The 72,089-nt window shown below is 38.0% G+C and overlaps 6 protein-coding genes, 1 long non-coding RNA gene and 2 pseudogenes across 12 annotated transcripts in view; 2 read left to right on the top strand and 7 right to left on the bottom strand.

The window, feature by feature from the left end:
• The window catches only part of cnep1r1 (CTD nuclear envelope phosphatase 1 regulatory subunit 1), a 7,161-nt gene extending 4,506 nt beyond the window's left edge, over positions 1 to 2,655 (bottom strand). Inside the window, exon 1 of the mRNA XM_046841070.1 lies at positions 2,512 to 2,655. Coding sequence (XP_046697026.1) covers positions 2,512 to 2,536 — 25 coding nt within the window. The 5' untranslated portion in view covers positions 2,537 to 2,655. The remainder of the gene's footprint in view (positions 1 to 2,511) is intronic.
• Positions 2,656 to 3,402: 747 nt separating this feature from the next.
• Positions 3,403 to 4,275, bottom strand: LOC124380209 (arylamine N-acetyltransferase, pineal gland isozyme NAT-3-like). Its single transcript, XM_046841066.1, has one exon. The coding sequence runs from the start codon at positions 4,273 to 4,275 to the stop codon at positions 3,403 to 3,405; it is 873 nt and encodes a 290-aa protein (XP_046697022.1).
• A 531-nt stretch (positions 4,276 to 4,806) lies between these two features.
• Positions 4,807 to 7,993, bottom strand: LOC124379781 (arylamine N-acetyltransferase, pineal gland isozyme NAT-10-like). Of its 5 annotated transcripts, XM_046840336.1 has the most exons (4): positions 7,915 to 7,993; positions 6,746 to 6,803; positions 6,476 to 6,551; positions 4,807 to 6,301 (listed from the first exon to the last, which is right to left on the bottom strand). In XM_046840336.1, the coding sequence occupies exon 4, from the start codon at positions 6,292 to 6,294 to the stop codon at positions 5,422 to 5,424; it is 873 nt and encodes a 290-aa protein (XP_046696292.1). In that variant the 5' UTR covers positions 6,295 to 6,301; positions 6,476 to 6,551; positions 6,746 to 6,803; positions 7,915 to 7,993; the 3' UTR covers positions 4,807 to 5,421. The 5 variants fall into 5 exon arrangements, with proteins under 5 accessions (XP_046696292.1, XP_046696294.1, XP_046696293.1 ...); XM_046840338.1 differs by lacking the exon at positions 6,746 to 6,803 and having other exon boundaries at positions 7,915 to 7,933; XM_046840337.1 differs by lacking the exon at positions 7,915 to 7,993 and having other exon boundaries at positions 6,746 to 7,093.
• A 3,542-nt stretch (positions 7,994 to 11,535) lies between these two features.
• Positions 11,536 to 17,543, bottom strand: LOC124379783 (arylamine N-acetyltransferase, pineal gland isozyme NAT-10-like). Of its 2 annotated transcripts, none has more exons than XM_046840341.1 (2): positions 15,787 to 17,543; positions 11,536 to 14,319 (listed from the first exon to the last, which is right to left on the bottom strand). In XM_046840341.1, exon 2 carries the CDS (start codon positions 14,310 to 14,312, stop codon positions 13,440 to 13,442), a length of 873 nt encoding a protein of 290 aa, XP_046696297.1. In that variant the 5' UTR covers positions 14,313 to 14,319; positions 15,787 to 17,543; the 3' UTR covers positions 11,536 to 13,439. The 2 variants fall into 2 exon arrangements, with proteins under 2 accessions (XP_046696297.1, XP_046696298.1); XM_046840342.1 differs by lacking the exon at positions 15,787 to 17,543 and adding an exon at positions 14,772 to 14,845.
• A 1,683-nt stretch (positions 17,544 to 19,226) lies between these two features.
• On the bottom strand, positions 19,227 to 20,656 carry LOC124379785 (annotated as a pseudogene).
• Positions 20,657 to 29,956: 9,300 nt separating this feature from the next.
• LOC124379784 (arylamine N-acetyltransferase, pineal gland isozyme NAT-10-like) lies at positions 29,957 to 31,838 on the bottom strand. Its single transcript, XM_046840344.1, has 2 exons — positions 31,648 to 31,838; positions 29,957 to 31,308 (listed from the first exon to the last, which is right to left on the bottom strand). Exon 2 carries the CDS (start codon positions 31,299 to 31,301, stop codon positions 30,429 to 30,431), a length of 873 nt encoding a protein of 290 aa, XP_046696300.1. The 5' UTR covers positions 31,302 to 31,308; positions 31,648 to 31,838; the 3' UTR covers positions 29,957 to 30,428.
• Positions 31,839 to 36,160: 4,322 nt separating this feature from the next.
• On the bottom strand, positions 36,161 to 39,250 carry LOC124379782 (arylamine N-acetyltransferase, pineal gland isozyme NAT-10-like). Its single transcript, XM_046840340.1, has 2 exons — positions 39,156 to 39,250; positions 36,161 to 38,697 (listed from the first exon to the last, which is right to left on the bottom strand). The coding sequence occupies exon 2, from the start codon at positions 38,688 to 38,690 to the stop codon at positions 37,818 to 37,820; it is 873 nt and encodes a 290-aa protein (XP_046696296.1). The 5' UTR covers positions 38,691 to 38,697; positions 39,156 to 39,250; the 3' UTR covers positions 36,161 to 37,817.
• A 3,350-nt stretch (positions 39,251 to 42,600) lies between these two features.
• On the top strand, positions 42,601 to 63,855 carry LOC124379619 (annotated as a pseudogene).
• On the top strand, positions 48,266 to 49,256 carry LOC124379908. The gene is made up of 3 exons (XR_006924548.1): positions 48,266 to 48,426; positions 48,934 to 49,005; positions 49,176 to 49,256. It is a non-coding gene; the product is annotated as an uncharacterized LOC124379908 (long non-coding RNA).
• Positions 63,856 to 72,089: the final 8,234 nt, after the last annotated feature.

Raw genomic sequence — 72,089 nt, 5'->3', positions numbered from 1 at the left:
CTCCACACCATCCAACCTTATCGCTCTCATTTCCCTTGTTCATCAGCTTTTCAAAATTCTCCCTCCATCTTCTCAACACACTCTCCTCACTAGTCAACACATTTCCATCTCCATCCTTTATTGCTCTAACTTGCAGTACATCCTCCCCAGCTCGGTCTCTCTGCCTGGTCAATTGATACAAAGCCTTTCCTCCTTCCTTAGTGTCCAACTTCTCATACAGCTCCTCATATGCCTTTTCCTTGTCTTCGCCACATCCCTCTTTACCTGCTGCCTCATCTCCTTGTACTCCTGACTACTTTTCTCATCACTCTGTCTATCCCAATTCTGTTTCTCCAACCTCTTTCTCCTTATGCTGTCCTGCACTTCCTCATTCCACCACCACATCTCTTTGTCTTCCTTTCTATTTCCAGATGTCACACCAAGTACCTTTCTAGCTGTCTCCCTTATCACTTCTGGAGTAGTTGCCCAATCATTCAGCACCTCTTTACCACCACCGAACCCCTGTCTGACCTCTTCCCTGAACCTCACACTACACTCTTCCTCCTTCAGTTTCGACCATCTTATTCTTTTTCAGTCTTCGATCTTCTACTCTTCTTCACCCTTGAAGTTTGTCCCAATCACTAATCTTTCTTTCCTAGTTACACTCTCCACCACTTCATCTAACTCACTCCAGAAGTTTTCTTTCTTCTCCATCTCACACCCTACTTGTGGAGCATAAGCTCTGATGACATTTATTATCAACCCTTCAACTTCCAGCTTCACGTTCATCACCCTATCAGAAACTCTCTTCACCTCCACTAAACTCTTCCTGTATTCTTCCATCAGAATCACCCCGACACCATTTCTCTTTCCATCTACACCATGAAAGAACAGTGTAAACCCACCTTCAATGTTCCTGACCTTACTCACTTTCCACTTGGTCTCCTAAACACAACATATCTACCTTTCTCCTCATCATATCAGCTACCTCTCTTCCTTTACGAGTCATAGTACCAACATTTAAAGTACCAACCCTAACCTTCACCCTCCTACACTTCTCCTTTCCCTGCGGTCTCTAAACATCTCCCTCCTCTCCTTCTCTTCTCTTTCGGCCAACAGTAGCCCAATTTCCACCGGTACCCTGTTAGCCAACAATACCTGTGGCGGTCGTTGGTAACCCGGGCCTCGACTGATCCGATATGAAAATCTGATTCTTGATGCACATATTTGATTTGGCACATGTTTTACACTGGATGCCCTTTCTAACGCAACCCTCCCTATTTATCCAGGCTCAGAACCGGCACTAAGAGTGCACTGGCTTGTGCAACCCTAATAGCTGGGTTACCATCACAAAAAAATATAAAAATGAAAATATTGGCACTGGTAAATGTCCGGAATTAAAAGGGATGGAATGGAAAATGGTGCACTAATACTTAAAAAAATGTCCCACATTATTATTTTATCCAATTTAATCACATTTTGACCATTTTGTTACTATATATTCTAAATTCTTGTATTAATGAATACCTTGAAAGAATTCTGGATTTGGATAAGTCAGAAGGGGATTTTAAAGTGATTTATAACAGCAATGACGCCTTAAATCACACTTGTTATAAATGTTTTCTCTTGTTATCACTTGGAAGACATGCAGGTAGTTGGGTTGAAAGAGGCAGGTGTAGAGGACAGGGGGGTATGGAGATGGATGATCCGCTGTGGCGACCCCTAATAGGAGGAAGCCGAAAGAAGATGATGTTCACTTTATTGTTTATTTCACAATATTGGAAGGCGTGTCAGAGCTCAAGCTTCCATGTGGTGGCGTTTAAGCTTTGCAGTTTCTTTAAATACTGTGCTTTTTTTCGTCTTATTTACATTTGAGAGAGAAAAGTGAGTGTAAGCAAAGTGTATATAGTTGCTATAACTTAAGTGAAAACCTAATGCTCCACATTTCTGATTGTAACTATACACATGACAGATATCGATCAGTTTTAAAAACATAATTGTAAGTAGGTTGCTGTTGTGTAGAAGGAATTAAACACTTCAGGACTCAGTAACTCTGATTGATCACACAACAGTATATTACTAGTTCTTTCCCTAGAACAGTCTGACACTAAGTATCACACTTCTCAGCTTATTTAATGGATCTCTGGCCAGTTGCTTTTAGGGTCCACGACCGACCACACACACTTTCACACTTTTTCACCCCATGCTTTCATGCTTTAACAATAAGACTCCTGTTTCACAAATCAACCCCTGACCTATAAATCCACACCACAAACACCCTCAATACCACTAACACTACACCGTCTCACGGTCTCCATGACAACAACATCTGGAATGTTTTTGTTGTATTTTTTATCAAGTTAAATTAGCTTGTCGTTAGCTGTGATATTAGCTCGGGCTAACAGCGGTTAACGCCTCTGCGTTTATCATTCATAAAAACCATTACAGTCAAAACTGGACAAGAGATAGAAAAAGGTGTTTTATCCATATTTATATTTACGTGTGTCAATTAAAAATGCTGAACTTTAATACCTTCCGCTTGTTCCAGAGAGTTCATCGCTGTGCAGCCGGTTCGTCACAGTCCAGGCCTCGCGACAGCGCAAGCGAAAGCTCTGCTCTCATTGGACAAGATGTGATTGCGTAACATTTTAAAGCGCCGCTCTTGCGTTCAAGGCGGTCACTAATGCGCCATTATGCGCATAAAGACATGCGTATGCTAAAACATTTCTGCGTTTGCGTTGAATGGAATTAATATTTCATATAGATTGCAACCTTTTCTAATATGTATTTGTTTGTTTGTATGTTTGTCGTGGCAATTTAATATAAAAAGTAACAAATTCAATATAAAGTTCAAATACCAATCAAAAGAAACTGAGTCCAGTATCCAGGGTTGTTGTGTCAAAGAAAAATAAGTCTTTATTCAGCAAAGTCAAAAGATACACACCAAACAAACACATGCAAAAATTGTGGAATGCATCCATCACTATTATTTTAATTTCTTTTTAATAATCGTATTATCCACCCTCACCTTCTTGAGAATGGGTTTTATTCAAGTATTCTTCCTTGTCTCATTTTTTTCCTTGTTACTGTCACATCTGGCTTGCTCATTGGAATAAATACCTAAGTGTAAAATGTATATATGCAATTGATATGTTTTTCTAATGCTGTGACAACATCCTTTTTAAAAAAAGAAAGAGAAAAAAAGCTCTATACAACAAATAGCTCGACACATATTTGTGTGAAACTTTGCAGTGACAATTTTAAGTACTGACAGTAGATGCTAAGTTAAAATGTTCTTAAATTCAACAGAACAATTTTTTTTTTTATATTAAAGTTAAGAAAGGAAATTTATTGACAGACATTTAATATTACATGCTTGTAATTCACAAATAGAGTGTGGTACTTCTAAATCATTAGCATAACCTACAGGTTATTTGAAACTTTGTTGTTTACTGGTGTCAGTTTGTTAACTAAAACAATATTAAACTTTTCCTTAAGTATTGAATCTAACTCACTGTCAACTACATTCTTGGGCATTATGAAATCGGTGTCTTCCTCCTTGTTAAATGTCACTTCAATGTAGGTCCACCCGATCAGAGCTCTGTATCCAGTGGGGGTCTGGATGGAACAAATGGATTTCTGTGTGAACACAGACTCAGGGCTGGTCTGCAAGTATTCGCTTATATTAAGAAAATGATCAATTTCCCGTGGTGTTAAGACAAAGGAGTATATTGGTTTCGTCAGTTGCTTGTCAGCGAGTCTGGAATTAGCAAAGGCTTCATTCCGGATCAGTGGCTTTCTTCCAGTCTTCTCCAGTGTCCATCTCTCACCGTCATTCAATAAGCGAAAAATCCCTGCTGGTTGCTCTTGATCTTCATTTGCGACCATTTCTAAGGGGTGCCATATTTGGTCCCCCACTCCAAAACTCACATCAGTGATATAATGCTTGCTCTTAATCTCCACAAGGCTAATGAGGTGTGAATCTGAGTGGCTGAGGTCATTTTTGACCAGGTTATAGACCTTACAGCCCAGCATGGTGTATTTGTATCCCATCTCTCTCAGCACCCAGGAGAAGAGCAGGTTGCTTTCACAGCACCATCCTCCACGACAGTTTCTGACAATCTTCTCATAAATGATCTGCAAGTTCATGGTATTTTGTTCTCCACAGTGGATACTGAGGTTCTCAAAGGGAACACTCATAACATGCAGCTCATGGACGGTATGAAGAGTGGCCAGATCGGGTTTCTTGTACACTCCACTGAACCCAATCCTTCTGAAGTATTCCTGAAGGTCCATTATGTTTCTGCAAAGGATAAATGCGCAGACTGCTCCGTCAAAACTTTTAAGCTCTGTCAAGTCATGAGACAGGTTTTTATTATGGGGCCATGCAAAATTTTTATGTAAATGTAGGACTTTATTTAAATTTATAGAGCAAATAGCCTGGAATTGCAAATCCAAATTGAAATGATAATGTAAAAAAAGCAGATGAGTCAGATGACCAGAAACAGAGCAATGTAGACCAAATAATAATCACAGTCCATAGTCGAGAAATGTAACTAGTGTGTGACTTTTTTTCTGTTTTCTTCAAAAAGAAGAATCCAGCTGAGTCATGGTTAGTTGGTGATAAGGGCACTGACTAGGGTTTTGTCATGTATTATCCTTTGTAGACAAATTCAATTCCCAATCCAAAGTTGGAAACAAAAAACATATTAACCAAGTGGTTATTTTCTTTGCAGACATGCAATTGGTCTAATATCTAAGAGAGATTCCTACTCTAGATTGCGTCATTTTTTAGGAAAAAAAGGCATAAATGCACAATAATCTTTTCAAAATTATTTGATGTTTATTAGTTTGAAGCATCAATGTGATTAGTTTATAATTTATTTAAACAACAGGGATTTTTTAAAAGAAACCCGAAGTAATATTAAATAGAATACATTTTTACACAGTTGCTAACATGATACATTTTCATTAAGGTGTAGTCATGAATTGATATATTTAGTCCAAAAGCTTCTGGAGATTCATTTAACTACATGAAGTTATTAACTTGTGACAACTCTTGTATTTTAAAATAAGTGTGACAGAGAAATCAGTAGCATTTGGAAGCATTACCCTTAACATAGATATTTTAAAAATTATAGTTCATTGAATTTTTGAATGATTCTCCAAGACATACAAAACACGTAATTTATGGGCACAATATATGTTGTGGCCTCAAAATGTTAATTTTGTTGAGACCTTTTTGTATTAATTTGTGTTACACATCATAGAAAAATATTACACACCATTACACCACAGCGGTTGAGTAAAATTTTTGAATGGTTTCTACAACCATTTATATTAAAACCTTAAAAAGACAATGCTATGAGGATTATGTGACATCTGGAGCCACTTGATTATTAACACTATACAAAAATGTGACCATTGTATATACACCATGTCCTACATTTTAAATGCAGATTTGTTGTTTATTGGTGTCAGTTTATTAACTAAAACTATATGAAACTTTTCCTTGAGTATGGTCTCTATCTCACTGTCAGCAACTTCTCTCATTTCGATGATGTCTGCATCTTCCTCAGGGTTAAATGTGACTTCACTGTAGGTCCAACCAATCAGGGCTCTGAATCCATTAGGGGTCTGGAGGGAACAAATAGATTTCTGGGTGAACAGAGATTCAGGGCTGGTCTGCAGGTACTCACATGTATTTAGAAAATGGTCAACACCACGTGGGATTAACATAAAAGAGTACATAGTCTTTGTGACACGCTTGTCAACAAGGCTGGAATTTGCAAAGGCTTTATTCTGGACCAGGGGCTTTCTTCCTGTCTTCTCCAGCGTCCAAGTCTCACTGTCGTTTAACAGGCGGAAAGTCCCTGCCGGTTGCTCTTGATCTTTCCCAGCGATCATTTCTAGTGGATGCCAGATTTGGCACGACACTCCAAAGCTCACATCAGCAATATACGGTTTGCCTTCGATCTCCACCATGTTAATGAGGTGTGAATTGAAAGGGTTGAAGTCATTTTTAAGTGTGTTGAAGACTTTACAGCCCAGCGTGGTGTATTTGTAGCCCATCTCTCTCAGCACCCAGGAGAAGAGCAGGTTGTTTTCACAGCACCATCCTCCACGATGATTTTTTACAATCTTCTCATAAACGATCTGCAGGTCCATGGTGTTCCGTTCTCCACAGTGGACGCTGAGGTTCTCGAAGCTAATGCTCATCACATGCAGCTTGTGGACGGTACGGAGTGTGGCCAGATCGGGTTTCTCATACACCCCGCTGAACCTGATCCTTCTGAAGTATTCCTGAAGATTCATTTTTATCCTGCAAATGATAAAAAACAAACTGCTGCCTTTAAACAATTATACTGTACACAGCTATGAAAAACCTGGCTAAACTGCTCCACAACACTTTAGCAGTTCTCAGGATTTGGAAATGAACAAACATTCACTCCATTTTACTCAAGCTAAATATAGATAAATAACAAATCCAACATACCTTCAAAAAACACTCACAAACAACCACTGGGATTTTTTTTTGCCACACGGGAGATTGTTAAAGCTGAAGGATCCCTCTGAAGTCAGAATAAGGAATAAGAACAGCTTTTGAAAAGAGACAGTTACCCATTTACTTACTGATGTTAGGTAATGTTTAATGACAGTGGTGAAAACTTTGTGAATTATCTACACTATAACAGGACAGTGCACTGTCTTTTTTAAAGTTTAAGTCAAGGTTATGGTTTATATAAAAAAAGTTTATGTAAGAAACCTTTGATCAGTGGTGGGCTGTCGGGGCCACCAAGGCCTTCTCTCTGCTGGCCTAAACTCTATAAGAATCACAAATTTACACTTTAATATATATCTGTCCATAAAAATGTAGTAAATTATCATTTGTAGTCTATTCATAGTGTTTCTCTCAGGTGCGCTGCAACAAGGAGTGTCTGCTTATGTTGTAGTTTTTATCAGATTTCAGTTGTCACATCACGTGTTGCCAGGGTCAGTGGTATCTATCTGCCTTGAGACTTCACAGTCAGCACTGTGGGCACATGCAGTGTACAATCCATGTTGCTTGTAGACTTGTAGCTATAACTAATCAGATTGCGAGCTACAACACTACAACAAATCTGTTATTATTTGCTCTACAGAGTAAAATTCAGGGTCATGTACAGGTCGATTCATTCACAGTCCTTTATGGCACATTATATATATATACATACATACATACGTATGTATATATATATATATATATATATATATATATATATATATATATATATATGGCACAGTCCTTTATATGGCACATTAGATATTATGTGATAGATAGCATTCAAATCTAGAACAAATAATTACAAATCAGACTTCAGTAATAGCTAATTACTGACTAGACGAACAAAATTTACATTAAAATATAATATAATACTTATGAATATTAGGAGTGTAACGGTACAGGGCTTTCATACAGTTGCACTGAATGCAATCCTTTTTTTATGTATGGTTACAATCTGATTTCCCTCAGGAACATAATAAGTGGTGCAAGTTTGTTTAGTCTCTGCCTCACACTTTGAGTGCATTTTTAAAAAATTGGATAAACTTAAAAACATGCACAACAATGCCAGGTGTATAAAAAAGAAACTAGAGTTAGCGCAGTGTCACTGTGGTGACTCATTCAGTACCAGAAATATGCATGAAAACATTAAAGAATCCATAGTGTTAGCCGCTAACAAGGAAGTGGCTAGCGGCTAATGTTAACGCTATGGATGCTTTAGTGTTCAGCGTCAAGCATTTCCACATTTCGAGGGGGAGAGATTGAATGAATAATGAAAGGAATGCAGACATTTGTTAAAGTATACTGAAATAAGTAGAATAGTTAGGTAGAACATATCTTTACAAAAGTAAATATTTACTGTAAAACACAAACACACACACTTACTTACACACCTGTATTACCCAAATGAGGTCTAACACTAGTTAATTTTTCCATATATATCCATGGTGTTCCTTTCTCCACAGTGGACGCTGAGGTTCTCAAAAGGAACGCTCATCACATGCAGCTCATGGACGGGACGGAGTGTGGCCAGATAGGGTTTCTCATACACCCCGCTGAACCTGATCCTTCTGAAGTATTGCTGAAGGTCCATTGTGATCCTATAATGTATGAAAAAGAAAGCACTGGCTTAATTTGTGTAAAGACTTGATGAAGTGCTACCTATCTGTAAAAATGTAGCTTGTCTGAAAAATCCAGTTGGCTGCTGGTTAGACATAGTTGGAATAAATCAGAAATATGCTTTTACTGCTTTTACTTGAACTTGGGTAAAATAGAAAGTAAAATTCATCCAAATACATTTACATTTACATTTGCGCCATTTAGCAGACGCCCTTATCCAGAGCGACATACAAAAGTGCTTTTAGTCTCTAGTAATGAATAAATCTACACTGGTATGCAAGATTACAAACTTAATATAAATATAACTCTTGAATTCTACAAAGCAAACTTGGAAAGTGCTAATTTAAGTGTTTTAGGAAGAGGTAGGTCTTCAATCGTCGCTTGAAGATAGTCAGGGACTCTGCTGTACGGACATCTAGGGGAAGTTCATTCCACCACCAAAACAGAGAAGAGCCTTGAAGTGTACTTACCTCTCATTCTGAGAGAAGGTGGTACCAGTTGAGCAGTTCTGGAGGATCTCAGACAGCGTGGTGCAGTGCGAGATGTGATGAGGTCACTGAGGTAAGATGGTGCTGGTCCATTTTTGGCCTTGTAGGCAAGCATCAGTGTTTTGAATCTGATACGTGCAGCTACTGGAAGTCAGTGAAGGGAGCGCAGCAGTGGGGTGGTGTGGGAGAACTTGGGCGGATTGAACACAAGTCGTGCAGCTGCGTTTTGGATCATTTGCAGTGGACGAATAGCGTTCAGGGGAAGACCTGCCAGCAGAGAGTTGCAGTAGTCAAGTCTTGAAATGACAAGAGACTGAACAAGCACCTGGGCAGCCTGTATGGACAGAAATGGTAGAATCCATTGGATGTTATAGAGAAGAAATCGACAAGAACGAGCAACATTAGCGACATGTGGGAAGAAGGACAGTTCATTGTCCATAGTTACCCCAAGGTTACGAGCAGTGGCTGAAGGGGAGAGCAGAGAGTCATGAAGTGTTATTTGGAGATCTTGACCCGGAGATGAATCACCTGGGATGACCAGCAGTTCTGTTTTGCTGGGGTTGAGTTTTAGTTGGTGAGCACTCATCCATGAAGATATGTCTGTCAAGCATGCTGATATCCGAGCAGAAGCTGTGGTATCTGATGGAAGGAAAGAAAAGATTAGTTGAGTGTCAGCTGCATAGCAGTGATAAGAAAACCCATCTTCACCAATGGAGTGGGTATAGAGGGAGAAAAGGAGGGGACCAAGTACCGAGCCTTGTGGGACACCAGTGGTGAGTCTGCATGGGGCAGATGTGGATCCCCTCCATGCTACCTGGTATGAGCAACCTTCCAGGTAGGAAGCAAACCATTCCCATGCTGTTCCGCAGATACCGAGGCTCTTTAAAGTTGACAAAAGTGTCTTGTGGTTGACTGTGTCAAATGCTGCAGAAAGGTCTAGGAAGGTAAGTACAGATGACAGCTTGGCTGACCGAGCAGCATGCGGTTTCTCAGAAACAGCCAAAAGGGCCGTCTCTGTGGAATGGGCCGCTTTGAACCCAGACTGGTTCGGATCATGGAGGTTGTTCTGTGAGAGATAGACAGACAGTTGGTTAAAAACAGTGTGTTCCAGAGATTTAGAAAGAAAGGAGAGAAGTGATACCGGTCTGTAGTTGTTGATGTCTGGTGGATCCAGAGCAGTTTTCTTCAAGATGGGAATAACCCTTGCTTGCTTGAAGGTAGTTGGTACATAGCCAGATGTTAATGACCCATTGATAATTGTGGAGATGAAGGGCAGGGGATCTTGTGTGATGGTCTGAAGCATAGTTGAAGGGATTGGATCCAGAGGACAGGTGGTGGGATTGCAAGATTGGATGACTTGCAGTATCTCATCTTCTGTTAAGGTTGAGAATCTTGACAGAGATGTAGTGGATTGTCGGCTGTTTTGTGTAGTCATTGTTGGGGAGGAAGTGAAGTTCTGGCAGATTTTCTTAATCTTCTCAAATAACAAAAATAAAACCATACCTTCACTGAAACTTGTCTACTATGTCAGGGAGGTGGTTGAGTTGGTAAATCTGTCTGACGCTGGAAGAATGAATGTGAACAGAAAAGACTTAACCCTTGGACCACTGGATTGCAGTTAATGTTTAAATACAATCGTGATAACAATGTAGAATGAACTCTTGTAGTTAACTTTTAGATTGAAGCTAATGGTTTTTATACAGTCAAAATTTGATAAAATTAACTACCTACAGTATAACACAACTTTATTTATTGATGAGAAAAGGGCAGAAACGCTTTCTTAAAATCCTGCTCATAACATGAAATACAGACTGTACATGTAAATTATAATGCTATTTTTATATCCTTTCTTTGTTTATAGTAACATGGCTGCATTGATCAGTGCCAGTGTTTGATTCAGGAATTATGACTTTATAAAGACAGTTGATTCTGTAAAGTCTAAAATTGCCTATGTGATGGATTGTTATTAATTCAAAGTATTTTCCTGCCCTGTGCAACCTGTTAACCAGGCCAGCAATTTCGGACCAGAAGGGGGCGGAGCTTATACAGATTTACTAGGTAGATGCGCAACCGAATATGGGTAATTTTCTTTCAATATTTAATGAAAATCATTCAAAACTATTACTTTATAAGGTAGGAAAATGCTTAAAGTAAAACTTTAAATGCTGTTTTGTAATTGTGGCCTTATAGTCTGCTTGCCTGTATATAGTACCTTTTAATAATAAGTGATATGCCGAATTTGGTCTTTTAGTATCAATGTCGTAAAGCTTAAGGTGGCTTAATGCATTTTCTTCATAATTGTTTTCTTTGAGACTACAATGCTTAAGATGTAAGTTAAAGTGCGGATTGGGCTAAATAGCTTTGTTATGTCATCAGGTTGAATGTGGAGTTTGACAGCCCATGTGCATACATTTATTTTTGGTCTGCGCCATTAGGTCGAATGTAAGTGACCTAATTTAAAACAATTGTTGTTACAAATTTTAGATATCGATCAAATAAAAATCTATGTAAAATAGCTCATAATTAATAGAAGAAAATTATGCATATTAGATAACTCAACTAAAAAGCTATAATCCACAAGTCAAAATAATTGAAAGCAGAAATCTTTAAACAAAGTGAGTACGGCAAGGAAAATAATTATAGGACCCCAAAATCTTTTCAGCAACCAATGCAAAGTAAAAAAAAAAGAAATGTTCAGCTTTGAAATAATGCTACACAATGCTAGTGCTTGACAGAGACATTGCACAACTCTTTTGTTATCAAAAGCAAATCCCTCAATAAACTACACCACTCTGGATTTGTGAAGCAAGCAATTTACAAACCCACACATAATAGATGTTCAGAATTCAAGAGAAACTAACATGAACATGAACAATGAACAATGTATTCCTGGTGCTATATCCTTTCTTTGTTTATAGTAACATGGCTGCATTGATCAGTGCCAGTGTTTGATTCAGGAATTATGACTTTATAAAGACAGTTGATTCTGTAAAGTCTAAAATTGCCTATGTGATGGATTGTTATTAATTCAAAGTATTTTCCTGCCCTGTGCAACCTGTTAACCAGGCCAGCAATTTCGGACCAGAAGGGGGCGGAGCTTATACAGATTTACTAGGTAGATGCGCAACCGAATATGGGTAATTTTCTTTCAATATTTAATGAAAATCATTCAAAACTATTACTTTATAAGGTAGGAAAATGCTTAAAGTAAAACTTTAAATGCTGTTTTGTAATTGTGGCCTTATAGTCTGCTTGCCTGTATATAGTACCTTTTAATAATAAGTGATATGCCGAATTTGGTCTTTTAGTATCAATGTCGTAAAGCTTAAGGTGGCTTAATGCATTTTCTTCATAATTGTTTTCTTTGAGACTACAATGCTTAAGATGTAAGTTAAAGTGCGGATTGGGCTAAATAGCTTTGTTATGTCATTGTCAGGGATCCACCAGCCACACCTTCACTTATCACTCCAAGCCACTCTCCCACTTACTAATCAGCTACACCTGGCCCTCATCAGCTCCCATGCTATATAACCTCCGTCCCTCCACCAGCTCATTGTCCGTTCTACAGCTTAGGCGATAGAACACTGTCGGACTACTTTGCATTGTTTATTTGTTTTGCTTCTGCCTGATCACCGCTCTTACCTGGTTTAGCAAACCTGGGGTTTCCTTATTTTTGTGCTTTTCTCATTAAAAGCCTTGTGGAATTTACTTCGGTTTCCGGCACGTTCTTTGCCTGACAGTTATCAGGTTGAATGTGGAGTTTGACAGCCCATGTGCATACATTTATTTTTGGTCTGCGCCATTAGGTCGAATGTAAGTGACCTAATTTAAAACAATTGTTGTTACAAATTTTAGATATCGATCAAATAAAAATCTATGTAAAATAGCTCATAATTAATAGAAGAAAATTATGCATATTAGATAACTCAACTAAAAAGCTATAATCCACAAGTCAAAATAATTGAAAGCAGAAATCTTTAAACAAAGTGAGTACGGCAAGGAAAATAATTATAGGACCCCAAAATCTTTTCAGCAACCAATGCAAAGTAAAAAAAAAAGAAATGTTCAGCTTTGAAATAATGCTACACAATGCTAGTGCTTGACAGAGACATTGCACAACTCTTTTGTTATCAAAAGCAAATCCCTCAATAAACTACACCACTCTGGATTTGTGAAGCAAGCAATTTACAAACCCACACATAATAGATGTTCAGAATTCAAGAGAAACTAACATGAACATGAACAATGAACAATGTATTCCTGGTGCTATATCCATCCTTAACTACAATTCTTCACTTGACTCATCAGATTGTGGTTATACAGTGAATCTCATAGAACTGTATAGACAACTTACAATACCACATTCCTCTCTTCTGTCCTGTACCTTGTATATAATACTGTGTGATACTGCTGGCCAGTCCTAGCTCATAATCATTGCATAATCAATAATAATGAATAAAAAAATTATTTATTTATGTTTTTTTAACCACATGTTGCTGTGGGGCAAAAATGCAGAAATGAATATGAAAATCTTTCCTGTCCATCTACAGTAAAACTATCAAAATCCTTCACTGAATATGAATTTACAAGCAAATTGCTAAACAGATGTAAATATGAAAATGCAACACTTAATTCAGTGAATTCTAATACGTTTTTAAAATGATTTTGAAAATGGTCTAGTTGAGATTGTACACACATATTACTGACATACAAATTATAAAAGCAATCAAGGTTTGGAGAATCATAATCATAATTATAATCATAATGCCCATTTGGGGTTGGAAGGCCTTAGATAAATGTGTTTTCATGCCCTAGAGTTTATATTCCGTTTTAATGTTTATTGGTGTCAGTTTATTAACTAACACTATATTAAACTTTTCCTTGAGTATGGTCTCTATCTCACTGTCAGCTACATCTTTCATCTCGATGATGTCTGCATTTTCCTCAGGGTTGAATGTTACTTCTCTGTAGGTCCAACCAATCAGAGCTCTGAATCCAGTAGGGGTCTGAAGGGAACAAATGGATTTCTGGGTGAACAGAGATTCAGGGCTGGTCTGCAGGTACTCACTTGTATTAAGAAAATGGTCAACACCACGTGGTGTTAACACAAAAGAGAAGATTGTCTTTGTCAAGCGCCGGTCGACGAGGCTTAAATTGGTGAAGGCTTCATTCTGGACCAGCAGCTTCCTTCCGGTCAATTCCAGGATCCACTTCTCACCGTCATTCTGTAGTCGGAAAACTCCACCTGGCTGCTGTTGATCTTTCCCTGAGATCATTTCTAACGGTTGCCATATTTGGTATGACAATCCAAAACTCACATCAGTGATATATGGTTTGCCTTCGATCTCCACCAGGTTAATAAGATGTGAATCCAAGAGGCCGAAGTCATTTTTTAGTGTATTGAAGACTTTAGAGCCCAGTGTGGTGTATTTGTAGCCCATCTCTCTCAGCACCCAGGAGAAGAGCAGGTTGTTTTCACAGCACCATCCTCCACGATGATTTTTCACAATCTTCTCATAAATGATCTGCAGGTCCATGGTGTTCCATTCTCCACAGTGGACGCTGAGGTTCTCGAATGGAACGTTCATCACATGCAGCTCATGGACGGTACGGAGTGTGACCAGATCGGGTTTCTCGTACACCCCGCTGAACCTGATCCTTCTGAAGTATTCCTGAAGGTCCATTTTGATCCTAGAAAGAATGACAGAAACAGTTTTCTGCCTCAAAATGTGTACTGGCACGAGGAATTGCTACTCGTCTGTAAAAAAAAACTTACTGGCTGAAAAAAGTTTTCAGTTAGACATAGTTGGTTTTTAAATCAGAAGTATGAAAAATGGGTCTGTTAACTGATAACTTAAATTGAAGACGTTTAATGCAAAAATGTATCATTTAAAAACAAGATGCTGCGAAACAACAATCAAATGGAACCAAATGGGGCCTGGAATGATATAAAATAAAAAGCTGCGATAACTTCCCTAAACATCATTATACACCTTAAATAAACTGCCTAATAACTGAATGGTTGGATGATGTCAATATAATTTATATTAGAGTTAAGATACTGCTTTGATTTGAACTTGGGTAAAATAGTATGTTAGTATGTAAAATTAATCAAAATAACAAATCCAGCATTTAAACCATACCTTCACTGAAACTTGTCTACTATGTCAAGAAGGTGGTCAAGTTGGTACATCTGCCTGGTGTTGGAAGAATGAATGTGACCAGACAGACTTAACCCTTGGACCACTGAATTGCAGTTAATGTTTAAATACAGTCGTGATAACAATGTGGAAAAAGAATTAACCCTTGTAGTAACTTTTAGATTGCAGCTAATGGTTTATATACAACCTCCTCAGGCTCAGGCTGTTTGCAATTTAAATAAGGATGTGCCATCCCAGCTAGTATTAGTTAAATACCCAAAGTTTGCTATCATTTGCACATTTAATCCTTCCTGGTACCACACATGATGTTGACTCTAGAATGTTTTTTCAAATTTTGTAAAAATTAGTTATAGGAGAACTGGATTAGGTGCTGGGGCCACTACCACTCATATAATGTATTTCTCTCTCTCTCTCTCTCTCTCTCTCTCTCTCTTTATCTGTCTGTCTGTCTGTCTGTCTTACTGACCTTAAAGGGTGGAGCTTTTACAGACTATATAAGTAGATGCGCTACATAATACATGTAATTTTCTATTAGGAACGAGCTATTTTACATAGATTTTTATTGTATCAATATGCACAATAGTTAATAAAAAAAAAGTAAACATTTTTAAAATACTGCCATTTTTCCATTCGTACATGCATTAGATGCATGATAAGCAATATTTGAAAGCATTTACCATGTTAAAGGATAACACAACAGCTTTTTAATACATTACATACTATTAAAAATATACTGTATATACATATTCATATATTTATATGAACAGAACCCAAATATTATTATACACAAGTTATTTAAATAAAATCCTTAATAGCTGAATAGTATGATGATGTCAATAGAATTAATTTTAAAGTTAAAAGCTACAGTTATAGCTGCTTAATTCTTGAGAGCACTGTTCTATCAGAATGCAAAAGTGAAAATACTACTCTTACTTGAACTTGGGTAAAATAGAATTTGAAATTCATCCAAATAACAAATCCAGCATTAAAACCATACCTTAACTGAAACTTGTCTACTATGTTAGGGAGATGGTTAAGTTGTTTAATTGGTCTGAAGTTGGAAGAATGAATGTGAACAGACAAGACAGACTTAACCCTTGGACCACTGGATTGCAGTTAATGTTTAAATACAATCATGATAACAATGTGGAAAAAGAATGAACTCTTGTAGTTAACTTTTAGATTCAAGCTAATGTTTATTTTACAGTCAAAATCTAATTAAAATGAACTAAATACAGTATAAAACAACTTTATTTATTGATAAGACAAGGGCAGAAACTATTTCCTAAAATCCTGCTCTCATAACATGAAATACAGACTGTACATGTACATTTTAATGCTATTTTTATACCCTTTCTTTGTTTATAGTAACATGGCTGCATTTATATCAAGGATCCACCTGCCACATCCCCTCTGCGGCTCTCTCTCAGCTGCTCACGGGGCTAATCGCGTCACCTGTCACTCGTTACTGGTTTCCCTTCTTAAGCTCCCATTCCGACCCGACTCGCTGTCGGATCTACATTATTGCCACAGTGATCTACAGGACTCCCTACCACCAGCATTCCCCGCTGGTACCTGCTCCCGGTTTCAACTCTAAGGATTCTACTCCTTATCAGAATTATCCCAGTGTGTTACGAATCCTACCCGCTTTGCGGATCCTAACCACTTTACGGATCCCACCCACTTTGCGGATTATCCCCGCGTTACGGATCCTACCCACTTTATGGATTATCCCTGCGTTACGGATCCTACCCGCTTTACAGATTTTCCATGCATTACGGACTATACCCGCATTACAGTTCGTAACCCTAACGGACTCATGTTTATGGTTTGTGTTTCAATAAACAATGATTAAGTTACTCCCATTTCCTATGCGTGGTCACTGCCGTGACAGAAGGTCCGACCTAAACCCGAAACAAAAAAAGGATTTGCTCTACCGCGTTGGATCGGCAGCCCAGTTCCACTTCAGTTTCCACCCAGAAGCTTACGGCCGCTCCTCACGAATCATGCTCACCGGCTCGGGATCACGTAAGTGCGGTGGCGCTGCGCACCTCCGATAGTCTGATGGCATCCCGGCTCGTTTCTCCGGCGATGCGGCCGGATGGAGCGGCTTCCTACAGAGCGTCGGCAGGTACGTGGATGTACAGTCATCCCAATTCCCCACCGAACAAGCCAAGATCACTTTTTCTGCGTTTGTCTCCTGTTTGGGGAGGCTTTTTCGTGGGCCAGTAGATTGTGGAGCATGAACGCGGGCGATTTTGGCTTGTATGCCAATTTCATCAGGCATTTTACAGGGATGTTTGGGATGACAACGGCGGAGTACACTGCCCAGCCTCCAAATTCTACTGGGGGCATTGCCCAGCAGTTTCTCCTCGCTGGGGGTGCCGCTCATTTTGTGTGTCCCGCTGGGGTTGTTGCTTCACCGAAAACAGTTACTGGGAGTAACGAAAGCGTCTCACCGTTCCAGTGTTCCGCCTAGGGTACCACTTCATTTCTGTGTACCACCACTGCTCCGCTCCAGTGTTCCACCTAGGACATTGCTCTGCTTCTGTGTTCCGCCGAGGGTGCCTCTTCGCTCCAGTGTTCCACCGAGGGTGCCGCTCTGCTTCAGAGGTCCGCTGAGCACGCTGCTTTGTTCCAGAGTTCCACCGAGCATGCCGCTCCGCTCCAGAGTTCCGCCATGCGCGCCGCTCTGCTCTAGAGTTACGCCGAGCGCGCCGCTCCGCTCTAGAGTTCCGCCGAGCACGCCGCTCCGCCTCAGGGCAACAAAAAGGACGTCATACCGCCGACTGGCCGTGAAAGGGACGTCGTACCACCACCTGGCTGCGAAAGGTATGTTGTACTGCCGCCTGGCTGCAACAGGAACGGAGCAATGTTGCCAAGCCCCTTAGAAGGCGCCGTCGTGCTTCGGAGTCCCTCAGAAGGTGCTGTCGTGCTTCCAAGTCACTCAGGGCGCAGTCACACTCCCAAGTCTCCCTGAAAGTCATGCCGCACCTCAAAGCCGCTCAGCAAGTGGCGCTGTGCTTTTTAGATCCTTCTGAACGTCACGACCAAAGATTCTTCCGGAAGCGCCGTCGTGCCTCAAAGCTCCACCATAATGTGCCTTCGCGCTCCAAAATCTCTCTGAAGGCGAAGTTGCATCCCAAAGTTTCTCTGAAGGTGCCCTTATGCTTCAAGTCCCCTCCGAAGGCGACACAGAGGGCAGCGCTCAGCCACTGTTTTTCACCGAGGGCGTCGCTCGACCACTGTTTTCCACTGAGGGCGTCGCATAGCCTCTGATCTCCACCAAAGGTGCCACTGTTCTCCATCGAGGGTGTTGCCCCGCTCCAGACCTCCGCAGAGACACCTATCACTCGTTACCGGTTCCCCTTCATAAGCTCCCGTTCCAACTCGACTCGCTGTCGGATCTACAGGATTGCCACAGTGATCGCATTCCCCGCTGGTTCCTGCTCCTGGTTTCGACTCTAAGGATTCCACTCCTCATCAGGATTATCCCAGCATGTTACGAATCCTACCCGATTTACGGATCCTACCGGCTTTACGGACTATCCCTGCGTTACGGATCCTACCCGCTTTACGGATTATCTCCGCGTTACAGATTCTACCCGCTTTACATATTATCCACGCATTACGGACTATACCCGCATTACGGTTCGTAACTCTCCCGGACTCGTAAATAAACAATGATTGAGTTACTCCTATTTCCTATGTGTGGTCACTGTTGTGACAATTTATCAGTGCCAGTGTTTCAATCAGGAATTATGACTTTATCTGTATAAAGACAGTTGATTCAGTCCAAAATTGCCCATGTGATGGATTGATATACAATTCAAAGTATTCAATTCAAAGTTCCTGCCCTGTGCAACCTGTTAACCAGGCCAGCAGTTTCAGACCAGAAGTGGGCGGAGCTTATACAGACCTAATAGGTAGATGCGCAACCGAATACGGGTAATTTTCTTTTAATATTTAATGAAAATCATTTAAAACTAGGCCATCTAACAATTTGTACACACATCACATGCATGATAAGCAATATTTTTAAGTATATTGCATTTGTTCTGGGCTCACATGCCTGTATATAATAGCTACGTTTTATTATTGAGGTGTGTACTGAATTTGTTCTTTTAATATAATTTTAGTCCACATTTAGCAATTATTTTATAAGGTAGGAAAATGCTTGAAGTGAAACTTTGAGTGTCGTTTTGTAATTGTGGCCTCATAGTCTGCTTGCCTGTATATAATACCTTTTAATAATAAGCGGTAGGCCAAATTTGGTCTTTTAATATCAATGTCGTAACGCTTAAGGAGGCTTCATTAATACATAATACATATTTGTTTTCTTTCTTTCTTTCTTTCTTTCTTTCTTTCTTTCTTTCTTTCTTTCTTTCTTTCTTTCTTTCTTTCTTTCTTTCTTTCTTTATGTTTTTTTTAACCACATGTTGCTTTGGGGCAGAAATGCGAAAATGAATATGAAACATTTTTCCTGTCCATCTACCTGCATTAGGTCCTTGTGACATTTACTCAGTGGCTCAACAGAAATCAAGCAAATAAACACAGAAATAACAAAATCATTCATTGAATATACATAGACAAGCACATTGCTAAACAGATGTAAATATAAAAATGTAAAAACTAATTCAGTATATTTTAATACGTTTTTAATATGATGTTTAAAATGGTCTACTTGAGATTGTACACACATATACCTGACATACAAATTATAAAAGCAATCAAGTATTCATAATTAATTATATAATAATCATAATTATAATCATAATGCTTATTTGTGGTTGGAAGGCCTTTTTAAAAACACTATTTAAAAGCATTTTTACTTTACAGCATATTTTCAAAAGCCTGAAACTTGTTCACAGTACTGTACAAATTCTTAAAGCAATCAAGGTTTGGAGAATCAATCATAATCATAATTATAATCATAATCATAATGCCCATTTGGGGTTGGAAGGCCTTAGATAAATGTAATTTAATGCCCTATAGTTTATATTCTGTTTTATTGTTTATTGTTGTCAGTTTATTAACTAACACTATATTAAACTTTTCCTTGAGTATGGTCTCTATCTCACTGTCATCTACTTCTTTTATCTCGATGATGTCTGCATCTTCCTCAGGGTTAAATGTGTCTTCACTGTAGGTCCAACCAATCAGAGCTCTGAATCCAGTAGGGGTCTGGACGGAACAAATGGATTTCTGGGTGAACAGAGATTCAGGGCTGGTCTGCAGGTACTCACTTTTATTAAGAAAATGGTCAACACCACGTGGCGTTAACACAAAAGAGAAGATTGTCTTTGTCATGCGCTTGTCGACGAGGCTGGAATTGGTGTAGGCTTCATTCTGGACCAACTGCTTCCTTCCAGTCTTTTCCAGGATCCACTTCTCACCGTCATTTTGAAGTCGGAAAACTCCACTTGGCTGCTGTTGATCTTTCCCTGAGATCATTTCTAATGGATACCAGATTTGGCATGACAATCCATAACTCACATCAGTGATATATGGTTTGCCTTCGATCTCCACCAGGTTAATAAGATGTGAATCTAAGGGGTTGAAGTCATTTATGAGTGTGTTAAAGATTTTAGAGCCCAGCATGGTGTATTTGTAGCCCATCTCTTTTAACACCCAGGAGAAGAGCAGGTTGTTTTCACAGCACCATCCTCCACGATAATTTTTCACAATCTTCTCATAAATTATCTGCAGGTCCATGGTGTTTCGTTCTCCACAGTGGACGCTGAGGTTCTCGAATGAACGTTCATCACATGCAGCTCATGGACGCTACTGAGTGTGGCCAGATCGGGTTTCTCGTACACCCCGCTGAACCCGATCCTTCTGAAGTATTCCTGAAGGTCCATTTTGATCCTAGAAAAAATAAAACAAAAAGCTGGGTGTAGAAAACGAAAGTAAACAGAAGCAGTGTAAAAAGCACAGCGTGCATACTGAGTTAACATGCCAGTAAACCTGCAAGAAACCTGATGAAGCAATTACATTTTTATTCAAAAGTATTTAAAATGTTTGTTTTATTTAAATCTTTGATAAGACGCTACTGCCATCTGGTGGTCAAAAGTATGAAGTGTAATTGGAAGCATCTGGACGTTTTGCACGGACAGTAGGGGTGGGCGATACTGCAAAATTTGGTATCTATCCGATACCAAGTAAATATATCGGAATATATTGATATCGATTGATATTGATTTCTAAATGTAATGCAACATCTAAAAAATGACTTTGGCCCACTGATCAACAGTCCAGTCCTTTTTGTCCTTTTCCCAGGTAAAACAACTCTGACGTTGTCTCTGGTTCAGAAGTGGCTTAACACAAGGAATGTTGTTGTAGCCCATGGATACGTCTGTGCATCGTGGCTCTTGAAGCACTGACTCCAGCTGTATTCCACTCTTTTTGAATCTCACTTTTTGAATGGGCTTCGTTTCAACTTTTTCTACCACATTTTTTTTCTTACATTCAACTTTCTATTAATGTGCTTGGATACAGCACCTGTGAACAGCATTGCAGTGTTCTTTAGCGATGACCCTTTACGTCTTACCCTCCATGTCCCAGCCAACATGTCCATGTGGGCCCCACATGGGTTTTATCTGGGTTATAGAGTGGGCAATTTAATGAGCTGAATGTGGGCCCCAGCTTAGTCAGGGTTGTGGGCCCCAGTTAGGTTGCCCATTTTGTTTATTCGGGGTCCAGTATGGGCCACATTTGGGTTAAAATAAGCTATATTATTCAAATGATGATAAATTCAATTGATATGTTTTATATAATCGAAAATTGTTTTTAATATATTAACAGTAACATAGTTAAAATGTGACCTTTTTATATATAAAATAAATAAATAAATAAAGAATCTTTTGTGCATCTCACAGCGCCTCCAATGGGCTCCTGGATTCTGAAGAAACGGTCATGACTCACTACCACTGATCACCTGACCTGACCTGGATACCTGACCTGACCTGACCTGACCTGGATACCTGACCTGACCTGACCTGGATACCTGACCTGACCTGACCTGACCTGGATACCTGACCTGACCTGGATACCTGACCTGGAGAACCTGACATCTCTGTCACGGTAAGAAATTAGCTTTTGTTTTAAATTAATCACATTTTACTGGTGTTTTTATTTAATGTATACTTCTAAAAGATTTGTGGTAATTAAAGTTACAGGCACGATATAACGAAGGTCAGTGTGGAGAGTAAACTGGTTTACCTCAGAGATAAACACCTGTGGAGAAACTGAACATTCTTAATGATTAGCAGATAACTAGGAAATTGTCTAATAAAAAGTGGAAATAACGACTTTTCAAACCATTTTCACCCGTGTTTTCTCCATATAGTGTTCTCATAATAACAGGAGGGTGAAACAGTAAAAGCACTGTGGAGTCTCTTTCTCTTTACTATCTTTATAACATGTGTATATACAATACACAGAGAAAAGCTCTGAGGAGATTGTGACAATACTTAACATTATTTTAATGTGATTTAGGTGAAATAGGTAGAGGTGATGAAAAAACGTTTATATTTATATCATTTCTAAACATTACTAAAAATATGATACGTTATGATTACGTTAAAGATAATAAACGTCATTTTGCGCCGTTCAGAAAGTCAGTCAGACGCACCCCAACCCCCCCTCCCCCAGCTCTCGGCTCCGAAACTTCACGCATGCGCAGATGTGTTTGATTTGAAGCCGTGCAGTGCAGACCGACAAATTCGAGAGCAGACAACTCCGATTTCTTCCAAATCGCTTTCACGGTATTTTTTTATGTCAAACACGGTCCGGTCTGTGCAGTGAAGTCGAACACTTGCTGTGTAGCTCCACTAAGGCTTTTAAAGACAAAACATCGTTATAAGAAATTAAAAACTAATGTTACAGTGGTCTGTTTAAATTCACGGTCCAAAGTGAACCAGTATGAATTTAATAATCGATCTGTGTTCAAGACCCCACTAATTATTCTGAACATTAATCACAACAAAGCCTGAAATTCACCATATTGATGCATTTACTTTTTGCATGGTATTGTGTAATTTTAACATCATTTACTCAGATCAGTTAACAGTTTGGGCAAATGGTGGATTAGAAGGTGCTTATGATTGTGATTTTTTGTCTTTTTTTTTTTTTTTAGATCTGATAGTCTTATGCTCATTTAACTTGCATGTATACAAATAATGGATTGTGCCCTGGTTGATGCAGTAGCATGCTCTACTTTATATATATATATATATATATATATTTTTTTGCTTTACAAGTAGCCTGTAGCAGAACCTTTGCTGAAAATTGTCAGTAAGAAAGAGCTGGAGACTGCGTTTGGTAAACGGTTCACAAATGCAAGAGACAGAAAAGGCAACCGTGCTTTAAGAGCCCAGTGGGACCATAACCAAAGGGCAGTACAGCTGGAAGTGTAAGTCATATAACCTATAGCTAGGGCTGCACAGTTAATAATATTTTATCCCGATCACTGTTTTTGCCTCTATATAATTTAAGGAATATTCCACCCTGAGATGAAAAAATATCTTATTAATTACTTACCCTCAAGGTATCTTATGCGGTGGCTGAGAGAGATCAACAGGCTGCAACTGAAGAAAACACCAGCAAATTAAAAAAAAAACGTTATCAGTTTGACAACACATGGGCTGCAAACCCCCGCCAGAAACACGCTGCAAATCCTTAAAACACAACCAAATAGCACAGATCACAAAATAAATGTTTCAAGGGAACCACAACAAGTGACCAACCCGTCTGGGACTTCTTATTGTTCAATGTCTATTCGTCAGTGGTGTTGATGTGTGTCGACGAACTCACCTTTCAGAGTTGTTTGTTTATTTTATTATTGTTTATTTATGATTCCTTGGCCTTTTGGTTATTATTATCCTAAATAATCTGATGAAATACACAATTAACTGTAAAACATTGTTAACTGGCAAAGCCAAGAAATCATGATCAGGATGTTCAAATAAACAAAAAACTCACCTTTCAGATCATCAACAACACCACTGATGAATAGACACTAAACAAGCAGTCCCGGGGTCGTCACTTGTTGGGGTCCCAATGAAACATTTATTTTGTGGTCTGTGCTATTTGCAGTGCAAATTAATTGGTTCTGTTGTGAGGATTTGCAGCGTGTTTCTGTGTTTGGTTGTGTTGTGAGGATTTGCAGGACGTTTCTGTATTTAGTTGCGTTGTGAGGATTTGTAGCACGTGGTGTTTTACTGATGAAGATGTTTTCTTGATTTGCTGGTGTTTTTTCTATTTGCATATGTTTTCTTCAGTTGCAGTGCGTTAAACTTTCTGGGCCACCGTGATCCGAGGTGTGACTTACATCTTTCAGCTGATCAGAATCATTGTTCAATCACTGGCTTTTGGCAATAGCCAAATATTCGTTTAGGAGTCAAGTTCAGACGCAAGGTTGATATTTTAATTGTTAAATTCATAAGTTTTGGATTCCATGACTGGTCCCCCGGCATAAGTTATTACTGTGCGAGGCGGAGATGGGAACAATTCACTGATAAGATTCCAGGATATGTCTTAATTATATTGATGCATGTTTTTTTAGATGCTGCTGTGAATGGTAGTATTTTAAAATGTACTAAATTGCCTTTTCTGTCTTCTCTTTCTTTACTGTTTTGTAGGTGTGCGGCCGAGGAATCTGCAATGACCCACCAGTGAACTATTCTACTTTAGTAATTCTGTTATTCCTGTTTCCTGTTTTTTTTACTTGAATTTATTTAAATTAAATGTGATTTACACATTCTGAGTTGAAGTCATTTATTTTTCACAGTTCAAATAATCAACCATGTAATTTTAAACATAGAGCAGCACATAAAATCAACTAATATTAGTTCTTTGTTTGGTCAGGCACAGTTTTACATTGTAACTAAGTTTGAAATGGGTTGACAGTGGATTTTCCATAGTAAGATTAAGTACACATTAAGTTTACCCACAGAATTCAATCATGAAATGAATCAATGGGACCCAATTCTCACCCACTGCGGTCCCATAACAACCCCATAAAGGGACCATTTGTGGGTTGACCCATTATTAAGTCATGTGGGCCCCATAAGGGTCCTTTTTGTAGCCCAATTTGGCCCCATTTTGAACACTTATTTGGGACCCAAATGTGCCCATATGAAGAACACCTATACGGGCCCCACTTAGAGCCCACTATGGACCCATCAGTCGCCCCTCTGGGCTAACACACATGGGGCGCATGTGGAGCCGATAGACAAATTTCTCTGGGCCCCATTTGGGTTGCCCATGCAGGGCCCAAGTGACAGCCCATCAAAAACTCACATGGGGCACACATGAAAATGTTGGCTGCGGTGCAGGGTGTCAATGATTGTCTTTGGACAACTGTCAATACAGCAGTCTTTACCCATGATTGTGTAGCCTGAACCAGACTTATGCATCTGAGCGTTTCAGTTGTCAGTGATTCTCAGTCCTGTTCCTCCTGTAGATACTCTACATGTATCATAAACTTAAACCTCAGTCAGGTTTGGATAGTTAAGGGGTAAAACATAAAAGTTTTTCACCCTCCTATAAATGTAATTGAATAGAAGTTACTTTTATTTATTTATTTATTTTGATTAATTTTATTTTTATTTTTTTACCTGTTTAGGAAATCCACAGCTCCTGCGTTGTGATATAATAAACCTGGCTGTGCTATTTAAGTTGGTGTAATTCCTTAATGTAACACCAATAATTTCTATATTTACATATAGTTACTATGACCTGGTCAAAATTAAAAGCCAAAACAATCTATCCCTAGCTGCTGTGTGCTGTGTCCTTTTTGATCTTAAATTTAGAGTGTGCAGTTTGTCCTTTACATGAGTATAAGTTGGGAGTGATGAGGATGGACAGAATTAGAAAGAAGTTTATTAGAGGAACAGCGCATGTAGGACATTTTAGTGACAGGTGAAGGAGGCGAGATTGAGATGGTTTGGACATGTGCAGAGGAGGGACATGAGTTATATTGGTAGAAGAATGCTGAGGATGGAGCCACCAGAAAGGAGGAAAAGAGGAAGACCAAGGATGAGGTTTATGGATGTGGTGAGGGAAGACATGCAGGTAGTTGGTTTGAAAGAGGCAGATGTAGAGGACAGAGGGGTATGGAGAGGGATGATCCGCTGTGGCGCCCCCTAATGGGAGCAGCCGAAAGAAGAAGAAGATTGATACAATAAAAATCTATGTAAAATAGCTCATAATTTAAAAAAATTACACGTATTAGGTAACTCAACAAAAAAGCAATAATCCACAAGTCAAAACATTTCTAAAGCAAAAATGTTCTTAAAAATTATTTCCAAAGTACTATTGAAATAAAATGGAAGAAATTGGGACATCTGGTGGACAAAGTTAATACTGCAAGGCAAAACTCTGACACGACCCCGAAATCCTGTTAGCAACCAATGCAAAGTACATTGTTCTGCCAGGGCTTGACAAAGACATTGCACAAATCTTTTGTAATCAAATGCAAATCTCAGACTAAACAACACCACAATAGAGTAGTGAAGTGAAAAACCTACCACCCCCATTCATTCAGCTATTTAAAATTCAGGTTTTTCATCACATAAACAGTTTTATCTATTATATAAGTAAGACTTGTGCAAAAAAAAAGATGTGTACACAGCTGAAGTTTAACTGAACAGTGTATAATATATATATATATATATATATATATATATATATATATATATATATATATATATATATATATATATAAACAGAAATGTTTCCCAAAACATCAGCAACTGGTCTCCTCAGTTCCCAAAGAAAGTGATGCTACACAGTGGTAAACATAGATAGAAACAACTTTACTGTCATTGCATAGTACAGGTACACAGCAATGACATGCAGTTTGGCATCTACCAGAAGTGCAAATAGTAGCAATTGTGCAAATAGGAAAGTGCAGATAAATGTGTAGCATATGTAAATACAATTATTGCCCTGTACCAACTTTTTTGAGCCCTGTTGCAGCAATCAAATTTAAAAAGACTTTATTTTTCCAATAAAATGGAACAAATTCTCAGTTTTGGACATTTGATATGTTTTCTTGTGAATAGAAGATGGATTTATGAGATTTGCACTGTTTTGAAGTACATTTTACAGTGTCCCAACTTTTGGAATTGGGATTGTAGATTGAAGCTGATGGTTTAGATACAATCGAATGTTGATAAAACTTTGTGAACTACCTATGGTAATTTACAACTCTTTATCTGTATAAAGCACATAGACAGTTGTTTTAGTACAATTAAGTTGAATTTTTAGTAAAATTGAGTTGTATATACAATGAAAGACCTTTAGTCTGTAACCAGCTAAAAAACTAGCAGATTTAATGGGTTATAATATTTCATATTTACTTTATATCTGTTGTCAGGTAGGCCTTTACAATTACAGTGAATAAAACAAACACACACACACACACACACACACACACACACACACACACACACACACACACACAGTACTGTGCAAATGTTTTAGGCAATTTGTAAAAGAAATCCTGTAAAACAAAAATGCTTTCAAAAATAGAAGTGTTAATAGTTTATTTTTATTAATTGAAAAAATGGAACGTAAATGGAACAGAAAATAAATCCAAATTAAACCAATATTTGGTCTTACCAAAGGTTTGCATGTACTTCTAGGTAAAGTTTTTGAAAGAACTTGATTACTTTAAGTTATTGCTGCTAAAGGTGGTTTAATTTACACTCACAGATTCTCCATTTTGGCTTTATTTTTGTAGAAATAAACAGTGACATTGTATGAAATGTCATGTGATATTCACCTGAGGTTGTATTTACCCAAATCTAAGGACCAGATGATTTTGTTTACTTCCTGATACATAAAACCATAGAATTCAAAATGAGGTTATTTTGGTTTTCACATGACTGTATAAACACACACCAAACCTGTCTGCATCTGATAGGACCTTCATTACGTGGTACACATCACAATTAGACATAAAGCTCTCGTACAGACAATTGGATTACGGTTTTTGTTGAGCCTTATAGAGACGTGAATAAATCTTTCATTTAATAAAAAGTAACAATATTTGGGTTCAGCAAAAAGCTAAAGGATAAGTCTGATTGAGTGTGGACTTCAGAAAACCTAGTATCCAAATTTGATGCTTGCAGGTCCATGGTCTGACAAACAACTTGAATGGTTTTTAAACTTTTATTCAACAATGGAATAACAAAACGATATTAGCATGGCCCTCTTGATTACAATTTAGCATTTTCAGTTCTATATGATTTGCACCACTTTGAATCAAATACTTATGAACAGAATATGTTGTTCACACAATGTTGTTTATAATAATGACTGGTAGATTCAACATCTGTAGGGCAGTCCTGAGATCATTGCAGAAGGTGGGAACTCACATCAAACCCAAACAATGTGTTTGTTTAGACTGTTAGAACTATGGTATCTGGGCTTCTACTTGGCCTTCTGAAATCCATAAAATGATATAACAAATATTGCTTCCTGTCTGAGCAAAAAAGGAGGTGAGACAGTTTCTGGGCTGAATTTTACTGTTGGTGTGTGCCTTACATACAAATATACAAAATATAAAGGTATGTTAAATGTACCAACAACACATCAGCTCCTTTTAAAAACTGAGAAATGCTGCATGCTGCTAACAGGTACATGAACATTGACTTCCAAATCCCTCTTTAAGTTTCTGCAAAAGCTTCGTTATGTGGCTCCCTGTTCCCTAATGAATTTTGTCAAATTCCTAATCACTAAAAGCAATTCCTGTACCCAAAAAGTACTGCTGAATAAAGAGATTCTGATTACACTATTTTTTATCTTTTTTCTGTCCATCTACCTCCATTAGATCCTTAGAACATATGAACAGAGAAATAGCAAAATCCTTCACTGAATATGAATTTACAAGCACATTGCTAAACAGATTTACCTGTAAATAAAACAATACAATAAAGTCAGTTCATTTGAATACATTTTAACATTAATGGGATTTTTCTCACACCTTATTGACATGCAGTATTGCACAATAGGTTCAGGCAGTTTTGGAAGAAAAAAAGTGTTCATTTATTTTTATTTTTGTATTCAAATTTTTTTTAATCATTTTTTCTTAAATTCAATTAACAAAAAGGAAAATAAATAAAGAAGAAAAATCTAAATCAAATCAATGTTTGCTGTGATTAACCACTGACTTTCAATTCTTACACTTGCACACTTTGTACACTTGCAAAAACTCAGGGATTTAGAAGGATCAGTCAGGTGTTTGATTAATAAATTCTACCAAACAGGTGATAATGATCATCAGTTTCATATGTAGGGTGAGACACAATCATTAAATGAAACAGAAACAGCTGTGTAGGAGGATTAAAACTGGGTAAGGAAAAGCCAAACTTTGCTACTAAGGTGAGGATGTGGAAGAGAGAGTCATATCACAGGTCATACACCAGACTGAGCACAGCAACAACAACAAGACAGAATTAATTATTCTGCATCAACAAGGTGCTCTGGATTAGTGGTGGACAGTAAGGAAGTAAATGTAATTCCTTACTGTACTTAAGTAGCTTTTTCGCATATCTGTACTTTACTGAAGCATTTCTGTTTGTGGCGACTTTTACTTTTAACTTCACTACATTTCCAAGTTTAATATTTTACTTTTTACTCAACTAAATTTTGAAAGTCAGTTGTTTCTCTTTATTTACGAGTGATCACAATCACAATCAATCGCTGTTAACACTTTTTGTTGGAATATAAATTCTATTTGTATAATTCTATAAATAGTTTTGCATGTAGCATGTAATGCTAAAACAGCTGGAGTAGAGTGCTAATTATAACTGAGATTGTTATTTTCAAAAGTTCAGCTTCCAAAAGATTGTGCTTTAAGCTTATGCAGAAAATGTTTTACTCTGTAATGCTAAAAGTAACATTTAAGTCTTTTCACATAAACTGAGTTCATTAAGAAGAGTCTTGTGACAAAAATGAATTCATTAACGAAGAGTCTTGTGACAAAAATGAAAATAGGAACATTAAAGACATAATAAATCTAGGGTTAGGGTTAGTACTTTGGATACTTAAGTACATTTGAAGACAAATACTTTTGTACTTTTACTGGAGTAAAATTGTATCTACTGTGTCTCTACTTAGACTAAACTACATGGTTTGTGTACTTCATCCACCGCTGCTCTGGACAGGTGAGTAAACATCTGAAATTGAACAAGAATGAACGTCTAAAGGCAACAGTAAAGCATGGTGGAGGTTTCCTGCAAATCTGTGGCTGTATTTTTTTAAATAGATTTTCGAGATTTTGTCAATACCATCATTCAATACCATCAGGGAAGCACCTGGTTGCCCCCAAATTTAGGTTTAGGACCCTGATTTCAACGTCATTAAGTCTGTCTGGGATTCATTAAAAACTGTGTGCAAGTGTACTGAATTGATGGTGTTTTGCAGGCAGAGGGTTTTGGATTTAAATTTTGTTCATTTACTTTCCATTTTATTAACTGAGAAATAGAAACACTATTTTTAAACCTGAAACTTGTTCACAGTACTGTACAAATTCTAAAAACAATCAAAGTTTGGAAAATCTTAATCATAATTATAATCATAATGCCCATTTGGGGTTGGAAGGGGCTTAGATAAATGTGATTTAATGCCTTATAGTTTATATGCAGCTTTATTGTTTATTGGTGTCAGTTTATTAACTAACACTATATTAAACTTTTCCTTGAGTATGGTCTCTATCTCAATGTCAGCTACATCTTTCATCTCAATGATGTCTGCATCTTCCTCAGGGTTAAATGTGACTTCACTGTAGGTCCAACCAATCAGAGCTCTGAATCCAGTAGGGGTCTGGAGGGAACAAATGGATTTCTGGGTGAACAGAGATTCAGGGCTGGTCTGCAGGTACTCACTTGTATTAAGAAAATGGTCAACACCACGTGGTGTTAACACAAAAGAGTAGATTGTCTTCGTCATGCGCTTGTCGACGAGGCTGGAATTGGTGAAGGCTTTATTCTGGACCAACTGCTTCCTTCCAGTCTTTTCCAGGATCCACTTCTCACCGTCATTTTGAAGTCGGAAAACTCCACCTGGCTGCTGTTGATCTTTTCCTGAGATCATTTCTAATGGATACCAGATTTGGCACGACACTCCAAAACTCACATCAGTGATATATGGTTTGCCTTCGATCTCCACCAGGTTAATAAGATGTGAATCCAAGGGGTTGAAGTCATTTTTAAGTGTATTGAAGACTTTAGAGCCCAGAGTGGTGTATTTGTAGCCCATCTCTCTTAACACCCAGGAGAAGAGCAGGTTGTTTTCAGAGCACCATCCTCCACGATGATTTTTCACAATCTTCTCATAAATGATCTGCAGGTCCATGGTGTTCCGTTCTCCACAGTGGATGCTGAGGTTCTCGAATGGAACGTTCATCACATGCAGCTCATGGACAGTATGGAGTGTGGACAGATCTGGTTTCTCGTACACCCCGCTGAACCTGATCCTTCTGAAGTATTCCTGAAGGTCCATTTTGATCCTAAAAAGGATGAAAAACAAACTGTTGGCTCAAAATGTAAAAAAAAAAAAAAGGAATCAAACTGACCTGTAAATAAACAACTTTCCCTAAAACCTTTTTATGGCTGCAATAAATAGACACTATTATGATACACATATAATATTATGATATGCATAATGAACACACAATTTAACACATTTGAATGATTAAATAATTGAATGATATCTGTAAAGTTTATTGTACAGTTTAAGAGTCTCCATACCAGGAAAAATAAAGAATGCGATCACCTACTCAAGTTCAACAGCACATGAAATTTATTTAATCAATTAAGTTTTTAAAAATCCAGCATTTAAATCAAACCTTTAAAAAGCACAGAAGAGCTGCCACGCCGTCCACAGGTCTGTTCAAGCTGCTGGGGTTAGAAAATAAACCGCAAACAGCCCAGAAGCGACTCTTTTCACACTTCCGGGTGTAGAAAACGGAAGTAAACAGAAGCAGTGTAAACAGCACAGCGTGCATACTGAGTTAACATGCCAGTAAACCTGCAAGAAACCTGATGAAGCAATTAAATTTTTATTCAAAAGTATTTAAAATGTGTGTGTTTTATTTAAAACTTTAATAAGACGTTACTGCCATCTGGTGGTCAAAAGTATGAAGTGTAATTGGAAGCATTTGGACGTTTTGCACGGACAGTAGGGGTGGGCGATACTGCAAAATTTGGTATCGATCCGATACTTAGTAAATATATCGGATTATATTGATATCGATTGATATTGATTTCTAAATGTAATGCAACATCTAAAAAATGACTTTGGCCCATTGAGCAACAGTCCAGTCCTTTTTTTTTAATCCTTTTCCCAGGTAAAACAACTCTGACGTTGTCTCTGGTTCAGAAGTGGCTTGACACAAGGAATGTGGTTGTAGCCCATGGATACGTCTGTGCATCGTGGCTCTCGAAACACTGACTCCAGTAGTCCACTCTTTTTGAATCTCTCTTTTTTAATGGGCTTCTTTTTCTACCATATTCTTTTCTTCCATTTAACTTTCCATTAATGTGCTTGGATACAGCATTCTGTGAACAGCATTGCAGTGTTCTTTAGCGATGACCCTTTGTGTCTTATTCTTCACGTACAGGGTGTCAATGATCGTCAGCAGGTCGGCAGTCTTCCCCCATTATTGTGTAGCCTGAACCAGACTCATGCATCTGAGCATTTCAGTTGTCAGTGATTCTCAGTCCTGTTTTTACTGTAGAGCCTCTACACGTATCATAAACTTAAACCTCAGTCAGGTTGGGTAGTTAAGGGGTAAAACATAAAAAAAATTTACCCTCCTATAAATGTAATTGAGTAGAAGTTACTTTTTTTTTTTTTTTTTACACTTTTTTCCTTTTTTGATACCCTTGGTTCACAGCCAGTTTTAATGGTTATTATCAAGAAACATTTTTTTTTTTTTACCTGTTTAGGAAATCCACAGCTCCTGCTTTGCGATATAATAAACCTGGCTGTGCTAACTAATTTGGTGTAATTCCTTAATGCAACTCCAATACTTTCTATATTAAGTGAAATATTAAACACAATATTTCACTCAGTTACTATGACCTGGTCAAAAATAAAAGCCAAAACAATATTTCCCTAGCTGCTGTTTGCCGTGTCCTTTTTGCATTTAAATTTAGAGTGTGTAGTTTGTCCTTTACATGAGCATGAAGTTTAAGTTAAGTATAATAATAATAATAATAACAACAGTGAAGAGAGAAGGATTTGAATAATGACTAGAAACTTGAGGAAATAAACTTTGATCTACAATCAACAACACATGATGAATTTTCTCTAGTGTGTAATAAAAACATAACAGTTTATATTATGTGCTTTGAATACAATTCTCTCATACTGAAAATCTGGATGTTCAACAGGGCCCCTCAGTGCGAAGACTCTGCAGATTTGCTATTTAGAATTGTTGCTCTCCACAAAAGATGGCTTGGGCTATGGAAAGATCGGTAACATCCTGCAACCGAGTTACATTGGATGGAATGAAAACCTGCACCCACACCAGCCCTTTGTGGAAATGATTGGAAACCCCTGAGGAAAGGTGTTTATATGAGTTACATATAAAATCATTATTTTCTTTTTTCTTTAGAGGTGTATGTACAACAATGCATACAGAGATTTCCTTCTGCTATCTAAAAGAAAGTATACGTGCATATCAGTCTTTATAATCTCAATTACATTCACCTTCAGGAGCTCTTGAAAACACTTAATGTAAAATACCTGCTATCATGAGTGTACTGTAGTCCCTGAAGCAGAAATGCATGAGCAATACTACAAATACAGTATTGATACTGATGTACATAGTATTGTATAGTGTGTGGTGCTGATATGAGTGAATCAAGTACAGTGTTTAGTTACATCCATATGTTTAAAATGATAGCAGGATGTAATATACTTGTATCACTCACACACACACAAACACACACACACACACTATGTCCAAAATTGTGGTGTTGTTTTGTGCTGTTCTGTAGAATACAAGTAGTGTTAACTTTGTCAAATGTTTAACAGAGCTTTCAGTCAAACTATGTAACAGATATGTTAAGTATTGTACCTTGCACAAACTGTTGAACTGTTGAACTCTTGATATTAAAAAAAAACATCAGAATAATAAAGATTGGTTTATTTAGTAGAGTTTTTTATTTGACTTTAAATGACAAGATCTTGGTCAAAACACACATCATGTAGCACACATCATTCATATAATCTTTTCCTTTTATTATTACTGCAGCTGTAATTTGCATTCTTTTACCTAAAGGTTTATTCGAACGTGTGTGAAACCAGAAATGAAAGCAATAGGTGGTGTTTTATGAAAAAAATAATTGAAGCAAGTCACTAAATTCCTCGTTATTGTAAATAAAGATAAAACCAATAATAAAAAAACAGGACACGGCAGTATGTTTGTCTCACGGACATAAAAGTCTATTCACTACCACTCATATAATGCATCTCTCTCTCTCTCTCTATCAATATAAGTAGATGTGCTAATTAATACATGTAAATAATTTTCTATTAGGCATGAGCTATTTTACATATATTTTTATTGTATCAATATCTACAATAGTTATTAAAATAATTTTAAATAATGCAATTTTTCATTTATTCATGCATGATAAGCAATTTTTTAAAGCATTAACCATGTTAAAGAATAACACAACAGCTTTTTAATACATTACATACTAACATATATATATATATATATATATATATATATATATATATATATATAAAAGAGAGAGAGAGAGAGAGAGAGAGAGAGAGAGAGAGAGAGAGAGAGAGAGAGAGCTGTGGGCTCACCTGCTTGTATATAATAGTTTAGTTTTATTATTATTATTTATGAGATATGTACTAAATTTGTTAATTTAAAATGATCAATTAATATATTAACAATTACTTTATATGAAAAAAGGCTCAACGTAAAACCCCTCTATTTGCCTGTATAGAGTTATTTTTATTAATAAGTAATAATTAATAGGTATTAATAACTAAAAAGTGGCTTAATTTAATTTCTTTAGTATTGTTTTCTGTTAAAAACGAACGCTTAACTGGAACGCTTTGTTATGTCATCAGGTGGATTGCAGCCCACATGCATATGTTTGTGTTTAGTCTGCGCCTTTTGGTCAAATATAAGTGACCTTATTTAATATTGTAGATATTGATACAATAAAAGCTAGATTGCGATGGTTTGTACATGTGCAAAGGGGGGACATGGGGTATCGGTGGAAGAATGCTGAAGATGGAGCCATCAGGAAGGAGGAAAAGAGGAAGACCAAGGAGAAGGTTTATGAATGTGGTGAGGGAAGACATGGAGGTAGTTGGTTTGAAAGAGGCAGATGTAGAGGACAGAGGGGTATGGAGACGGATGATCTCGTATCTAATACGTGTAATTTTCTTCAATTATGAGCTATTTTACATATGCAAAGTACATTGTTCTGCCAGTGCTTGACAAAGACATTGCACAACTGTTACAACACCACCCTAGAGTAGTGAAGTGAGAAACCTACCACCCCCATTAATTTCAGCTATTCGAATTACAGGTTTTTCATCATACAAACAGTTTTATATATTATATAAGTAAGACTTGTGCAAAAAAAAAAAAAAAAAAAAAAGAGGATGTGTACACAGCTGAAGTTTAACTGAACAGTGTATAATATATATAAACAGAAATTCTTCCCAAAACATCAGCAGCTGGTCTCCTCAGTTTCCAGAAGAAGTGATGCTACACAGTGGTAAACATAGATAGATACAACTTTACTGTCATTGCATAGTGCACAGCAATGACATGCAGTTTGGCATCTACCAGAAGTGCAAATAGCAGCAATTCTGCAAATAGACAAGTGCAGATAAATGTGTAGCATATGTAAATACAAATATAGCCCTGTCCCAACGTTTATGAGCCCTGTTGCAGCAATCAAATTTAAAAATACTTTTTTTCATTAAAATTGTACAAATTCTCAGTTTTGAACATTTGATATGTTTTCTTGTGAATAGAAGATGGATTTATGAAATTTGCACTGTTTTGATGTACATTTTACAGTGTCCCAACTTTTGGAATTGGGACTGTAGATTGAAGCTGATGGTTTAGATATAATCGAATCCTGTAAAACAAAAATGCTTTCAAAAATAGAAGTGTTAATAGTTTATTTTTATCAATTAACAAAATGGAACGTAAATGGAACAGAAAATAAATCCAAATTAAACCAATATTTGGTCTTACCAAAGGTTTGCATGTACTTCTAGGTACAGTTTTTGAAAGAATTCGATTACTTCAAGTTATTGCTGCTAAAGGTGGTTTCATTTACACTCACGGATTCTCTATTTTGGCTTTATTTTTGTAGTAATAAACAGTGACATTGTATGAAATGTCATGTGATATTCACCTGAGGTTGTATTTACCCAAATCTAAGGACCAGATGATTTTGTTTACTTCCTGATACATAAAACCATAGAATTAAAAATGAGGTTATTTTGGTATTCACATAACTGTATAAACACACACCAAACCTGTCTGCATCTGACAGGACCTTCATTATGTAGTACACATCACAAGTATTAAGGTTTTTTTTATTATTTTTTATAATTTTTACCTAAATTCAATTAACAAAATGGAAAATAAATAAAAATCTAAATCAAATCAATATTTGCTGTGATTAACCACTGACTTTCAATTCTTACACTTGCACACTTTGACACTTGCAAAAACTCAGGGATTTAGAAGGATCAGTCAGGTGTTTGATTAATAAATTCTACCAAACAGGTAATAATGATCATCAGTTTCATATGTAGGGTGAGACACAATCATTAAATAAAACAGAAACAGCTGTGTAGGAGAATTAAAACTGGGTAAGGAAAAGATTTGCTTTGCTACTAAGCAGAGGATGTGGAAGAGAGAGTCATATCACAGGTCATACACCAGACTGAGCACAGCAACAACAACAAGACAGAATTAATTATTCTGCATCAACAATTTGCTCTGGATTAGTGGTGGACAGTTGTTTCTCTTTATTTCCACCAATCAGGGTAGAGCACTCAGATATAGTGTGCGAAATCACAATCAATCACTGTTAACACTTTTTGTTGGAATATAAATTCTATTTTAAATAGTTTTGCATGTAGCGTGTAATGCTAAAACAGCTGGAGTAGAGTGCTAATTATTAACTGAGATCGTTATTTATAAAAGGTTCAGCTTCCAAAAGATTGTGCTTTAAGCTTATGCAGAAAATATTGTACTCTGTAATGCTAAAAGTAACATTTAAGTCTTTTCACATAAACTGAGTACATTAAGGAAGAGTCTTGTGACAAAAATGAAAATAGGAACATTAAAGACATAATAAATCTAGGGTTAGGGTTAGTACTTTGGATACTTAAGTACATTTGAAGACAAATACTTTTGTACTTTTACTGGAGTAAAATTGTATCTACTGTGTCTCTACTTGAACTGAACTACATGGTTTGTGTACTTCATCCACCGCTGCTCTGGACAGGTGAGTAAACATCTGAAATTGAACAAGAATGAACGTCTGAAGGCAACAGTAAAGCATGGTGGAGGTTTCCTGCAAATTTGGGGCTGGATTTCTGCAAATGGATTTTAAGATTTTGTCAGAAATAATGGTGTTGCCAATGCTGAGAAATACAGTCAATTATTTATTCATCGTGCAATACCATCAGGGAAGCACCTGGTTGCCCCCAAATTTAGGTTTAGGACCCTGATTTTAACGTCATTAAGTCTGTCTGGGATTCATTCAAAAACTGTGTGCAAGTGTACTGAATTGATGGTGTTTTGCAGGCAGAGGGTTTTGGATTTAAATTTTGTTCATTTACTTTCCATTTTATTAAATTTTATTATTTTTAAACCTGAATCTTGTTCACAGTACTGTACAAATTCTAAAAACAATCAAGGTTTGAAAAATCTTAATCATAATTATAATTATAATCATAATGCCCATTAGGGGTTGGAAGGGGCTTAGATAAATGTGATTTAATGCCCTATAGTTTATAATCCGCTTTATTGTTTATTGGTTTTAGTTTATTAACTAACACTATATTAAACTTTTCCTTGAGTATGGTCTCTATCTCACTGTCAGCTACATCTTTCATCTCGATGATGTCTGCATCTTCCTCAGGGTTAAATGTGACTTCACTGTAGGTCCAACCAATCAGAGCTCTGAATCCAGTAGGGGTCTGGACGGAACAAATGGATTTCTGGGTGAACAGAGATTCAGGGCTGGTCTGCAGGTACTCACTTGTATTAAGAAAATGGTGAACACCACGTGGTGTTAACACAAAAGAGTAGATTGTCTTCGTCATGCGCTTGTCGACGAGGCTGGAATTGGTGAAGGCTTTATTCTGGACCAACTGCTTCCTTCCAGTCTTTTCCAGGATCCACTTCTCACCGTCATTCTGTAGTTGGAAAACTCCACTTGGCTGCTGTTGATCTTTCCCTGAGATCATTTCTAATGGATACCAGATTTGGCACGACACTCCAAAACTCACATCAGTGATATATGGTTTGCCTTCGATCTCCACCAGGTTAATAAGATGTGAATCCACGGGGTAGAAGTCATTTTTAAGTGTGTTGAAGACTTTAGAGCCCAGAGTGGTGTATTTGTAGCCCATCTCTCTTAACACCCAGGAGAAGAGCAGGTTGTTTTCACAGCACCATCCTCCACGATGATTTTTCACAATCTTCTCATAAATGATCTGCAGGTCCATGGTGTTCCGTTCTCCACAGTGGATGCTGAGGTTCTCGAATGGAACGTTCATCACATGCAGCTCATGGACGGTACGGAGTGTGGCCAGATCGGGTTTCTCGTACACCCCGCTGAACCTGATCCTTCTGAAGTATTCCTGAAGGTCCATTTTGATCCTAAAAAGGATGAAAAACTAATAATAATACTACTACTAATAATAATATACTAAGTATATACTATTATACTAGTATATACTATACTACTAATAATAATAAATACAAAAATACAATCAAATGTGGATAAGTTCTCAAACTGACCTATAAATAAACAGCTTTCCCTAGAAGTTAAGGACTAAACTTTTTTATGGCTGCAATAAACAGACACGATATTATGATACACATAATGAACACACAATTTAACACATTTGAATGATTGAATGATATCTGTAAAGTTTGTTGTACAGTTTCAGAGTCTCCATACCAGGAAAAATTAATATTGAGAACCGCTGCTCTTTCAGAATGTGAAAGTGGACAGACTGCTTTCACTTTTTAATACAATCACTCACTCAAGTTCAACAGCACATGAAATGTATTTAAATAATAAAGTTTAAAAAAATCCAGCATTTAAATCAAACCTTTAAAAAGCACAGAAGAGCTGCCACGCCGTCCACAGGTCTGTTCAAGCTGCTGGAGTTAGAAAATAAACAGTAAACAGACCAGAAGCGACTCTTTTCACACTTCCGGGTGTAGAAAACGGAAGTAAACAGAAGCAGTGAGTTAACATGCCAGTAAACCTGCAAGAAACCTGATGAAGCAATTACATTTTTATTCAAAAGTATTTAAAATGTGTGTTTTATTTAAAAGGTTAATGAGACGCCACTGCCATCTGGTGGTCAAAAGTATGAGGTGTATTGGAAGCATTTGGACGATTTGCACGGACAGAAGGGGTCGGCGAAACTGCAAAATTTTCTTTCCTTTTATCTAAAATGACGACTTTGGCCCACTGAGCAACAGTCCAGTCCTTTTTGTCCTTTTCCCAGGTAAAACAACTCTGACGTTGTCTCTGGTTCAGAAGTGGCTTAACACAAGGAATGTTTTGTAGCCCATGGATACATCTGTGCATCGTGGCTCTTGAAGCACTGAGTCCAGCTGCAATCCACTCTTTTGAATGAGCTTCGTCTCAACTTTTTCTACCACATTTTTTCCTTCCATTTAACTTTCTATTAATGTGCTTGGATACAGCATTCTGTAAACAGCATTGCAGTGTTCTTTAGCTATACAAATAAACTTGACTTGACTTGACTTGACTTGACTTGACCCTTTGTGTCTTATTCTTCATGTGCAGGGTGTCAATGATCATCTTTGGACAACTGTCAAGTCAGCAGTCTTCCCCCATTATTGTGTAGCCGGAACCAGACTCATGCATCTGAGCATTTCAGTTGTCAGTGATTCTCAGTCCTGTTCTTCTTGTAGATCCTCTACAAGTATCATAAACAAACCTCAGTCAGGTTTGGATAGTTAAGGGGCAAAACATAAAAAAATGTTTTACCCTCCTATAAATGTAATTAAGTAGAAGTTACCTTTTAACTTTTTTATTTAACTTTTTTACACTTTTTTACTTTTTTGATACCCTTGGTTCACAGACAGTTTTAATGGTTATTATCAAGAAACTTTTTTTACCTGTTTAGGAAATCCACAGCTCCTGCTTTGCGATATAATAAACCTGGCTGTGCTAACTAAGTTGGTGTAATTCCTTAATGTAAAACTAATAATTTCTATATTGAGTGAAATATTGAACACAATATTTCACTCAGTTACTATGTCCTGGTCAAAATTAAAAGCCAAAACAATATTTCCCTAGCTGCTGTGTGCCGTGTCCTTTTTGCTCTTAAATCTAGAGTGTTCAGTTTGTCCTTTACATGAGTAAAAGTTAAGTATTAACTTAATAAATCATCCTACAACACTTGGTTGCAGTGAAGAGAGAAGGATCTGACTAATGACTAGCATCTCGAGGAAATAAATACAGTATCTCACAAAATTGGGCTCACATTTCAGCAACCATTTTAGTACTGTATATCTTATTAATATACCTTTTTTAATATATCTAAGGGACAACAACACTATAGAAATACATCTTGGGTATATTTTAGAGTAGTCAATGATTTACTGAATTACAGATTTACTGTCCTCTAAAAAATAACCTACAGCCATTATTGTCAAAATAGCCAGCAACATACTGTATGTGAGTACACCCTAAGTGATAGCTGTTTAACTACATGTCCTATTCATCATGTTTTTGTCTGCTTGACAGCACCATATACATTTGTGTATCTTGTATTAGAACAGTTTATATTATGTGCTTTGAATACAATTCTCTTATACTAAAAATCTGGAAAATCGGTAACACCCTGCAACCGAGTTACATTGGATGGAATGAAAACCTGCACCCACACCAGCCCTTTGTGGAAATGATTGGAAACCCCTGAGGAAAGGTCTTTATATGAGTTACATATAAAATCATTATTATCTTTTTTCTTTAGATGTGTATGTACAACAATGCATACAGAGATTTTCTTCTGTTATCTAAAAGAAAGTATACGTGCATATCAGTCTTTATAATCTCAATTACATTCACCTTCAGGAGCTCTTGAAGACACTAAATGTAAAATACCTGCTATCATGAGTGTACTGTAGTCCCTGAAGCAGAAATGCATGAGCAATACTACAAATACAGTATTGATACTGATGTACATAGTATTGTATAGTGTGTGGTGCTGATATGAGTGAATCAAGTACAGTGTTTAGTTACATCCATATGTTTAAAATGATAGCAGGATGTAATGTACTTGTATCAGACACACACACACACACACACACACACACACACACACACACACACACACACACACACACACACACACACACACACACACACACACACACACACACAAACACACACACACACACACACATTTGTGCCTCATATGTTGCCTCATTACTTACTGTGTGTCATTAGTAAGTGACAGCACTCTGACGTGATAAGTAGTGTTAACTTTAAATGTTTAACAGAGCTTTCAGTCAAACTATGTAACAGATATGTTAGGTATTGTACCTTGTACAAACTGTTGAACTGTTGAACTCTTAATATTCAATAAATCATCAAAATAATAAAGATTGGTTTATTTTGTAGAATTTTTTATTTGACTTTAAATGACAAGATCTTGGTCAAAACACACATCATGTAGCACACATCATTTATATGATATTTTCCTCTTATTATTACTGCAGCTGTAATTTGCATTCTTTTACCTAAAGGTTTATTCGAACGTGTGTGAAACCAGAAATGAAAGCAATAGGTGGTGTTTCGTAAAAAAAATAATTGAAGCAAGTCACTAAATTCCTTCAGTTATTGTAATTAAAGATAAAACCAATAATAATTCAAAAAAAACAGGACATGGCAGTATGCTTGTCTGACGGACATAAACGTCTATCCTGGTTAAAATATATTTTAATCAGTAATGTTTCTGACGTAACAATGCTTGAGCTAAGAACAGCAATGTAGGAGTATAAAAGCATTCAGAACAAATCAGACTGCAGCACAGATCAATTCTCCTCCTGCCTGAGAAAAAACAGGTAAATTTTCTGATTTCACTTTTCACATATTGAGAGATTATGCTTTCATAAGAATTATATTTAGCATTATATATAATTGTTTGGTTTTCTGCTAAGAATTATGGGACATTATTATTATTATTATTATTATTATTATTATTATTATTATTATTATTATATAAATATAAACATGTGTCTATTATTTGATTTGTTGGGATCATTTTGTTGTATGTTTGATTTGTATGATTTGTTTGGATAATTTGCTGTTAAAAACACAATAAAACACAAACACATGATCTGGCATTTTCTTTCCCTACAGTGCAAAATGAAAACAAAGGACCTTCTACATCAACCAAATAACAAAGAGAATGTTAAAGGGTTTTCATTTGTGAGTAAAATCTGCTGTGTCTGCTTTTTTTCATACCTGACTCCAGTTAAATTTATTTCTTTGCATTTTTTAAATAGAAAATGAGGAGAGAGAGTCAGCTTAAGTCGACTGGCAACAGGAACTCGTTTCCTGAAGGCTCTTTAAATCCAGACTACAAAGAACAGTATCCACATAGAAATGGGGAGAAATACAACGCCAGCATGAAGACCTTGATCCCCATCCGCTTCAGCTCAAGGTGTTGTTATATTTTATCCTTTGATTATACGTCATTTGAATTATATTAAATTGTTAAACATACAGTATAATCAGTTGATTGGTGGAAATGAGACACATTAAGGCAGAACCTTTGTGAACTGCTGCCTATGCTGTATCATGTAGGAAATTGCTGCACACTTTCTTATATACAGAGCTCACAGAAGACCATGAATGACCATTGTTTACTTTTTTGGTTGCCCTTCAAAAATTATTTCAAATTATAAACCTTTATTTACTGTATATTGCAGTTTCATGCCAGACCTTCATGTGTTTTAAGAAGTATATAAATTACAGCACAGTGACTTTTTTTTTTTTTTGCATATCCTAGTCCCAAGCTGGGGTCAGCACTAATACAGCACCCTGGAACAGAGAGGGTTAGGAGCTTTGCTCATTGTCCCAACAGTGGCATAAACCCATAACCTTCAAAACAGGAACACAGGGCCTTAACCACTGAGCTTCCAGTTTCATAACTAGAAAAAGGTGCAATACAGTACTTTATTTATTAGCTGACATTACGGCTTGTGCTTGTGCAGCTCAAACCCAATAGATGATGCTGGATTCTTCTCCTTTACATCGTTCTCATGGATGATGCCCATGATGTGGAAGTTCTTCAGGAATCATCAGGATAACAGCTCCTTCTTTCTTTCTCCTCATGACAGAGCACACAAAAATGGAGACAGGTAGGATATGTAGGCCACAGATATTTTAGACAGAGGTATGTGATTAAAGCACGATTATTATAATTACATGAAATTCTCTTTAACAAAGCTGCAGGTTTATTTAGTCATTAAGATCATTTTTCTGCAATTCTAGTAACTTTATTCATTTCTTCTTTCTGTTGTTGATCATCTTTCTGTTCAAGCACATCATCTATAGGTTTATTTATAATTTACAAGCAAATTTTTGCATTACTGTGTGTGTGTGTGTGTGTGTGTGTGTGTGTAGGTTTATAAAAATGTGGAAAGATGAGGTGGAACGTGTTGGCATTGAGAAAGCTTCTCTCACCTCAGTAGTGATGCGTTTCCAGAGGACTCGTTTGATTGTGTCTTTCATCGTTGCTATTCTGTTTATGTTATTTGTGTTTATTAGACCGGTATGTTCTTTTGATTTACTTCTATACAGTATGAAATCTAAAAACTATAAACATTTTACCTGTTGTTGAATTCTATTTGCTCAGGTTATTTAAATGATTTTATAACAAATTTCATTTTAGTTGCTGACAATTTCTTTTTTATGTACAGAAGCATTCAGGAGTTTTTGCAGTGTGTATTTTCTTAACAAATGTATAAAGAAATGTTTTTGCAAAGTTAAAGTGAATGTTATCTGTTCCTTGTAAGCAGTGTTTTTCTCTTTATTCTACAGGCTATTCTGGTCAAAGAGATCCTGATGTATGTGGAGCAGTCTGATGGGCGTACACTGGTGTATGGCATTGGCCTGTGTGTAGCGCTGTTTATCTCTGAGTTCAGTAAAATTATCTTTGGGTCACTTCTCTGGGCTGTAAACCTACGCACTGCCATTCGAGTAAAAGGAGCCTTCAGCATGCTCGCCTTTCAGAAAATCATCACGCTCCGAACACTCAGTGATGTCACCGTAGGAGAGGTAGCCTCTGATTGCTTAACTGCTCTCGCACTTGATCGAATTGATTCTTTCTCATATTTTTTTTTTTAACTATTCTGTGTTATCATGTAGTAGTAGTTTTATTTTATAGAAATGACAAACTGAAGCTGAGATGATATTCAGACTTCAATCAATTTTAAACATTTAAAAAAAGTGTAAAAAATTGTATTTAGCATTGTATAATCTACCCGTGAAGTTTCGAGTTCATGTGCAAGCATGGTAGAAATGTGGAAAAAAGAAAGTAAAACTGTATCTCAACAAGAACATGACACTATTTAGTAAATCTCTATGCAAATTAGACCCAGTTTTCCTAATGGCTTTTGATCTTCTTTCATCACTATGGATTCGGGGGGAAAAACTACTGGGTCCTCTTACACACTGCAGTGCTCATCTATTTTGTATATTTGCATGTTTGATTCCATTTCTCTATCTCTATCTCTCTCTCTCTCTCTCTCTCTCTCTCTCTCTCTCTCTCTCTCTCTCTCTCTCTCTCTTTTCCCCACAGATTATCAACGTGTTAGCAAGCGACAGTTATCGTATTTCCGAGGCAGTGCTTTTTGGCACACTTCTCCTGTGCATTCCTATGTTACTGGTTGTGTGTATTATATATTCATGCTTTATATTTGGGTACACGGCACTCATAGGAATCATTACCTACCTCATCTTTATACCTATCCAGGTGAGACTCTTGTGGACTTTTAACACACAACCCTTTTCAAAGATTGAAATATTGTTACAGTGATAGGAATACAGAAATAGGAAAAGCTGACATTGTAGGGAGAGTTTACATTGTGCAGTCATTTTAGGCCTTAAATAAATACATTTAATTGGGAAGAAATAAAGGTTTCTTATGGATTTATAAAAAGTTGGGTAATACTAATTTATTATGTTAGTCTTTTTTTTGGAGAAAAAGTTTGCTGCTACTTGCCATATCTAGTCTTGTAGTGCATGGGAAAAACTGGGCTAGACTTGACACACTATGACAATCAGGGACACACATGTGCTTACTCAATAGCTCTGTAAATGAGAGCAATTTAAAGTGAGGAAAGTGTACACTGTGGTGGTCAAATTTAATGACTGCTAATGTTTGCTAGAAATGAAGTTGCTGGTTTGCTGTCATCTGATGTATAAATAAATAAATGAGCTACAAATATGTTATTGTGCTTCTCTTCAGTTTTACATCAGCCAGCTGATTAGAGTGTTACGAAAAAAGACCATCAAAGTGACAGACAAACGTGTTCGCACCATGAACGAAGTACTGACCTGCATTAAACTTATAAAGATGCATGCATGGGAAGAATCTTTTGAAAAGAAAATCACAGGTACGCATTTTAAATGACACAATGTTTGATTATAGTATACAGTTATAGTATAAATGCTGATGTTGAATCATATAGGTACTTTAGTATACCACAGGTTGTATCTTTAAAACCAAATTATTTATGATATTTATTTTTGATTTAATCTATTATAACCCTAACAGCTTAAAAATAAAATGTGATTTTTAATGTGCAAATTAATATAATGCTCTACATTTTCACTTTCTCTTTCTTTTTATATATTTATATCTTAGATATCAGGAAGGAGGAGAAGTTGCTTTTGGAGAAAGCAGGATATATTCAGAGCGTGAACTGCTCCTTAACAGCTCTAGTTCCCTTTCTAGCCACAATTCTTACCTTCATTGCTCACACAGCACTCCAATTACCTTTGCAGCCCTCTACAGTGAGTAATGGAATTGTGGAAGAAATCATGCTGTAATTTTTTCAATTGTATAAACTGTATTTCTCTGTGTTTTCATAGGCATTCACCTTCATTGCTCTGTTTAACTCGATTAGGATGACAATGGGTCTGCTACCATCCTCTGTAAAAGCAGTGGCTGAAGCAAAAGTGGCTCTGAAACGATTAAAGGTTTTAATTTCTCTCCTTATTTCTGATTTTACTATTACCGGTACTTCATTTCAGAATATGTATAAAACAATTTTTCCACAAATCATCATTTATTCAGTGAAACATTGATTCACCAAAACACTTTTTCAGTGTCTAATATAGAACAGAATTAAATTTAATGATTATTTATTAAGTTATAATTGTTCACTTGACCCTTAGGGAAACACACAAGGCAGCTGTTAACTATGAAATACAATATAATAATAACAATAATATAAATAAATAAAACAATAATTAGCCAAAAATGAATACATTATAACTGTCAAACAAGTGAAATTAAATGAAATAGAATAATAAATAGAGAAATAAATAGTGATAAACTGAATGACTAATGTGGAACTAATATATATTAGTCTCCTATAAATAATATTTTTATAAATAGTAGATCTGGTTCATATTAATGAGACATGTGTTCTCCACTTTACATAGCTGTAAATACCTTCAAGATTGTACATGTGTTGCAAGGTCCTAAATTTTATTATATTATAATTATATGTTATCATTATGATTACATATAATTATAATTATTTTATATTCTTTCCTTTTCAGAGGATCCTGATGATAAAGAATCCCAAACCCTACCTAATCCAGAACAAGGAATTGAGTGCTGCTTTAGTGATGAACAAAGCTTCATTATCCTGGAGTTCCTCTGCTCCAGATAGATCTGAAAGTCCACTGATTGCAGCTAACAGGGTTAAGAGTGATACAAATCTACAAGACACGAAATTAACACTACAGAACATCACATTTACTCTTTTCAAGGTGTGTGTCTGGGTGACTCATAAGTGGTTTATGTTAACTAAGACAAATAAGTGTTTTATATGTGACAAATGGTCTAGTAATAAAGAAAATCAGGAATAAATCATGACTATATGATAATAAATGATCATACCGTGGTAGAGTCTGACACAATTGAGAATAACCTGAAAGTTCTACATTTTCTAATTCTCTTAACACAGCAATTACAGGTCAATGACAACACAAAAACAACACATTGTACAATTTGTCTATTTGTAGTAATATATATCAGCAGAAATATATTCAACAGGTAAAAATACCAATGTTACTTAAGACAGGAAGGGGCTGGTCTTAGCAACTCTAAAAATAAGCAAAGAGACAATAGGAAAACTTATACCCAAGGACACAGGTTGCAGCATTAACACGATCCACCACATGGGGAATAATGAGGGCCTCTAGAGACCAAAACACACTGGATGCAGTTTCTAAATTATTTCTATATATTAGGTGTCTTCTTTGTTCTAGGGAAATTTGCTTGGAGTTTGTGGCAATGTTGGAAGTGGAAAAACATCACTGATATCAAGCATACTTGAGCAGGTATGTTTTTGTTGACAATTAATATGAACAGTGACATCCATCACCTGTCTGTATAGTGACATGGTTTTGTTCATCACACTCAATATGTGGTTCAGGTGGGAATAAATAATATACCATTATGTGGGTTAATTTTCTGTAAAGTAAAGACAATTTCTTTATTTTCCTCTTAGATGCATCTTCAGAGTGGATCGATCTCTGTAAATGGAACATTAGCCTATGTTTCCCAACAAGCCTGGATCTTTCATGCAACTGTACAAGATAATATTTTGATGGGAGAAACTTTTGACCAAGCGAGGTAACACACAAATCATTCCGAATATCATTAGGAATATTAAATAACCATAATAATATGCTTAGATGTGTGTTACAAGACGTTATACCACAGTGCTGCTGAATTTTTTAATCTGATTGACCACAGGGTGTTATTCGATCTTCCATAACATAAGATCTGCTAGAATTCTGTATATTTATTCATGCACTTATTTGAAATCATTATGATTACATATAATTATTATTATTTTATATTCTTTCCTTTTCAGAGGATCCTGATGATAAAGAATCCCAAACCCTACCTAATCCAGAACAAGGAATTGAGTGCCGCTTTAGTGATGAACAAAGCTTCATTATCCTGGAGTTCCTCTGCTCCAGATAGATCTGAAAGTCCACTGATTGCAGCTAACAGGGTTAAGAGTGATACAAATCTACAAGACACGAAATTAACACTACAGAACATCACATTTACTCTTTTCAAGGTGTGTGTCTGGGTGACTCATAGGTGGTTTATGTTAACTAAGACAAATAAGTGTTTTATATGTGACAAATGGTCTAGTAATAAAGAAAATCAGGAATAAATCATGACTATATGATAATAAATGATCATACCGTGGTAGAGTCTGACACAATTGAGAATAACCTGAAAGTTCTACATTTTCTAATTCTCTTAACACAGCAATTACAGGTCAATGACAACACAAAAACAACACATTGTACAATTTGTCTATTTGTAGTAATATATATCAGCAGAAATATATTCAACAGGTAAAAATACCAATGTTACTTAAGACAGGAAGGGGCTGGTCTTAGCAACTCTAAAAATAAGCAAAGAGACAATAGGAAAACTTATACCCAAGGAATTAGACACAGGTTGCAGCATTAACACGATCCACCACATGGGGAATAATGAGGGCCTCTAGAGACCAAAACACACTGGATGCAGTTTCTAAATTATTTCTATATATTAGGTGTCTTCTTTGTTCTAGGGAAATTTGCTTGGAGTTTGTGGCAATGTTGGAAGTGGAAAAACATCACTGATATCAAGCATACTTGAGCAGGTATGTTTTTGTTGACAATTAATATGAACAGTGACATCCATCACCTGTCTGTATAGTGACATGGTTTTGTTCATCACACTCAATATGTGGTTCAGGTGGGAATAAATAATATACCATGATGTGGGTTAATTTTCTGTAAAGTAAAGACAATTTCTTTATTTTCCTCTTAGATGCATCTTCAGAGTGGATCGATCTCTGTAAATGGAACATTAGCCTATGTTTCCCAACAAGCCTGGATCTTTCATGCAACTGTACAAGATAATATTTTAATGGGAGAAAACTTTGACCAAGCGAGGTAACACACACATCATTCCGAATATCATGAGGAATATTAAATAACCATAATAATATGCTTAGATGTGTGTTACAAGACGTTATACCACAGTGCTGCTGAATTTTTTAATCTGATTGACCACAGGGTGTTATTCGATCTTCCATAACATAAGATCTGCTAGAATTCTGTATATTTATTCATGCACTTATTTGAAATCATTATCATTACTTTAGTAAATTATTATTCATGTCACCCAATATGTACTGTAAATAGACTTAAAAAATAATAAAAAGATTTAACAAAGAAAAATCTGTAAATGCTTTTTATTGAACATTTAATTTTTTTGATTCCATGTTCAGACAGAACCTTTTTCAAAGAATGGGAAAGTCCTAAGGGGTTTATGCATTGAGTTTTCTCATTTATATATAATAAAATATATATTTTGAATGTTGGTTTTATCTGATTAACTGTCGATGGAGCAGTTTATAACTGCTATAATGTATGCAGCCTGTAAAAAAAAAAAACTAGGTTTGCATATAATTATATAATTTTGACCTTTTGCAAGTCCAAGTGTGTTGTCATGTGAGGCATTTCAGTATAGCAAATTACAAAATAATATAAAGCTTAACTCTTTTGCAGTATATAATTTCAGTGTTAAATGTGTTTCAGGTTGTCAGTGTGTGTAAAGTGCTAAAATAAAAATTGGTTCTCGTGCACAGTGTTAGAATGTTGACCTTGAAGTGTCCTTGAGGTGTAAAATAGGTGCAATTAATACTTCCTCATGAAAGGCTCCAGGTTTTAAGAAAACCAATTTTTGTATATTTACACAATCTTAATGTGTTTGTGTTGTAGGTATGACCGTGTGATCCACGCCTGTTGTCTAAAGCCTGATCTTGCTAGTCTCCCCTATGATGACCAGACAGAGGTTTGTTTTCAAAAACATCATTATGTCTCTCTGTCTTTCAGGTTGTAAATATATAACAATTAATATTTTTTATGTGTGTGTGTGTTTGTGCGTGTGTAGATCGGAGAGCGTGGTCTGAACTTATCAGGTGGTCAGAAGCAGAGGGTCAGCCTAGCAAGAGCGGTCTACTCCAACCGAGATATCTTCCTATTGGACAATACTCTGTCAGCAGTCGATGCCCACGTGGGCAAACACATCTATGAGGAATGCATCAAAAAAGAGCTAAAGGGCAAAACTGTGATCCTGGTCACACATCAGCTTCAGGTATTTAGGTCATTTTTTGTCTATGTTTTTTTCCCAAACGTCTAGATCAGGGGTGTCAAACTGTAATTAAATTTGGCCCGTGAGATCATATCAAATGTGTACTAGCGCTGGCCCGCCAGTATATAGCGCATACACCGCTAATTCTACAAATCCCAGAATGCTTTGTTAGTGCGTTGGCGTGTCAGTTGAGATCGCTGAAAAACTCTGCGTGCTCAGCGCTGAATTTACCTGGAGATTTACCGACTTTGAAGCCCAGAAATGCAGATATGAACTGCTCAGTAATCTGTTTGTGGTTGACTTGGAAAGTGCACCAACCAACCTCCAAATGGAGCTGATTGAACTCCAGTGTAGTGTCATGCTCGAGTCAAAGTACGACTCTGTGTGTGCTGAACAGTTTCCATGTTTCCTCCCCGACACACTGCACCAACTCCGTGCCCAAACTGCTCAAATGCTTTCTATGTTCACCAGCACATATCTGTGTGAATATCTGTTCTCTTTGATGAAGATGAACAAAACACCACTCAGGAGTCTCACTGATGAACATCTTCACTCAAACCTGAGGATTTCCTCAGCTCAGAGCCTAAACCAGACATTGATGCACTTGTACCTAATAAGAGATGCAGGTTTCTGACTTCAACCAATCAGAGTAAATCAGAGTGTAGCAAAGCTATAGATAGAGAGAGACATAATAAGAAACGAATACCACTGATTTGTGTTTTATTTCAAATAATAAAAAAAAAATACTGTGGTGACAGTAAAAAGGAAACTCCACTCCTTGAGATGGTAAATGGAAGACACCTTGAGTGGAAAATGTAAATTTAAATCCCATATTTCAAAGGAAATTCATCCTCATTCGGGTGGCACCAAATCTGATTCCAAAAAAGTTGGGACACTGTACAAATGTTTAAACTGAGAAAATCATTATCATTTTAAGGGAAACATAAGTTGATTTTAAAGTTCATGGCATCAACACATCTCAAAAAAGTTGGGTCAAGGTCATGTTTACCACTGGTCATGTATATCTTCTTTTTTTATATAACAGTCTGCAAATGTCTTGGGACTGAGGAGACAAGTTGCTCAAGTTTATGAATAGGAATGTTGTCCCATTCTTGTCTAATACAGGCTTCTAGTTGCTCAACTGTCTTATTTCTTTTTTGTCGCATCTTCCTCTTTATGATGCAGCAAATGTTTTCTATGGGTGAAAGATCTGGACTGCAGGCTGGCCATTTCAGTACCTGAATCCTTCTTCTACACAGCCATGATGTTGTAATTGATGCAGTATGTGGTCTGGCATTGTCATGTTGGAGAATGCAAGGTCTTCCCTGAAAGAGACGACGTCTGGATGGGAGCATATGTTGTTCCAGATTTTGGATATACCTTTCAGCATTGATGGTGCCTTTCCAGATGTGTAAGCTGCCCATGCCACACGCACTCATGCAACCCCATACCATTAGAGATGCAGGCTTCTGAACAACTTGGGTTGTCCCTATTCTCTTTAGTCCGGATGACATGGCATCCCAGTTTTCTGAAAAGTTTCTTATATGTACATTGAACATTCCCAGCATCTTATTGCTACCTGTCCCAACTTTTTTGGAATGTTTAGCTCAAATGAAATCCAAAATGAGCCAATATTTGGCATGACATTTCAAAATGTCTCAACTTTCAACATTTGATATGTTATCTATATTCTATTGTGAATAAAATATAAATTTATGAGATTTGTAAATCATTGCATTCTTTTTTTATTTACAATTTGTACAGTATCAAACTTTTTTGGAATCGGGTTTGTATTATATTCTCACTATTGTGGAGGCCATTCACTGATGGATGCTTAAATGCAATAACTGCTAACAGCCCTACTTTCTCTTGTCCTGTAGTATTTGGAGTTCTGTGATGAAGTCTTGCTTTTGGAGAATGGGTCAATTAAGGAAGCTGGAACACACAAAGCCCTGATGAAAACAAAGGGCCGATATGCACATCTCATTAACAACTACCAATCGGAACAGAGCAACGTAAGATAGTTCTTTTTCACTTTGGCTGGTCTCTTTCTGTAGACATAATTCAAAACAGGATTTAAATTATTTTCTTGTAGGAGAAAAATGAGAGCCCCCAGTGAGCCCCTATGATTTTAGTGAGCACAACAAACAAGAGAGAGAACGGTCCACTAGCAGTGGAATCATAAACGCAGGTCAGAGGTCATACAGTGCAGGATACATTGGGTTGATACTTATATTTTATTATAATATAATATAAATAAACCTGTCAATAAACACAATGTAGAAAAGTGGTAATTATTTTTTTGAGTTCATATTTGTTGTCTTGTCCAGCCTTTGACATGTCTGATGAGAGAATTAAACCAGAGTCAGACTCAGCAAAAGGTGCTGTAAATTTTTTGTCATATATAGTATGAAGGCATATTTTAATTCAGTGTACTTTTTTCTTAAACATGAAGATAAATGTACAGATCTCATTTAAACACTTTAAATATATTTCTGAACTTTAGAGGGTAAAGACCAGCTCGTCACCACTGAAGCATCTCAGGAAGGATCAGTTACTTTCTGAACTTACCGCCAATACTGTCTTGCTGCTGGAGGTAACACACACACACACACACACACACACACACACACACACACACACACTTATTCACACACTTTGTTTTTCTCATTCTTGTTTAATCTCCATCTTGTCTCTTTATCTTTCACACACTTTAGGTTATATTATTTTGTTTTTTGTCATGATATTCTTTATCCTGCTGGTGGGAACAACTGCCTTCAGCAACTGGTGGCTCAGTTACTGGCTTAATCAAGGCTCTGGGGTAAACACATGCACGCACACACACACACACACACACACACACACACACACACACACACACACACTGATTCTTAGAAAACAGGGTTCCATTCAGTTAACTACAATTCTCACACAGGTAGTTTCCTACTTACAGCAATATTAATATTTCCACTGTTTGCCTGTATAGAGATGACATTCATTGTTAAAATCCTTATGAGTAAACTGGTATTGCGTTTCAATAGACATTGTACACTTTAGATAGTCAGTAATAAAAGACCTCTCTTCTTCTTAGACCTTGAATACATCAGACCCGAACTTGAACACAGGTAATGCATAATTCCAACCTGTACTTCTCTCAGATGATATATGATTTGAACATGGTGGCCATGGTGGTGCTGTGTGCCCTAAAGAGTTACACTTTCACTAAAGTGACTCTCCATGCCTCCTCTAAACTACACGACAGTATGTTCAGGATGGTAAGACTTTCCAACACACACCATCAGCACAGGCATTACACCTGGAAGTCAGTGCTGATGTCCAATTTACTAACTTGAAACACATGTTACACAAAACTGAAAAGCATATAGTATAGTACAATACAGAGATAAACGTCATAACTTCGCCCTTTAGATCCTGGCCAGTCCCATGTGCTTCTTTGACACGACTCCTACTGGCCGAATAGTTAATCGCTTCAGTAAAGATCTGGATGAGATTGACGCTGTTCTGCCATTCATCATGGAGAACTTCCTGCAGTTCTGCCTCATGGTCATCTGCACTATTTTGACCATGTGCATCGTCTTTCCCTACTTTCTCATTGCCGTGGTTGCACTGGGAGCCATTTTTGCTGTTATCCTCTAGTAAGTTTTACCACTCATCACTCAGTCACCAACAATGCAGATGATTTAGAGTAGCACTCCTTGTGGTGGTGTAGGCAATGTACAGGGGGACTGTAAAATGTGATATATCAAAGATAGTTTACAAGAACTAAAGCTATTCTATTATTCATCGTTGTAATTTTATCTCCACCTCAGACAGAATTGGAACATAAAAGTAATTGTTTAGGAGTTATCTTTAAAGTTGTTTAAGATAAACACTGTCATCTTGTGATCAATGAATGTGGTCCCCTGGAACTGCTGCGGATTCCCACAAATTTTAGAATAATCCGCAACTTGCTGTTAGTTATGTTCCAAATGAGAAAATATCCTATAAGAATTTTATTTCATAATCCCTTACTTGAGTGTATTTAAAAGTAAGTAGAGTATTGACAGCATTGAGTGATGTGGTGTGGGGTGTTATGTGATTACTTTATGATGTGTTGTCTGGTTTAGCATCTTCCAGAGGAGCATTCGGGAAATGAAGCGGAGGGAGAACGTGAGCCGTTCTCCTGCATCTCTCACAACCTCCATCATCCAGGGCCTCAGCACCATCCATGCCTACGACAAAAGAGCACAGTACACAGAAAAGTACGATAATATCATAAATCAATTAAGCTACATATTACCATACAAACTATGTAGTATTAACTCATATTTATCTCATTTCCACTGTGTGTGATGTGTCTGTCCAACTGACAGGTTTCAAATGTTGAATGATAATAACTCCAGTCACTTCCTGTTGTTTAACTGTGGGACACGTTGGCTCTCCTTCTGGCTTAATGGCCTGTCTGCCACCATTACTCTGATTGTGGCATTGTTTGTGGTGCTCAGCCTCAATGAGGTCATCAGTTCTTCACTCAAGGGTCTGACACTATCATATACAATACAGGTAACACACACAAACACACACACACACACACACACACACACACACACACACACACACACACACACACACACACACACACACACACACACACACACACACCACAATGATGGTATTCGTTGGTATTTGTGTTAGTTATATGCATTAGTGTTGCTTATGGAGCTTTTATCCCTGCAGTTGACAGGCATGCTACAGTATGTTGTGAGGCTCTCTACCGAAGTGGAGGCAAAGTTTACCTCAGTTGAGAGACTGCAGGAGTACATCACGGTGAGATGTTTAATAAAACACTAGTCAGACAATCAGTATTAACTTGATAAATGAAAATATTACATGGCCTTACATTAAAAAAGAGGTTTAACCTCTAATGTATAGGTAAATGTACTTAATTTTTTACATTTTGAGGCTATAAGGCCATCAGGACAGTTGAAGATGCAGACTGAAATGTGGTACTACCAGGATACCACAGCTAAAATACCATCTGCTTCACAGGGCTGTGTGTCTGAAGCCCCACACAAAGTGGAAGACTTCAACATTCCATCAGGCTGGCCACAGGAGGGCGCTATCACCTTTCAAAATTACAGCATGAGGTACAGAGAGAACACGCAGATCGTGCTCAATCAGCTCAACCTCACAATCAATCCACAAGAGAAGCTTGGCATAGTGGGGCGTACTGGCTCAGGTAAGATGCAAGTCATAGCACTTTGTAATGTGCTTTAATTAATATTTATTAATAATAATAAAAATGTATTATTATATTAGATTAGATTCGATTCAACTTAATCTAATGTTACCGCGTCTGTCAAAAAACACCTAGTCTTTTTTATTTTGATAGACACATACACATTTCTTTTGCTTATATGCAACAATCTAGACAATTAAACACTATAAAGATTTACTTCAACTAAACAAATATACAGTTGTGGATGAAGTACACAAAGCATGTATTTTAGTTAAGGTGGAGAAAAAGTAGGTAAAATATCACTCCAGTAAAATTACTCCCTTTAAACTTTTACATGAGTAAAAGTACAAAAGTATTTGGCTTTAAATATACTTAAGTATCGGAGTACTATTTTACTATTTTACTATTTATTAATGATATAATTACTAATTATGACTATTTGCTTAGTTTATGTGAAAGGTTTATGTGAAAAGACTCTGTTACACTTAGCTATTAATAGAATTATATCAGAGAGTCAAACACTGATTGATATCTAATAAATTATGAGCCCATGATATCTAATAAATTATGAGCCCATGAGCTTCTTCTCAAAGACTTCAAATAAAATGTGAATCAAAAGTTTCCCACTTCATTTATTACTTTTATAATGTTCTGCATACTGTTGAACAGTTGAAGTATGTTCATATACAGACATACACAGTGTCTGTATGTCTGTATCTACTTAGCATGAACATACAGACATACAGACACTATATGTCTCACAACTCAATTGCGAGTTCATATCTTGCAATTCTGACTTTTTTTTCTCGCAATTCTAACTTCATATCTCCTGCTATGCAGGAGATGCAACCTGAAGGAGATTGGAGACTGTAAGGTGTTGGCAGGGGACAGTGTAGCTAGACAGCATCGGATGGTGGTCTGTAGGATGGTTTTGGAGGCAAAGAAGAAGAGGAGGACAGTGAGGACTGAAAGAAGAATAAGAAGGTGGAAAATGAAGGAGTTAGAGTGTAGTGTGAAGTTCAGGGAAGAGGTCAGACAGAGGCTCAGTGGTGTTAAGGAGGTGTTGGATGATTGGGCAACTACTGCAGGAGTGATGAGGGAGGCAGCTAGAAAAGTACTTGGTGTGACATCTGGAAATAGAAAGCAAGACAAGGAGACGTGGTGGTGGAATGAGGAAGTGCAGGAGAGTATAAGGAGAAAGAGGTTGGCAAAACAGAAGTGGGATAGACAGAGTGATGAGAAAAGTAGGCAGGAGTACAAGGAGATGCGGCAGCAGGTTAAGAGGGATGTGGCGAAAGCCAAGGAAAAGGCATATGAGGAGCTGTATGAGAGGTTGGACACTAAGGAAGGAGAAAAGGATTTATACCGATTGGCCAGGCAGAGGGACCGAGCTGGGAAGGATGTACTGCAAGTTAGAGCAGTAAAGGATGGAGAGGGAAATGTGTTGACTAGTGAGGAGAGTGTGTTGAGAAGGTGGAGGGAGTATTTTGAGCAGCTGATGAATGAGGAAAATCAGAGAGAGAAGGTTGGGTGATGTGGAGTTGGTGAAGCAGGAAGTAGGGAGGATTAGTAAGGAGGAAGTGAGAGCAGCGATTAAGAGGATGAAGAGTGGAAAGTCGGTTGGACCAGATGACATACTGGTAGAAGCGTGGAGATGTTTAGGAGAGATGGCAGTGGAGTTTTTGACCAGATTGTTGGACCAGATGACATACTGGTAGAAGCGTGGAGATGTTTAGGAGAGATGGCAGTGGAGTTTTTGACCAGATTGTTGGACCAGATGACATACTGGTAGAAGCGTGGAGATGTTTAGGAGAGATGGCAGTGAAGTTTTTGACCAGATTGTTGGACCAGATGACATACTGGTAGAAGCGTGAGATGTTTAGGAGAGATGGCAGTGGAGTTTTTGACCAGATTGTTGGACCAGATGACATACTGGTAGAAGCGTGAGATGTTTAGGAGAGATGGCAGTGGAGTTTTTGACCAGATTGTTGGACCAGATGACATACTGGTAGAAGCGTGAGATGTTTAGGAGAGATGGCAGTGGAGTTTTTGACCAGATTGTTGGACCAGATGACATACTGGTAGAAGCGTGAGATGTTTAGGAGAGATGGCAGTGGAGTTTTTGACCAGATTGTTGGACCAGATGACATACTGGTAGAAGCGTGGAGATGTTTAGGAGAGATGGCAGTGAAGTTTTTGACCAGATTGTTTAACAGGATTTTGGAAGGTGAGAAGATGCCTGAGGAATGGAGAAGAAGTGTGCTGGTACCGATCTTTAAGCATAAAGGAGATGTGCAGACCTGCAGTAACTACAGGGGAATTAAGTTGATCAGTCACACCATGATGTTATGGGAAAGTGTAGTGGAAGCCAGGCTGAGAGAAGAGGTGACCATCTGTGAGCAACAGTATGGTTTCATGCCGAGGAAGAGCACCACAGATGCCTTATTTGCTTTGAGAATGTTGATGGAGAAGTATAGAGAAGGACAGAAGGAATTGCATTGTGTATTTGTGGATTTAGAGAAAGCGTACGACAGGGTGCCAAGAGAGGAGTTGTGGTATTGTATGAGGAAGTCAGGTGTGTCAGAGAAGTATGTGAGGGTGGTGCAGGACATGTATGAGGACAGTGTGACGGCAGTGAAGTGTGCAGTAGGTAGGACAGACTGGTTCAGGGTGAAGGTTGACTGCATCAAGGATCGGCCCTGAGCCCTTTCCTGTTTGCAGTGGTGATGGACAGGTTGACGGACGAGGTCAGACAGGAGTCTCCTGACTATGATGTTTGCGGATGATATTGTGATTTGTTGTGAGAGTAGGGAGCAGGTTGAGAAGAGCCTGGAGAGGTGGAGATATGCGCTGGAGAGAAGGGGAATAAAACTCAGTAGGAGTAAGACAGAATACATGTGTGTGAATGAGAGGGAGGGCAGTGGAGTGGTGTGGTTGCAGGAGAAGAGCTGGAGAAGGTGGAGGAATTCAGGTACCTGGGGTCAACAGTGCAAAGTAATGGAGAGTGTGTTAGAGAAGTAAAGAAAAGAGTGCAGGCAGGGTGGAGTGGTGGAGAAGAGTGACAGGAGTGATTTGTGATAGTAGGGTATCTGCAAAATGAAAGGGAAAGTTTATAGGACTGTGGTGAGACCTGCAATGTTGTATGGATTAGAGACAGTGGCATTGAGTAAAAGACAGGAGGTGGAGCTGGAGGTAGCAGAGCTGAAGATGTTGAGGTTTTCGTTGGGAGTGACGAGGATGGATAAGATTAGAAATGAGTTTATTAGAGGGACAGCATGTAGGATGTTTTGGTGACAAGGTGAGGGAGGCGAGATGGTTTGGACATGTGCAGAGAAGGGACATGAATTATATTGGTAGAAGAATGCTGAGGATGGAGCCACCAGGTAGGAGGAAAAGAGGAAGGCCAAGGAGGAGGTTCATGGATGTGGTGAGGGAAGACATGCAGGTAGTTGGTGTAAAAGAGGTAGATGTAGAGGACAGGGTGGTATGGAGACGGATGATCCGCTGTGGCGACCCCTAATGGGAGCAGCTGAAAGAAGAAGAAGAAGAAGAAGAAGAAGAAGAAGAAGAAGAAGAAGAAGAAGAAGAAGAAGAAGAAGAAGATTCATCTTCAAATGAACCCAGCCATTATGGATGCACAAGCCAGTGCACTCTTAGTGCTGGTCCCAAGCCCGGGTAAATAGGGAGGGTTGCGTTAGAAAGGGCATCCAGCGTAAAACGTGCCAAATCAAATATGCGGATCACAAATGAGAATTTCATGCTGGATCGGTCGAGGCCCGGGTGAACAACGACCGCCACAGGTATCGTTAGCCGACAGGGTACCGGTGGAAATTGGGCTACTGTTGGCCGAAGGAGGAGAAGGAGAGGAGAAAGACATCTACAGAGACGGCAGGGAAAGAAGCAGTGTAGGAGAGTGGAGGTTCGGGTTGGTACTTTAAATGTTGGTACTATGACAGGTAAAGGGAGAGAGGTAGCTGATATGATGGAGAGGAGAAAGGTAGATATGCTGTGTGTTCAGGAGACCAAGTGGAAAGGGAGTGAGGCCAGGAACATTGGAGGTGGATTTAAACTGTTTTATCATGGTGTGGATGGAAAGAGAAATGGTGTAGGGGTGATTCTGAAGGAAGAGTACAGTAAGAGTGTAGTGGAGGTGAAGAGAGTTTCTGATAGGGTGATGATCGTGAAGGTGGAAGTTGAAGGATGATGATAAATGTCATCAGTGCCTATGCTCCACAAGTTGGCTGTGAGATGGAGGAGAAGGAAAGATTCTGGAGTGAATTAGATGAAGTGGTAGATGGTATACCTAGGAAAGAACGATTGGTGATTGGGGCAGACTTTAATGGGCATGTAGGTGAAGGGAACAGAGGTGATGAGGAGGTGATGGGTAGGTATGGTTTTAAGGAGAGGAATGTGGAAGGGCAGATGGTGGTAGATTTTGCTAAAAGGATGGAAATGGCAGTGGTGAACACTTATTTTAAGAAGAAGGAGGATCATAGGGTGACGATAAGAGTGGAGGAAGGTGCACACAGGTGGACTATGTGCTATGCAGGAGATGCAACCTGAAGGAGATTGGAGACTGTAAGGTGTTGGCAGGGGACAGTGTAGCTAGACAGCATCGGATGGTGGTCTGTAGGATGGTTTTGGAGGCAAAGAAGAAGAGGAGGACAGTGAGGACTGAAAGAAGAATAAGAAGGTGGAAAATGAAGGAGTTAGAGTGAAGTGTGAAGTTCAGGAAGAGGTCAGACAGAGGCTCAGTGGTGTTAAGGAGGTGTTGGATGATTGGGCAACTACTGCAGGAGTGATGAGGGAGGCAGCTAGAAAAGTACTTGGTGTGACATCTGGAAATAGAAAGCAAGACAAGGACGTGCTCTTTAGGGGACACTCTTTAATAATCCCAAAATGCAGATGATTTAGAGTAGCACTCCTTGTGGTGGTGTAGGCAATGTACAGGGGACTGTAAAATGTGATATATCAAAGATAGTTTACAAGAACTAAAGCTATTCTATTATTCATCGTTGTAATTTTATCTACACCTCAGACAGAATTAGAACCGAAAAGTAATTGTTTAGGAGTTATCTTTAAAGTTGTTTAAGATAAACACTGTCATCTTGTGATCAATGAATGTGGTCCCTGGAACTGCTGAGGATTCCCACAAATTTTAGAATAATCCATAATTGTTTGTTTTTTATTCAAATGAGAAAATATCCTATAAGAATTTTATTTCATAATCCCTTACTTGAGTGTATTTAAAAGTAAGTAGAGTATTGACAGCATTGAGTGATGTGGTGTGGGGTGTTATGTGATTACTTTATGATGTGTTGTCTGGTTTAGCATCTTCCAGAGGAGCATTCGGGAAATGAAGCGGAGGGAGAACGTGAGCCGTTCTCCCTGCATCTCTCTCACAACCTCCATCATCCAGGGCCTCAGCACCATCCATGCCTACGACAAAAGAGCACAGTACACAGAAAAGTACGATAATATCATAAATCAATTAAGCTACATATTACCATACAAACTATGTAGTATTAACTCATATTTATCTCATTTCCACTGTGTGTGATGTGTCTGTCCAACTGACAGGTTTCAAATGTTGAATGATAATAACTCCAGTCACTTCCTGTTGTTTAACTGTGGGACACGTTGGCTCTCCTTCTGGCTTAATGGCCTGTCTGCCACCATTACTCTGATTGTGGCATTGTTTGTGGTGCTCAGCCTCAATGAGGTCATCAGTTCTTCACTCAAGGGTCTGACACTATCATATACAATACAGGTAACACACACACACACACACACACACACACACACACACAGAATTGATAAACACTGAAGCACCTCTCCACACATCACTGTCAGCACAGTAAAAAATTGAAGAAGTAACAGTGTAAAAACAATGTAGAACACTGTTGTTCTACAGTGCTGCCAAAACACAGGAATTGAAAGAGGCTTTAAATGACACTCTCATGACACCGTAAATATAGGTAGAATAGAATAGCCTTTATTTGTCACATATACATTACAGCACAGTGAAATTTGTTCTTACATCCCAGCTTGCATAGAAGCTGGGGTAAGAGCGAGGGTCGGCCATGATACGGCGCCCTGGAGCACAGAGGGTTAAGGGCCTTGCTCAAGGGCCCAAGAGTGGCAACTTGGTGATACCGGGGCTTGAACCCCCGACCTTCCAATCAGTAGCCCAGCACCTTAACCGCTGGAGCTACCACTTCTTTCTGTAGTTTTTGAGCATGCAGGGACTGCATGTGAATGGCTGAAGAAAGATTGGGCTCATAATTGCTTCCATGTTATCGGTAGAAGTCAGGCTGGAGTATTTCAGCATGAAGGAGGTAACTCTTCAGCACTTAAGCAGGAAGCCTGAGAAGCACAGCTAGCAGTTCTGGTCACTCCCTTTGCTGAAGATTGGTCTCCTCACCTCCACTTAGCAGGTAGTACATAGCTGAAGAACAGAATGTGAAGCAGATTAGATTATTTGACAGCGGTCCTGGTTGTTCTCTCTCTCTCTCTCTCTCTCTCTCTCTCTCTCTCTCTCTCTCTCTCTCTCTCGCTTTCTCTCTTGGCTTCTGATTCAGTGCAAATCACTGGGAAATGCATAATTGACGAAGAGGTGTGTCATTGGGGATGTTAACAAATATCTGCTGGCAACAGATATTATTTTAATCTCTTCACCTTAACCATCAACTAATCCATAGGACAAATTGGACAGGATTTTAGGCAGTAGTACAAAAATAATTTTTACATTTCTGAATTTGATAAAATACTACAGAAATAAGAGACAATCACAGAGGAAAATCAAATCCACCATACTACACCATCACTATTTGTCGGATCACTGCAGAGGGACATCTACTCCAAACACTAAGAGGGCATTTCATAGTGTGGTCTTCTCGCCCAAACTAGATGATTGCACAAGGCCTTGCTTGGAATCAGGACTGTCTGTGTTAATATTTCTCTAAAGGTAAAGGTAAAAGTTTGTACAAAGCTTGTGTCATGTCATGTCAAGTGGATAAAAACAGTTATACAAGCTGGTGTGGTGTGCTCAGGCTAATTACAGATGTTAGATCCAAATGGAGATCCTTATGTAAGCCAAAATTAATCAAAAGTTCAGAGAATTTACACTAGACTCTACATAATGCCATCCCTGTTAACAATTGTATTCCTGACTCTGAAATTTTTTTTTATTAAAATTAACAGTCTAGAATGTTTATAGTAGGTTTATTTTAACAGAGAGAGAAAGTAAATAAAAAAGAATAATATATAAATGAAATGTAATTAAGTAAATCATTTTATTTAAATATATTTATATATAAAGTATATTTATATATAAAGTATATTTATATATAAAGTATATATGTGTGTATGTATGCACATGCATGCAGTGATTGTACTATGATGCTAATGCTAAAATGTTAATTATTGTCACATTTTTGTATAGTTTTGTACAGTTAAAAAAATTTAGATATAGTTCAATAAAATATACAATTTTCTCTCATGTTTATGCTACATGTGATTCTTGATGTGGCCACTAGGCAACGTCAGGCCCCCACAATAACTGAGCAGGTTGAACCTAGGTTGCATCAGTGAATGCACTCTATGATGAAACTAAATGAAATTTCAGCTAGAGTCCAGATTGCTTTTGTCGTGAAACTTTGAAGTAATACACATGCGAAATCTGGAAAAAAAGAGCAGTGATTCACTATTTGACCTCCATTAGCAGAACAAATTGTTGAACCATTTCTTCAAACACTGATTAAGTCACTTAAATTTTTCACCTCTGACAAGTCAGTCACAACCTGTTGCAACCTCCTCTACCAAGTCTGTTTTCATTGTGCCAGTGACTCTGAAATTTTTTTTTATACTAAACATGTGAAGGTAAAATGTACACATTCCCAAAATGTAAAAGAGTAATGGCGTTTGAGATGTGTGTACATACAGATCATTCTGCTGGACGAGGCAACAGCGTCTATAGATTCGGAGACAGAAAGTCTGATTCAGCACACCATCAGAGAAGCCTTCCACGACTGCACCATGCTCACTATAGCGCACCGTATCAACACTGTGCTCGAGTGTGACCGTATCCTTGTCATGGACAAGGGCAAGGTGATCTACACACACACACAGAATTGATAAACACTGAAGCACCTCTCCACACATCACTGTCAGCACAGTAAAAAAATTGAAGAGGTAACAGTGTGAAAAAACAATGTAGAACACTGTTGTTCTACAGTGCTGCCAAAACACAGGAATTGAAAGAGGCTTTAAATGACACTCTCATGACACCGTAAATATAGGTTTCTTTCTGTAGTTTTTTTGAGCATGCAGGGACTGCATGTGAATGGCTGAAGAAAGATTGGGCTCCGCAATTGCTTCCATGTTATCGGTAGAAGTCAGGCTGGAGTATTTCAGCATGAAGGAGGTAACTCTTCAGCACTTAAGCAGGAAGCCTGAGAAGCACAGCTAGCAGTTCTGGTCACTCCCTTTGCTGAAGATTGGTCTCCCCTCACCTCCACTTAGCAGCTGAAGGACATCTGCCAGTGGTAGTACATAGCTGAACACACACACACACACACACACACACACACACACACACACACACACACACACACACACACACACTGATCTGCACAGATTTCCTGTGGCTGCTCTCTATTGACTGTCAGGAGTCAGCTTTACACATTCTGTTTATACATAAACACATAAACAAAACAGATGAGAATGAGACAATAACAGTTTCACATTTTAAAAAAATGTATATAGTATATATAAAGTATATTTATATATAAAGTATATATGTGTGTATGTATGCACATGCATGCAGTGATTGTACTATGATGCTAATGCTAAAATGTTAATTATTGTCACATTTTTGTATAGTTTTGTACAGTTAAAAAAAATTTAGATATAGTTCAATAAAATATACAATTTTCTCTCATGTTTATGCTACATGTGATTCTTGATGTGGCCACTAGGCAACGTCAGGCCCCCACAATAACTGAGCAGGTTGAACCTAGGTTGCATCAGTGAATGCACTCTATGATGAAACTAAATGAAATTTCAGCTAGAGTCCAGACTGCTTTTGTCGTGAAACTTTGAAGTAATACACATGCGAAATCTGGAAAAAAAGAGCAGTGATTCACTATTTGACCTCCATTAGCAGAACAAATTGTTGAACCATTTCTTCAAACACTGATTAAGTCACTTAAATTTTTCACCTCTGACAAGTCAGTCACAACCTGTTGCAACCTCCTCTACCAAGTCTGTTTTCATTGTGCCAGTGACTCTGAAATTTTTTTTTTTATTAAAAATTAACAGTCTAGAATGTTTATAGTAGGTTTATTTTAACAGAGAGAGAAAGTAAATAAAAAAAGAATAATATATAAATGAAATGTAATTAAGTAAATCATTTTTATTTAAATATATTTATATATTTATATACAAAATTCAGAAAAGGTATGGTCTTTTTCGAACCTGCTTCTGTTCTTATTCTGTGCATTGAGATGCTCACCAACATGAAAATGAACTCTTTCATTAATGCCCTATGCTGTTTCATTGCTATACTAAATAATGTGCAACAAATTACATCTGATAAGGGAAGTAACATTGTGGGAGCAAAAACAGTGGTGGACGAAACACAGAGATAAGATAAGATAAGATAAGATAAGATAAGATAAGATAAGATAAGATAAGATAAGATAAGATAAGATAAGATAAGATAAGATAAGATAAGATAATGTAGGGTGCCCACCCAGTGGCCCAAAGACGGAATCCACTGGTGTGGGTGAAGGTATGCTGTGTGTTAGTCCTTCTCGCACGGCTGTAAAAGATTACTCAAATTGATTGCACTTTGTTACAATAATCCAATTTTTTTTTTTATACTAAACATGTGAAGGTAAAATGTACACATTCCCAAAATGTAATTACTGCATTATGCAAGTAAAGTAGCTTGAATTCCGGGACCTTCTTAGTCACCTTTCCATGACACAGCCATCTCCCCAGGAGGGAAAGAGGGGGCTCAAGAATGGGTGACTGGGCAGCTGAACAAATGGCTTTCTCTCATCAGATCTAAGAGATCCTCTCTTCAGATTAGAAGGTTTATTGTTTTGTGCATGGTAGTTCTCGGGGTCTGGGATCATGAACAGATCTGACCATCCTTACAATAAGATAAGATAAGATAAGATAAGATAAGATAAGATAAGATAAGATAAGATAAGATAAGATATAACTTTATTCGTCCCACAGTGGGGAAATTTATCTGTTACATCAGCAAAGAAAAATAAATGCAAATATATAAAAGATTAGAGACATACTATAGTATACAGTATATACACAACACAATGTATAAATACAAATAAGAAAAAGAGATCACTAGTAATTAGTTACACTAACAGACATATTGCACACAGGTAATATTGCAGGGTTTTTTTTATTCCTGTTATTGCACGTGTTGTTAAAAATACTTTGTTATTGTTATTATTGCAGTTAAACAGTAATGACAGTGTGTATTATGGTGACTGGTTCACTGGGAGCAGCTTTGAGTTAGAGTTCTTCTCCAGCAATGATGATAGTTTTGCTGCCATCCTAGTTTTCTCCCACCTCCTGTACAGTGTCCAGGGAATCCCCAGAACTGAGCTGGCCTTCTTGTTTAGCTTGTCCAGCCTCTTCCTGTCTGCAGTAGAGATGCTGCTGCACCAGCACACCACAGAGTCAAAAAAGGTCTTTAGTAGCTCTCTCTGCACTCCAAAAGACCTTAGTCTCCTCAGAAGAAAGAGGCTGCTTACTTGAGTTGGGATACACTAGGTAAAATGTTACTCCAGTAAAAGTAAAAGTGCTCTCTTTAAATTTAAAAGTACAAAAGTATTTACATTCAAATGTACTTAAGTATCCAAGTACTATGATTTATTATGGCTATAATGTCTTATCATTGTCATCACAAGATTCTTGCTTAAACGTACATGCAGTGAAGATGGGGCCAGCTTCTGTCAAAGAGAAGAAAGCACTACAAGGGCGCCAGCAGTGTGGCATAGAGACGCAGCACCCTGTTCCTTCAAGGAACTAGGATTACATACGTAACCTAGAGATGTCCGCTTTCAGCAACTCGACCTGTGCCTCACTGCTTTGGGAACGAGTGTCCAATCATGCCAGACTGCCCAGTTTCTGACATGTGTGTATCAGCACAGCTAGGTCGAAAGGACAGAGGGGCTAGGAGTGGCACTGAGGTCAAGGTTTTAAACTGGACAAAAGGTCAGCAGTGTGGACCAGCCCGCAGCGTTGCAGATGTCTTGGAGATGCACTCCAGAGGACCAAGCCTTCGAGGCTGCTACTCTCCGAGTGAGCCCTGAATGGAGCGGGTAGACCAGAGGACTCATAAGAGGATGTTATCGCATCAGTCCCGTGGACATAGGTGTCCAGTGGTGCACAGCCGGTTCAGCTTCTCCTGGTCTGGGGCCTGAAACAGAGGAGGGTAGAATGCCTGTAACCTCACGGGTCGTGGGACTATCAATGGCACCTTGGGGATGTAACCCGTTCTAGGGTACAAAAAGGCACTGGCAACGCCTGGAGTAAACTTCAGAAAGGAGGGGGCCACAGAGAGGGCGTGCAAATCTCCAACTCTCTTTAGAGAGCAAATGGCCAATAAGAACGAAGTCTTAATAGTAAGGTGCCTCCAAGATGCCTTGGACAGAAGCTCGAAGGGAGGTTTAGACAGAGGACTCAGCCTTTGGGTGCGGCAGAGAAAACGTGTGAAAAGAGGGTCTCTGCCCAGAGATTGCCCCGCCACAGGCATGAACTGTCCTTGGAGCAATTCCAGCACTGAACAAACCAGGCAGTGGACTGGACCCAAATGGTGGTGATCACAACACATATAGAACAGGTGCCGTCTTGCGGCATATGACCTTATTGTGGAGGGAGCTCTGGAGTGGAGAATGGTTCAGTTCGGACCTCGGTGGAGAGACCAGAACCTCGGAGCTGTGCCCCCTCAGGGGCCACAGCCACAGCCTCCACAACTCTGGGCATGGTAAATTATGTCGCTTCCAGCCTGAGAAAAGAGATCCCTGCTCGAGGAGGGCTACCGGGTCCACAAACACAAACTATGGTTTGCCCGGCCACCTTGGGGCCACCAGGAGCAGACGAACTCTGAATTTGCCGAATTTATCCTTAATCTGCTCCACCACTTGAGGATGGAGCTGCCATTCCCCAGGTCTCAACCCCTGTCTCGACAGGGTGTCTGCTGCTTCGTTTAACTGGCCCGGGAAGAAAGCTGCTGTCATGGATGTATGAGACCACCGAGATGTTGTCCAACCGGATGAGCACGTGGTGATCTTTGAGGTCTGGGAGAAATTGCTACATCGCTAGAAGCACGCCCAGCATCTGTAGGCAATTGATGTGCCACAGTAGATGGGGCCCATCCCATAGACCTTGGACGGAGCGGCCACTCATAACATTTTTCAGATACCTCATTTGTTGTTAATTTAGCTACTGTACTGTTTGCCCAGGTGCTCAGCTCTAGCAGCATTTAGTGCCTGTCTGTAGCTGAGCATACTGTCTTTATATGCATATGTATATTCTAAATACCTCAAATTTTGTTTTTCTTAATTTTCTTTCCAAATTATGGGCTGCTCTCTTGAGGGCACGAGTATGACTATTATACCATGGTGCAGGTGTTTTTTATCTAACCTTTTTTAACTGAATGGGCTTCATTACCCATCTAATGTCTTAGTGAGGATAGTGTCTTTGTTGTTAGCCATATCATCAAGATTGTTAGCATTTAGGGGTTTAGTGAGAAATTGAGATACATTGAAATCTGTCCTTATTGGTCGGAACAATAGTCCTACCAAGCCAATAACATGGTGAAACACGTCTAATATGCTCTACCGGTAATGTGTACAATATGAGGTAATGGTCTGTGATGTCATCACTCTGAGGTAAATTATCTATATCAGTGATGTCTGGTCCATGGGAAATTATTAAGTCTAATGTGTGATTAAAACGATGAGTTGGTCTGGTAATGTTTTGTTTAACCCCAAAAGAGTTTAATAAGTACACAAACGATCAAATGTTTCATCATCGATCATCATTTAAAAAAAGTTTTAGGGCATCATTTGCATCATTTATATGAATATTAAAATCTCCTACAAGCAACACTTTATCAAAATTAAAAAGAGGTCTGAAAGAAAACGAGCAAACTCTTGAAGAAAATCACCAGAGCAAGAGATAGTAGGAGTTTTCTATGTATGTCTGAAAGTACAATTTTAAGAAGTAGCACATAAAATGATATAAACCTGAATCCTAATCTCTGACTAACATTAAGAAGAGCACTATAAATGGTAGCTACACCACCCCGACCAGTCTGCAAAACGTCTACTAAACTTCTCAATTCTTTGCTGGTAAGTGGGAAAACGTCCTGACACTATGATCCTTATTGTGGGTGATGCGCTGCATACCGTCTCGACCAGGATCCCGAAATTCCTCTTTAAGATCTCAATTTGCCTCAGCCTGGTGTCATTCACTCCGGCATGGAGAACAACAGCTCAGAAGTTCTTGTTCAGGATTGCAGGTACCTGTGCAGCAACATCAAGAACACAAGAACACCAAAACCCCAGAGCCATCATGTGAGCAAGAATGACATCTCGATGCTGAACGCTAACTTCTAATATCAAACAGCCATTGATATAGTTGAGCATGCGGATGCCCTGAAGTCTCAGGGAACCCAGAGCCGCATCAACACATTTCGTGAAGGTGCGGGGTAAGAGGGCAAGGCCAAATAGAAGAACCCGTTACTGGTAATCTTTGGCCCTTTAGGAACTTCTTGTGAGAAGGAAGAGTAAATACATGAAAGTATGCATCCTTTAGATGATAGTGATGAAGAAGTGCTGGATGATTGGGCAACTACTGCAGAAGTGATAAGGAGAATGCTAGAAAGATACTTGGTGTGACATCTGGAAATTGGAAGACAACGAGACATTGTGGTGGAATGAGGAAGTGCAGGAAAGCATAAGGAGAAAGTGGCTGGTCAAAACAGAATTGGGATCGACAGAATGATATGAAAAGGAGGCAGGAGTACAAGAAGATGCATAAGCAGGTGAAAAGGGATGTGGCAAAAGCCAAGTAAAAGGCATATGAGGAGCTGTATGAGAAGTTGGACACTAAGGAAGGAGAACAGGATTTATACCGATTGGACAGGCAGAGGGACCGAGCTTGTGGTAGTAGATCATTTAACCTGATTCGCCCAAGCATACGCCACTACCGTGCCTGTCTGTAGCTGAGCATACTGTCTTTATATGCATATGTATATTCTAAATACCTCAAATTTTGTTTTTCTTAATTTTCTTTCCAAATTATGGGCTGTTCTCTTGAGGGCACGAGTATGACTATTATACCATGGTGCAGGTGTTTTTTATCTAACCTTTTTTAACTGAATGGGCTTCATTACCCATCTAATGTCTTAGTGAGGATAGTGTCTTTGTTGTTAGCCATATCATCAAGATTGTTAGCATTTAGGGGTTTAGTGAGAAATTGAGATACATTGAAATCTGTCCTTATTGGTCGGAACAATAGTCCTACCAAGCCAATAACATGGTGAAACACGTCTAATATGCTCTACCGGTAATGTGTACAATATGAGGTAATGGTCTGTGATGTCATCACTCTGAGGTAAATTATCTATATCAGTGATGTCTGGTCCATGGGAAATTATTAAGTCTAATGTGTGATTAAAACGATGAGTTGGTCTGGTAATGTTTTGTTTAACCCCAAAAGAGTTTAATAAGTACACAAACGATCAAATGTTTCATCATCGATCATCATTTAAAAAAAGTTTTAGGGCATCATTTGCATCATTTATATGAATATTAAAATCTCCTACAAGCAACACTTTATCAAAATTAAAAAAGAGGTCTGAAAGAAAACGAGCAAACTCTTGAAGAAAATCAACGTAGGGCCCTGGGGGTCTGCACACAGTGGCCAGAGCAAGAGATAGTAGGAGTTTTCTATGTATGTCTGAAAGTACAATTTTAAGTAGCACATAAAATGATATAAACCTGAATCCTAATCTCTGACTAACATTAAGAAGAGCACTATAAATGGTAGCTACACCACCCCGACCAGTCTGCAAAACGTCTACTAAACTTCTCAATTCTTTGCTGGTAAGTGGGAAAACGTCCTGACACTATGATCCTTATTGTGGGTGATGCGCTGCATACCGTCTCGACCAGGATCCCGAAATTCCTCTTTAAGATCTCAATTTGCCTCAGCCTGGTGTCATTCACTCCGGCATGGAGAACAACAGCTCAAGTTCTTGTTCAGGATTGCAGGTACCTGTGCAGCAACATCAAGAACACAAGAACACCAAAACCCCAGAGCCATCATGTGAGCAAGAATGACATCTCGATGCTGAACGCTAACTTCTAATATCAAACAGCCATTGATATAGTTGAGCATGCGGATGCCCTGAAGTCTCAGGGAACCCAGAGCCGCATCAACACATTTCGTGAAGGTGCGGGTAAGAGGGCAAGGCCAAATAGAAGAACCGTTACTGGTAATCTTTGGCCCTTTAGGAACTTCTTGTGAGAAGGAAGAGTAAATACATGAAAGTATGCATCCTTTAGATGATAGTGATGAAGAAGTGCTGGATGATTGGGCAACTACTGCAGAAGTGATAAGGGAGAATGCTAGAAAGATACTTGGTGTGACATCTGGAAATTGGAAGACAACGAGACATTGTGGTGGAATGAGGAAGTGCAGGAAAGCATAAGGAGAAAGTGGCTGGTCAAAACAGAATTGGGATCGACAGAATGATATGAAAAGGAGGCAGGAGTACAAGAAGATGCATAAGCAGGTGAAAAGGGATGTGGCAAAAGCCAAGTAAAAGGCATATGAGGAGCTGTATGAGAAGTTGGACACTAAGGAAGGAGAACAGGATTTATACCGATTGGACAGGCAGAGGGACCGAGCTTGTGGTAGTAGATCATTTAACCTGATTCGCCCAAGCATACGCCACTACCTCAAAATCAGGTAAAACAGCTGCAGATCGTATTCTTAATGTTTTTGCCTTAAAATTTGGCTTTGCTTCACACATCCATTATAATCGAGGTGGAGAGTTTGAGAATCAATTGTTCGAACAGCTCCAAAAATACTGTGGCTTCATAGGCTCCAGAATGACCCAATATCATCCGCAAGGCAATCGCCAAGCTGAACGTTTTAATAGGATGCTGTTACAAATGCTAAGAATGCTCACAGAAAGTCAAAAATCTAACTGGAAAGACTCCTTAAATAAGCTACTGTATGCTTATAATTGTACCCGCTCAGAAGTTAGAGGGTTTTCTCCTTTCTATCTGTTAAAT

Source organism: Silurus meridionalis, chromosome 26 (assembly GCF_014805685.1).
Source record: "Silurus meridionalis isolate SWU-2019-XX chromosome 26, ASM1480568v1, whole genome shotgun sequence".
Lineage (NCBI taxonomy): Eukaryota > Metazoa > Chordata > Actinopteri > Siluriformes > Siluridae > Silurus > Silurus meridionalis.
This window is presented reverse-complemented; position numbering and strand designations above follow the sequence as displayed.

Coding starts and splice junctions, on each gene's coding strand:
- LOC124379782 (XM_046840340.1), bottom strand. CDS start 38,690: ATGGACCTTCAGGAATACTTCAGAAGGATCAGGTTCAGCGGGGTGTAC.
- LOC124379784 (XM_046840344.1), bottom strand. CDS start 31,301: ATGGACCTTCAGGAATACTTCAGAAGGATCAGGTTCAGCGGGGTGTAC.
- LOC124379781 (XM_046840336.1), bottom strand. CDS start 6,294: ATGAATCTTCAGGAATACTTCAGAAGGATCAGGTTCAGCGGGGTGTAT.
- LOC124380209 (XM_046841066.1), bottom strand. CDS start 4,275: ATGGACCTTCAGGAATACTTCAGAAGGATTGGGTTCAGTGGAGTGTAC.
- LOC124379783 (XM_046840341.1), bottom strand. CDS start 14,312: ATGGACCTTCAGGAATACTTCAGAAGGATCAGGTTCAGCGGGGTGTAC.